Source organism: Centropristis striata, chromosome 21 (assembly GCF_030273125.1).
Source record: "Centropristis striata isolate RG_2023a ecotype Rhode Island chromosome 21, C.striata_1.0, whole genome shotgun sequence".
Lineage (NCBI taxonomy): Eukaryota > Metazoa > Chordata > Actinopteri > Perciformes > Serranidae > Centropristis > Centropristis striata.
The window spans coordinates 7,465,855-7,534,206 of NC_081537.1; the positions used below are offsets into that span (position 1 = coordinate 7,465,855).

The 68,352-nt window shown below is 39.7% G+C and overlaps 5 protein-coding genes across 6 annotated transcripts in view; all 5 read right to left on the reverse strand.

The window, feature by feature from the left end:
• nploc4 (NPL4 homolog, ubiquitin recognition factor) overlaps nt 1-8,986 on the reverse strand; it is a 20,425-nt gene extending 11,439 nt beyond the window's left edge. The window contains exons 1-8 of the mRNA XM_059324855.1: nt 8,784-8,986; nt 6,378-6,458; nt 4,435-4,544; nt 3,793-4,026; nt 3,086-3,134; nt 2,896-2,990; nt 2,696-2,819; nt 125-304 (exon numbers count right to left, since the gene is read on the reverse strand). Of these exons, the coding sequence (XP_059180838.1) occupies nt 125-304; nt 2,696-2,819; nt 2,896-2,990; nt 3,086-3,134; nt 3,793-4,026; nt 4,435-4,544; nt 6,378-6,458; nt 8,784-8,798 (888 nt within the window). The 5' untranslated portion in view covers nt 8,799-8,986. The remainder of the gene's footprint in view (nt 1-124; nt 305-2,695; nt 2,820-2,895; nt 2,991-3,085; nt 3,135-3,792; nt 4,027-4,434; nt 4,545-6,377; nt 6,459-8,783) is intronic.
• Nucleotides 8,987-11,450: 2,464 nt separating this feature from the next.
• Nucleotides 11,451-13,556, reverse strand: pde6gb (phosphodiesterase 6G, cGMP-specific, rod, gamma, paralog b). The gene is made up of 4 exons (XM_059324893.1): nt 13,523-13,556; nt 12,360-12,577; nt 11,689-11,729; nt 11,451-11,596 (listed from the first exon to the last, which is right to left on the reverse strand). Exons 2-4 carry the CDS (start codon nt 12,503-12,505, stop codon nt 11,520-11,522), a joined length of 264 nt encoding a protein of 87 aa, XP_059180876.1. The 5' UTR covers nt 12,506-12,577; nt 13,523-13,556; the 3' UTR covers nt 11,451-11,519.
• A 4,981-nt stretch (nt 13,557-18,537) lies between these two features.
• oxld1 (oxidoreductase-like domain containing 1) lies at nt 18,538-22,028 on the reverse strand. The gene is made up of 2 exons (XM_059324949.1): nt 21,847-22,028; nt 18,538-19,655 (listed from the first exon to the last, which is right to left on the reverse strand). Exons 1-2 carry the CDS (start codon nt 21,895-21,897, stop codon nt 19,248-19,250), a joined length of 459 nt encoding a protein of 152 aa, XP_059180932.1. The 5' UTR covers nt 21,898-22,028; the 3' UTR covers nt 18,538-19,247.
• A 14,202-nt stretch (nt 22,029-36,230) lies between these two features.
• On the reverse strand, nt 36,231-55,774 carry gprc5c (G protein-coupled receptor, class C, group 5, member C). The gene is made up of 5 exons (XM_059324477.1): nt 55,638-55,774; nt 47,309-48,380; nt 41,230-41,333; nt 38,850-38,984; nt 36,231-36,878 (listed from the first exon to the last, which is right to left on the reverse strand). The coding sequence occupies exons 2-5, from the start codon at nt 48,303-48,305 to the stop codon at nt 36,846-36,848; spliced, it is 1,269 nt and encodes a 422-aa protein (XP_059180460.1). The 5' UTR covers nt 48,306-48,380; nt 55,638-55,774; the 3' UTR covers nt 36,231-36,845.
• Nucleotides 55,775-65,987: 10,213 nt separating this feature from the next.
• The window catches only part of gpr142 (G protein-coupled receptor 142), a 13,273-nt gene continuing 10,908 nt past the window's right edge, over nt 65,988-68,352 (reverse strand). For both annotated transcript variants that reach the window (XM_059324480.1, XM_059324479.1), the window contains one exon: nt 65,988-67,442. In XM_059324480.1, the coding sequence (XP_059180463.1) occupies nt 66,487-67,442 (956 nt within the window). In that variant the 3' untranslated portion in view covers nt 65,988-66,486. The remainder of the gene's footprint in view (nt 67,443-68,352) is intronic.

The following is a 68,352-nucleotide window of genomic DNA, read 5'->3' on the forward strand; positions in this document are numbered from 1 at the left end:
AAAAAACTACTGTGTCCATTTTTATATATCGAACAATAAGTCGATATAGTGATTATCTTGACAGGCCTACATGTGCTGATCTTTCTGGCTCAGGTTGAGGGGTTGAGAGAGAGTATTTATTTACCTGTGGCGGCTCGTAGATGGCGGCCACCTCGGCTCTGATGCCCAGAGGGATGTCTGTGTGCTCGGTGTACCTGCCGTACAGGTAGCCCATCCTCTGGCTGCCCGTCTTCCTCCAGAAGTCCAGGAAGCGGTCAGCGATGGTGTGGTTCTCAAACATGATATTGTCCACGTGTCTGTATTTCTGGAAACAACAACAACAACAACAACAGAGCAAGATAAATCCACACAGCAGTGTTTGGGATTCACATGTGTAACTCATTAACAAGCATCTAAAATGTACCAAAATTTGAAGTTCTGAATAAACATGACACTCTTGAGGTAATAAACAGATTTGACTCTGGCTCCCGGGGGGCAATCTCTGTTTTCTATCGAATGCTTCATGATGGAGTTATGATGAATACGGAGGTGTATAAAGGGGCAAAGGAGTTGAATTTGGTATCAAATTATGAAATTTGGGAAGAATGTAACGTGCAAGAGTGTTCAGTTAACAACCAGACACAACCTAATAGTTTAAAACACTCCACGGACTCCATCATTCGCAGGAAAAGCTACACAAATTTTATCCTGATATTTCACCAGAATGTAACTGATGAAAATCCATGATAGCTACTCTAGAGCATTCATTTCTGGACATGTAGTAAACTTATCACACTATATCGACTTATCATTTGATATATAAAAATGGACACAATAGTTTTTTCTCTGAGCATTTCAGACAAAACATGAGTAGACGTTTACTTCTTTAAAGAGTAAAAAAATGAAAGTTCTAAGGGTTCTCTATCAGTGGCTCTAGTTCAAAATGCCTCTGGACCAGCTGAACAGACCGACAAACAATCACAATACTTAAATCTGTGTCGTTAGACTACATGACTACTACAGGTGGGAAAAAATAAATACAGCAGAATATCGTGTAATTTTGCATGGCAATATTATATCAATTAATGGCCTTCAAGTATCGATATTTAGCGTTGCAATTGCCATAGCTATAATATACTAGAGATCCTGGTATCATCTGAAACTACAAGATGTAAGGAATCTATAGGCTCCATGTGAGTCAGGATATGATCTCGGGAAATTGTCGAAATAACGCTGCAAAGTTTGTCTTTTTTTTCTGTTTGATTCAGAAACATTTTTAGCAGTGAAGCTTGTTGTTTGTGAACGTTTGATAAAATGCTGCAGTTCATCTATACATGTTTGATATCAGTTCAGTTCAGTTTGACTGAATACTTTGTTGGTCAGTCTGTGGATTTGACTCTCATTGTGGAGAAATAAAAAGACTGAAGTGAGATGGATACACTGAGAATTTTCTGACTGGACAAAACAATTCTTGACTGAATTTAATTTTGTGGACACAAAATGCAGTTTAACAGTTAAATCTCAATTTATTGTATATATTGTATCAATACTGACACACAATGCTTAAAATCACAATAGTATCATATTGTGACTCAAGTATCGGGATTAAATCGTATCGTGGGGACGACATGCTGACTCACACCTCTAATGACTACAGCATGAAGAGATGAGCTGTGAAAGTGGAGCAACAATGTCTCAACAAGTGTTTTTCCATCAGAATGTGGAAATAGAAAACAGAACGGAAACAGAAAGTTCCAGATCAGCTGCAACCTCTTTGGTTCTTCTTCACCCTGCTAAGTTTACTGTAGTGTCCCTGACATCAGGCTGCACAAGCAACAACTACATCAGCACATATTAAACATTTACTGAATGTTAACTGAATGTTGCCCACATTGTAAGTGATCGTGTGAAACATGTCCTGTATGAGATAAACAGCTGTAACTGACCCGAGAGGTTAGTCTGCCAGAGAAAATAAAACAGGAGCTCACAGATCAGATCTGACCTGGTTCCCAGACTCACAGCTACCAGACAGAAAACCTCTTTAGAAATCTAGATTTCACTGCACCCAATTTACTATGTATTATTTTGTATTATTTTATTATTAAAATAACAAATAAACAGCTGGAATGGCTGCTTGGGAAATAACGTTTTTTTCCGGCAATTCATCCTGACTGTTAAACATTTGCAGCTTAATTTAAACACAAAAAAGCACAAAAAGTCACATCTAAACGACAATATCTTGAGTCCAGAAGAAAACTATCATGCCCATTTTTATATTTTGAACGATAAGTCGATATACAGTACAGGCCAAAAGTTTGGACACACACCTTCTCATTCAATGCGTTTTCTTTATTTTCATGACTATTTACATTGTAGATTCTCACTGAAGGCATCAAAACTATGAATAAACACATATGGAATTATGTACTTAACAAAAAAGTGTGAAATAACTGAAAACATGTCTTGTATTTTAGATTCCTCAAAGTAACCACCCTTTGCTTACTAGAATATAAGACATGTTTTCAGTTATTTCACACTTTTTTGTTAAGTACATAATTCCACATGTGTTCATTAATAGTTTTGATGAATTTACAATGTCAATAGTAATGAAAATAAAGGAAACGCATTGAATGAGAAGGTGTGTCCAAACTTTTGGCCTATACTGTAGTAATAATTGTGACAGGCCTATCTGCATGAGCAGACAGCTGGTTCCTACCTGTCTGTTGAGTGTGATGGCGCTGGGCTGGCACTTGGTGCAGATCCCCTCAGGCCAGGGAGGGTGGCCCTCACAGCCAGACTTGATCTTACAGCTGATGTTCTCCAGAGCTGCAAACTTCCCTCTGCAGGACGTCACAACAGTGTCAGAACTGAGCTAGGTTTATGATCATTTTACCTGAAGACATTAAAGCTGCTCACTTATCCGCTCCGCCGGTCAGCTTCCGGAGGTACGCGTGGAATGACATGTGCTTCACTGGAGGGTCCAGGTGGTTCAGGTAGTCTTCGTCAAAAGGCTGGATGAAAAAAAGAAGAAGTGAAGTCAGAATAAACCTCTAACATAAGAGCCCGTCACGTTTCAGAACCATGAAATAAGAAGGATTGGTCTCACCTCTAACGGTACACAGTGCACACACTTCCCCAGGGAACCATGGTGACATCTGCAACGAGAAGAGATTATTAAATTAAGTTTCTGATTAGGGATGCACGATATTATCGACAAGTTATCGGCCGATATTAGCTTGAAAATGAACTATCGGACATCGGCCAACACGCTGATATCCACAGATAAAATAAAGTGATTAAATAATGGGATGCACATCACCTCTCTGTTGCACCTTGTTTGTAGCTCATAGAATTGTGCAGTGTAGTCTGAGCCCACCTATTTATTTATGTTCTGATTAGGGACTGAAGCTGCTTATATTTTTGGTACTTTTTGTCATTTTGTTTGCACAGTGCAGACTGAGTCGTCACATATTGGGCTCCTGTTTTAAGTTAAATTTGAATTTAAGCAGCAGTCTGTAAGGTACATGTAGTTTTATTCAATTTGGGTTTAATTGCTGTACAGTTGCACTTTTCACATGTTCCCAGTGAACACAGGTTATGTTTACTTATTATGTCAATTGGGAAATTGGCCAAATTTGCCCTGATTGTGGGTATTAGTTGTGCGGGAAAAAAATATCAGTATCGGTAATCTGCAGAATGAGTTGTAGAAATCGGCATGTCGGATATCGGCAAAAAATCCAATATCGTGCATCCCTATTTCTGATATTTATATTATATATTTGGATGTTTGCAGTGAGTCTCATGGATCCTCACAGCTGTGGATCTTTGTTCCTGTAGATCTTGCCGTCCTGCTTGGTCAGATACTGATCGATCTCGTCCTCCTGGACCTGGGGTGCTGAGAAGGACCGGGGGATCATGGAGGACGAAGAGGAGGATGAGGAGGATGAGACGGAGGGGAGGGATGAAGATGAGTGTGGGGTGGCGGTGTCCATCACCTCCCCGGAGGAGGAGGATCCTGAAGGGAACAGGTACAGCATGTCGCCGTGCCTGAAGACAGACAACAGACAGGGATGATGTGGTGCAGCGACACTGGAAAGATTTCTATTTTCTGATCATTTCACACAGAGTTTTGTGTGTAAAGCCCATTGTTGCAACAAGTTTTTACCTGTTTAGGGCTGTATCAAATGTTATTTTTCATTTTTGAAGCTTATAAAGTCTCTCATTATATTTAATGATGCATTTAAACAGAATGAACAGACATGCAATTAAAAAAATGCTGATTTAGAACTCAAGTGTCAATTTTCTGAATGAAGTTTTGAACTACAGATGCATAGTCTTTGATTAAAAGTTCTTGGAGAGTCTTTTCATTGCCTCGCAGAACTCAGTTTTAATAAATGACGACTTGTAAAATTTAGACTAATACACTAATAACCAACGATGTTCCCGTTGACTCACTTGATCTTCAGCAGGCTCAGAGCTTTGTTCTGGGAAAGGATCTCTCCGGTCTTGTTGCGGTTCAGGTAAATGGAAAACCCATTGGAATTGAACCCAAACTCTTTGGCCACCTGAGAGAGAAATAACACAGCGTGAAGAAGATAATAATCAATACACTACTGACTGTCATCAGCATGTTGGGAGGAACACACACAACATCTTCAATCATGTTTGATGGATGATTTATGTTATGATATCTGCTAGTCTCTGGATCTCCCCTTCTCTGCATTTGCTCTGATTTTATGTGACTATTTAATTGTATATGTATGTATATACAGTATATGTGGATATATATATATATATATATATATATATATATATATGTATATTTGCTGTACTGAATTTATTTAGGTATTTTAAATTTAATTTGATTGTTTATCTGTTTTTATTTCATTTACTTATCCATGTGTATTAATGTCACCCACCCTGTTATTGTTATTGGGTATTTTCTTTTTTTTTTTTACTTTCACTATATATGGGCGAGAGAAGGCATAGTATATGTTTAGGGTGACTGATATGACAGTTAGGGGTGGCTGTAGGACTCTTCTTTTGATGTCTTTGTGAATACAGAGAGCACTTGTTTGTTGTTTATGTTTTGTTGTGAGAAAAATCAATAAAATCTATTTAAAAAAAAAAAAAAAAATCATGTTTGCTGCTTCTACCAAATCAACATGTGCCAGTGAAAAGGTGCATGTGTAACTGCTTTCCACTCTTCTATCACCTGTAGAAGCAGATTAGCATTGAGAGAACCCAGCCAGGAGGAACACCTCTAAAAGGTCATCAGGGAGTGAGCCAGACTAATCTATTCAGAGACTCTGAGCTGCCAGCCAGCAGAGATCCCATGGCACTTTAATCATGACATCACACATCAGACAATCACTGTATAACGTCACTTTCAACAACCAGGAGTGAAATTTTGTCCCATTAACAGAAGAGAGGAATGATTATGTGATGACTGGATGCTCTACCTGAGGTTTATATGGAACTTTAAGGTCAGGGCTGCTAGAGCAAAGCAGAGAGTTTCTGTGAGGAGAAAGTCTTTATTCCTCTCAAGTCACACAAAAGAACAGAGTGTTGAAATGTTTTTCAGGGTGAAACTGTCAGACTGTAAGAGACAGACTATTTCTTTGAGCTGCTTTTAGTACGTCGCTGCTGCAGAAATAAAAGCTGCAGGCTCAGACTGACTGTCTCAAACCCTGGTTTCTATTCCAGCCATGGCTGGCTGCACAGCAGCAGGGAATGAGAACTCTCCCCACATTGATCTGCAGGCTCCACCATCCTGACTCCAACATGAATACATACATTATTAATGAAAAGCTGCTGCTGCAATGCTCCGCTGTGACTGTCTGCAGGAATACGGTTTATTTTAGGCTTTTCAAATCAGTGATTAAAACTCACATTTTTTTAATTGCTCATGTGTGAATATAGGTCAGATAAAACCAAACAAAAATTAATTTTAATGCAAATGTACCAAATGTTAATATTTAAGTGATTATTGCATCCATCTATATTCTATCAAGCAGTTAAAGAAAGATTTTTCTGAACTGTCTGAACATAAACCTCTCGTGTTAACAGACACACAGGAGCGGTGCAGGCCTGACCTGCTCTGGTACTTTCTGTCTTACATAAATGAACAATGAGCTGCACAAAAGCAGCGAAACACAAGTGTACACTGTCACAACAATGCATACAATGGGGCTTGCATCACTGCAGAAATAGTACACGTAAAAATGTTCCAACAAGCTGCTGAAGGCTTGGAAATGTGGGTGTGTGACCTGCAGGATTCCAGGTTTGAAAGGGACTGGATGACCTGTAACAGTGTGATAACCTATGGGGTCTATATATAAAGACTGAAGGCATGTATGTGACCTCAACATTCTGACTTTATGTTTCAGATACTGTACCTTCTTTAGAAAAGCAGCAGCTGTTTCCCTCTTGGTAGAAGGTATTTTCTTCATCCCGTCCGGGGATTGTACCCTGATGATCTAAAAACAGACAAACACAGGAGATGTTTAGAGTCTGTGAGTTACCAGCAGTGGTGAATGTAACTAAGTCCATTTACTCAAGTATTTTTTTACATTACATTACATGTACAATAAGTGCATTCAACCTGATGGTACTAGACATAGACCACAGGAATCAAGTAAGTACATAACTTTAAGAGCTAACTGTCATCGCTAAAGGAGTGCTATATGTTAAAGAAGAAAAGAAGAGAAAAGAATAAGAGCTTTTTTTCTTCTTTTTTTTTAAATATATATGTTCAAGTACTTAACTTATGTGCAATTTTGAGGAATGTGTACTTTTTTTTTTTTCATTTTATGTAACTTGTCCAAACAAATGTACCTTTAGTTGTACAAGCCATTAAAATGGCAGAAATTGAAGAAACCAAGGGCGGTCTAATAATTTTTTCCCATGACTGTATATATATTTACAATATATATCGGAGTGGGTCCCTTCTGCATAACAAATACTCTCACTTTTGATACTTAAAGTACATTTTGATGATGATGTCCGGAATGCGCTTCAGGGAGGAGCAGCATAGTTTGGTAGCTCTCTGATTTTGCTGTTTTTATGTATTTTTATAATATTTTTGATGGATACTTCTATGGAGAGAAGAGTTTATTCTCTCCCCATTGCAGGACAGAGAGATACAAAAGATCCTTCGCTCCTACAGCCATCAGGCTGTCTCATTCTAACAGACTCACTGAAGTTACCCTTGGGGATATAAAGTAATTTTGATTTGATTTGATACTAGTTTTGAATGCAGGACTGTAGTGGAGTATTTCTGCAGTGTGTATTAGTACTTTTACTGTAGTAAAGGATCTCAATACCCCTTTCCACCAGCTCAAACTATTATTGGGATGACAGCTCCATTGTTAGCCCCTCAAACAGAAATAACCTGGACACATTATACAGTTTTAATATGACTACTCAACACCAAAACCCATCTCTGAGGGTCTCTGTCAGCCATCATTACAACAATGACAGTGCATAATAAACTGCTCTGTGTTAATTCACTTTGTAAACTGCTGTTTTTAAAAGGTGCTATATAAATAAAGTTATTATGTGTGTATGTGTGTGTGCGTGCGCGAGTGTGTGTGTGTGTGTGTATTTAGAATATGTATCTGAGTGGGTCCTTTCTGCATAACAAATACTTTTACTTTTGATACTTTAAGTACATTTTGATGCTGATACTTTACTAGTTTTGAATGCAGGACTTTAACTGTAGTGGAGTAATTTTGCAGTGTGTATAAGTACTTCTACTGCAGTAAGGGATCTGTTTTCATCCACTGGTTACCAAGTCGACTATTATTAGGAGGCGAGCTCCATTGTTAGCCACACAAACAGAAATAACCTGGACACATTATACAGTTTTAATATGACTACTCAACACCAAAACCCATCTCTGAGGGTCTCCGTCAGATATCATAACAATGATGACAGTGCATATTAAGTTATTATGTGTGTGTGTGTATTTAGAATATGTATACGAATGGGTCCTTTCTGGATAACAAATACTCAAATACTTTCACTTTTGATACTTTAAGTACATTTTGACACTGATACTTTAGATACTTTACTAGTTTTGAATGCAGGACCTTTACTGTAGTGGAGTAATTTTGTAGTGTGTATAAGTACTTCTACTGCAGTAAGGGATCTGTTTTCATCCACTGGTTACCAAGTCGACTATTATTAGGAGGCGAGCTCCATTGTTAGCCACACAAACAGAAATAACCTGGACATATTATTATTATTATTACACAGTTTCAATATGACTCCTGCGGGTCTCTGTCAGGTATCAGGACAACGATGACAGTGCAGAAAAACTCCTGTTAAGCTGATATTAGCCTCAAGCTTCTAGTGTCCACAGAGACTCAGGGACATGTCCTCTCTGAGACACACAGCGGTACTGGAGCTGTCCCGGTGTGTGTTTGGTCATTAGTCAACAAAGTCTCACTTTTAATGAACCAACAGCAGCTCGGCTCCAAACATCCGCCGAGCTACCTCCGGCTAATGTTTGCTAATGTTTGGCTGATGTTGGCAGGCTGAAGAATGTTCCAGAAGGTTTTATCGGTGGATCTGAGCCGGTGATTGAGCTCTCATGCGACCTAACGAAGCTTCTTTTTATTAGCCATGGGGCTAATATTAGCTGAACAGGCCCCGGTTCCTCTGAAGCTAATGCTAGCCTGTTAGCTTCAGAGCTAATTCTGCTGCCTCATCACTCCGGACTTCAGGCTAACAGGCTAACAGGCTAAGAGACTAGCTGCCGTTAGCCGAGCCGCCGTTAGAACCGGAGCCGTTATACTCACTATGTTGTCGGCCATGGTGCTGGGGAGTCCCGGGGTGTCGCTGGTCGGTAAACAGAGACTCTGGATCAGATTCACGGATCGTTTCTATCAGTCAACGAAACTCCATCACACTAAACACCGACAGTGTGTTACAGACATTAGTGACCGGCAGTCCCACCGGTCCCACAACAGAGAGACTCCGGGCAGAAACAACGCGTGGTTTTCAGCCGAAAAGGCTCGTTCCACTTCTCAGTTAATCACAGTGGCACATATGAAACTATATATTTTATACACAAATGTTGTTTCAACAAAACTATTCCACCTTTTCGCAACTTTTTTGAAGGAATTATCAATTTTCTTGGATTGGTTAAATGTCCACTTCTCAGTTAATCACAGTGGCACATATTAAATATATATTTTATACACAGGCAGCAGACAGAGTAAATAATATTAACAATAAGACATATACATACATTCTATACACATTATATACATGCATTTCTAAAAGTACTTTGCATTTTACAGATATTGCACATTGGAGAAAATATATTTTCGCATGTTAAATAGGTTGAATTGGTTGGTGCATGTAGTAGTATGAACATCAATGAATAAATGTCATATTGTGGGTCGACTTTTTTGAATAAAGTAATTTTGATTTGATTTGATTGATTTGACAACAACTACAGTGTGGAGGAAACTGTGCAAAAAATGAAACAAAAAAACAACAGCCACAAACATGAAATTATGTAAAATGTGTAATATTTGTACCTGCTTATTTTGCATATATTTTAAGATTTCAAAACCATTTAAAAAATCAATTTGACTGATCTCCTCTTGATTGCACAGTAAAACACAGGTTTTAGATGTATTATGATAAAACAACCCAACAGCAGTTTGATGCTGTTCACTGGACTGAAAAAAAGTAAATCAGATATTCATCAGTCTCCTGATTCACACACCAACCGTTTGATGGGATTTACTGACAATAAAAAAACAAAACTAAAGACAGTGAAAACGAAAGTGAATAAAAGTGAAGTGGAGCTGTCAGTCTGCTGCCGCTGCAGTATCGCCGGCCGCCGCGGGGGGCGCTGTTTCACCCAAAAAATTGAATCATCATCCAGAATCAAAGAAAATCCGAAAATAAAAAAAAAATAAAAAACGAGGGGCAGAGTGTTCTCTGAACGCCGTCCTACTTTGGACTCCCCTGATTGGCTTGTCCTACTTACAGTTTAGGCCAATCAAAGGGCTCCAAATTTCCTTGCAATGTTTCATTGGCTTGTCCTACTTTTTCATTCTGTATGATGTATGATAAAAATATATCTACAGGTGTTTGTATTCTCCTTGTGGTTGTGATAATAGACTGTAGCCTGTCAGTGTAAATCCTGTATGATATTAGATATCTACAGGTGTTTATGTTGTCCTTCAGGGTTTGATGCTAGACTGTAGCCTGTCAGTGTAACTCCTGTATGATATCAGATATCTCCAAGTGTTTATATCATCCTCCACATGATGAATAGAACAAACTGTTGTATGCCTGTGGAGAGATATGATCTTTATAATCTGAAAGTCTAAATCTCCCTTTATTATCTATTTAAAATCAGGAAAGTTTGATCAACATCAAACTACAGATTTATAATCAAAGGAACAATTTTGATGACAATAAATACATCGCCATTTTTATTTTCCTGTTTTTATGTTTTATTTTTCCCCCACATCCTGTAGAGAGGACAGAGCTGCTCACATCTCCTCAGACCGGAGACGTCCGTCCAACTCATCAACTCAGATTCATAAAGAAAGATCCTACATCGCTTTCATCACCAGCTTTATATCATGCTATATTTATATATAATTATTCTGGATGTAAACAGTGTTTTAAAGATTAATGAACAGGAATGATGGTACCAGTCCAGAAGCTACGTTCAACTCAACAGAATAAAGAATCAGAGATGAAATGAAAACACTGACTGATGGATACAAGATGAAAACACAAATATAAACACACACACATCACAAAAGAGTTGTGTGAAAATAGAGAATTAAACATAACATTATACATTAATATTATAATACAAGGGAGATATACAAATAAATATGAAATGAGTAAACACAAAGATGGAAAGACTGAACCTCTTGTGTGACGGACGATGCACACTACTGAACATTCATTCTCTCTCAGCTGGTTTGAAGGATATTTGTTTTTAAAATTACAGTTGAGTGATGGAGACGTGTGTCCTGGGCAGGACGTTGCAGTTACGTTGGTCAGACGGAGGGACAGAGGGGTTTCTGATGATGAAGCGTTACGCTCAGCGCTGGCAGGCTGCCGTCTCTCTACAGAATACAGGTTCTGTGTTTTTGATGTTTGGCCTCTGAGATGCTGATCGAGGCTCCAAGGCTCGTGGAGCAGGAACCCTCCCACTGCACGGGTTAGTCTCTTAAACTCAAACTGAGGCTGCCTTGCTTGCGTAAGTTTCGTGTTTTGTCCGTGAGAAGAAAAGAAAAGAGGAGAGGAAAGGAGAGAAAACAAAAGAGAAGAGAGACGAGGCTGACAGAAACGGAGCAGAGTCTAGTGAAGAGATCCTAAACGTGAGCAGGAGCTGTGAGAGCTGCAGAGTCAGAAGAAGAATCCAGAAAGAGGACAGTTTCTTTTTTCTTTTTTTTTTTTTTGTAGATTCTTTTTCTCTTTTTCCATGTATTACAGTTTGTTGTGGTGGTTTGTTTGGAGTAGATCCCTGTGTATGGAGGAGGCGGAGCCTGAGGTCAGATGATGCCGTACTTGGCCAGCTCGTTCAGCTCCAGGTGGTTGAAGGCCTCCCAGGGACAGATGACCGTGATGTCTGCAGAAAAACACACAGACAGGAGGTTATTCAGCCGTCAGCAGGTCACAGAAACTGACCTGAGATGCTTGTTAAACCCTGAAGTTACTCACCTGTGCCTAAGCCCTCCATGCCAGGGATATCATCACCAAAGCTGCAAAAAACACACAATTACAAACCATAACTTGATATTATCTCTACACCACTACAGAAACACTGTGCATGACTGGATTTTATTATATTTGAATTTAACCTTTTATATGTTCACATTTGTAACCTATGTTTACATTTTTCAGGTATGAAAGCATATTTGTGGTTTTTATTGTCATAATAGTATAATTTTATTTCAGATTTCATGATTTTTGTGTATTTTTGGACTCAATATGTTAATAAAGTGGGTTAAAGTGAAAAAATAATAGTCAGATCATGTTGAAGTTGTGCTGAGAAAATACCAAATACTAACATGGGTATAGTAAATATTATGTGGTATATAAAGAGCAAAATTCGTACAGACAAAAATGTACTTACTGCACTGGCAGATCATTTGACTCGTTTCTAGCTTAATTTGCTTAATTCTAGTTATTTATTTCTTGTTTTTTGTCAGTTGGTTTCTGCAGTGTATAACTCTTTTTCTCACTTTCTCATTCCCGATTTTTTCTTTTGTCACTTTTTTTTAAATCTCTCTTAAAGTCTACAAGGTGAATTCTCACAGTTATCTAATCATCTAAAACTGCTGTCAGCTGCAGCCCATGCACACAAACACACAAACACACAAACAGCGTACCCCTGGATCCCCTTCTTGGGAGGCTTGCTCTTGAACTGGCGGGTCTGCCTCTGCTTGAACTTGGGCGGGCCCTTTCGCGGGGTGGCGGGGCCCCCGGTGACCCGGGTGGCCGACTTGATCTCAGCTTTGGGCGGCTCGAGGTTCATGGTGAGTGGCTACTGTGAGCAGGCTGCAGGCTGTAGACACCTCTCTGTAGGTTAGTCGTCGTGATGAGAGCTCTGCATTTTGGAAAAGGGGAAGAAAAAGTCAGAAACTTCCTCAAAAAACCACTTAGAACTTTATGTAACAGCCTGTGTGACCTCTGTGTGACATTACAGACTCTAATCCTCTCACTGATCTGACAGCAGCAACAGGATTTACATCATATTTCACACTGATTGAATGTCTGAGATGGACTACCTGCAGCGATGATGACCCAATTTAATAATCCCCAGCTCAAGTTAATAAGCACTCTCCCCTCTCTGTTCCACATGTAATCTGGTTAGAACAAGAACAGCAGCGAGAAGTGCTGAGCACGCTCTGAGGGTCTGAGCATCAATCCTCATTGTCCCAGTGACGCACAGTCCTCAGCACGTCTTAACTCATTTATATCAATCTGTCTGTATGGATTCTGTCCAGGAAAATCCACCTTTTCTTATGTCCAAAGATTTCATTCGTTTGAAGATGCTGAAGCTGTAATTTAATCCTGAAATCTCTCTATTTAAGAGTGTATTTTTTGTAATAACTTCATCAGATAATTATATCCAGGTAAGTCTTTCTTTAGCTGCATGTTTTGACAATATTTAATAACTGAGAAGCCCATGTTTCTATTTCCCAAAGTAAGGGGAAAACAGAAGAAAACATGTCATGATATCAGTGATAAATCCATATCATCTCTCCACATGTCAAACAGATAAATCTTCCACAATGGTACAAGGGGGACCGGATTAAAATAATTAAAAACTGTCCATCTTTCCAGTTGAAGTCAAATCATTTCAGCTCAAAAATAATGATCACAATAATCCATAAACAGTGTAACTGACCTGTTCAGCTCCAGAGCAGCTTCAGACTCTACGACTACAGTAAATCCAAGGTTCTCAGTGAGTGTGTGATGGTGTGATGTGTTGTTAGTGTGTGTGTGTGTGTGTGTGTGTGTGTGTGTGTGTGTGTGTGTGTCTACTCACCGGCTGCGTGGAGCAGGACAGCCAGACGAGTGTGTGTGAGCACTGGTCTGTCTAGCAGTGTGTGGACTTCTATGCTAGGCTCGCTGTGAGGGCCGGGCGGGCTGAGGGCCCCTCTTATATCTCAGCAGACGAGATTACTGACGCACCGCCTCCTCTTCAGCACCTCCTCTCCTCCTCCTCACCTGGTCACCTCTGGTGTTACAGTTTTTCTCAATTCCTCAAACACAATTTCTGAAACCTTGCTCCATTTTCTGAAAACATTAAACACAAAACCTCAGCTTCAAGCACTATTTACAAAACCTCTGATTTCTTGTGCAAAATGAAACTTTCGTCTCAAAAGAGTTTTACCTGTGCTCAAAACCAAACACTGCTCTCAAATCATAAACAAAGTGATCAAAAATGATATACAGTATCAAGCAGGTACTGCCTCAAGCTAAGGAGTTCAAGTATCTCGGGGTCTTGTTCACGAGTGAGGGTAGAACGGAGCGTGAGATGGACAGGCGGTTTGGTGCGGCGTCAGCAGTGATGCGGGCGTTGTACCGGACCGTTGTGGTGAAGAAGGAGCTGAGCCTGAAGGCAAAGCTCTCGATTTACCGGTCCATCTACGTTCCAACCCTCACCTATGGTCATGAGCTTTGGGTAGTGACCGTTAGAGGAGTTCCGGGCACGTCCAACTGGTAGGAGGCCCCGGGGAAGACCCAGAACACTATGAAGGGATTATATCTCTCTCCTGGTCTGGGAACGCCTCGGGGTCCCCCAGGAGGAGCTGGACGTTGTGGCTGGGGAGAGGGGCGCCTGGAATTCCCTGCTTAGCCTGCTGCCCCCGCGACCCGGCCCCGGATAAGCGGACGAGAATGGATGGATGGGAGTATCAAGCAGTCAGTAAACAATACTCCAAAAATAGAAAACACGTTGTTCAAAACATATAGTTCTCAGGGAGAAGTACATTTTTATTCTCAAAACAAATTTCATATTTTCTGTCATTGTCTTTTGATGAATGAAAACATGTTCTATTGTAGGAGCTCAAAATTGATCAGAAACTGTACCCTGCAACTCACAAACATATCCTTTGTCTCTGTGATACTGTAATTCTTGATCTTTGTTGATGTGAACCTGCAACCAGTCAGAATCTATTGGGCAGTCAGTACTGTAAACAAGTGGAAAGCACAATGTTCAGGACCAGTCAATTTGGTTTTTGTAGAGTATAAAGCCTACATTCGTCACATTGTTTCTTCCATCCATTGTTAGACTTTCTCCGTCCCACCGTCAACAACCTGTTTGCTCTCTGAACTGGCTCATATTGGTTGTGTCACCAGATTTTTTCACGAAACAAGTGAAATCAATTTTGAGTGGTTGTGTTTAATCAATGACGTGTTCTCTATTTTTATTAGATTGTTGCCACCTGTGTTCACCAGTATGGATGACATGTGCATTAGAGTGCAGAATGTGTTTTGAGAATGAGAATGTGTTTAGAGTTCTGCTGGAAAGTCTAAGTGAGATCTGCATATCGTGTTTTACTATGTGAAATGGTTTATGGTATTGACAACAGATGGTATTGTACAATTAGCTACATGAACTTTGTTCAGTCAATGGTTTTTAGTCTGAGGCAGCTGTGAAGAATTGATGGTGGTTTGAAGGCAAAGGGTTCTCACACCAGATACTGATTGGATTTGCATTTTGTTAATTGATAAAAATAAACTATTAACATTTCTATTTTTGAAAGCATTCTTTTTTAACAGCATTTTGTCCACACCTGCCATAGACTTCTGCACAGTACTGTGTTTAAAATATATATCTGATTACATTAGTAAGTTACTTTAGGAGCATTTTGCAATTTGTAGTTTGCTGGAGAGAAAAAAAGAAGATGTAATTTGTCCATTCCTCCATCCATCCATCCATCCATTTTCCTCCGCTTATCCAGGGCCGGGTCGCGGGGGCAGCTGGCTAAGCAGGGCATTCCAGATGTCCCTCTCCCAAAATTGACTTTCTCTTCTAATATGGTCACTTCTTTTCAGTGTGTGTGTAAAATGTATGTGAAATGGCACATGAAATATGAATGTTAAAAAAAAAGTATAAGTAAGGACAGGACAGGTCCTGGTAAACATTGAGTGCAGTGAATGTAGAAAATAATCCAAGTAACATACAGCTTGTTATTGCATCAGAGAGATACATTGTAGGACAGAATAAAGCTCTTATTGCACAGAGGTGATTACAATAATAATATCGATGTGTAGGTCAGTGGCCAGAGATGTGGAGCTGCTGTATATGCTGGGTGAAAACATGTGATAGTAATACAATAAATTCAAATAACTCTACACACTCTCTGCTTTTATCCAGTTACAGACATGATGCATGGACAACAAGATGTGAAGCGCTCATTTAAATCCTGAGTGTGATGGTTCGATAGAGGCTCCCTGTTCTGGATGTCTCCAGAAGATCCCAGAGAGCTCAGCAGGTGATGGTTTGAGAGATAACAGGCTGAGTTTGTTCCTGAAGGTTCGCTGCTCTTTTCTCTCTCTGTTATGCAACGACAGACCATCTGCTGCAGGACAAACCCTCCAATCCTCCATCACATCATCTTAAAGTCTCTCAGAGTAATTCCCTGCAGTGACAGAGCTGCAGCTGCAGGCTGAGCGTCACGCACTGTCTTTGATCAGGACTTACTGTGGATAACAGAGTCCTGTTCCCTCACAGAGAATCATTTAATATTGTCACGATAATTACAATACTGACTGATATCTGGCTCGATTATTTTGCCTGACCTTGATATCTCCTGTTATGTTTACATGTAGGTTTGTTACCTAGACATGTTTTACTTTCTTCTTTTATTTATTGAGTACATTTTGATAGTTTTTCACATCCAAGTGTGAATATTCTTCAAAATTAAAAGTTCATTGCTCTTTGAAAGGATGAACCTGCTTTAAAATCCTATTATAATTCTATCAGTGGCATAAATTTGTCTTAAAATTACAATAATATCATTGTCATTTCTGGGACAATGTATCCTCTTACATGTATCCTCTTGCCTGTCACAATACCTCAGGTATTGTGACAGGCCTAATTAACCGTAGCAAAAGCTTCACCCCCTTAGTTACTGTTGCTATGCCCATCAAGCTTCCAGACCAGGACCGTCAGCATCCGTGGAGCAGACCGGCTATGTGTTAGCGAGTGTTTTTGGAGTAAAACCAAAGAAATTAGACTCTCGTGTCACATCACTGATATTCATATTAGTAGTTAATGTGAAATGTTGATAATGTTAGCCAATAACCGGCTGATGTGGGATACAGTGACGCTAGCTATTAGCACTGTACAGCCCTGTAGTATGTTAAGCTCCTAGCAAAATTACTAGCTAGCTTAGTGTGCTAATTTACAGACGGTGTCATTACCATCAGTTTGTTGGACTAGTTCTGCACTAGTAGTGGTGATAATACTAGTTGACAGGAACCATTACTGTTAAATCTGCTTTGGGTTATCTCATCTAACAGCAAGCATCGTTAGTTAGCTCATGCTAGCTAGCAGTTTACCTTGGAGCAGACATGCGAGTCTGTTGATCTCTGAGATATTAAGTTGGAGTGGGGTCTTCCTCACTGTTTAATCCACAGCCAGCAGTGCTGCTCTTGTTTTTATCAGTTTTCAAATGGTAAAAATCAACACCTCTCTGAACTCTGAGGTGCCTGGTTCACCTTGTTGCTCAGAGCTCAAAGCTTGGGGTATATTTTTCTTAGTAACGGTTGCTATGGTATGATTGGAGGTGGAGAATTCAGAGGAGCTTTGCGGTCTTTCATAAAGTTTGAATATTTGCAGGAAAACAGATAAAAAATGGATGGTTAAAATGTGTACATCAGTTTAAGATATGATCTTCACATAAAAAAGGCCTATTTTCAGTATCGGACACCATTTTTTAGTGATTACTTTTCCTCCTAAAATCAGGACCAATCGTCTCTGTTCTTCATGTTGAGATGTCTCGGTGACGTGTTGCAGCTGCAGTAATCTGTCTCTGTGTTTCCATCACGTCACTCATCAGCTACAGAGTCCCTATATGATCATTAATAATCTGCTGCCAAACCAGATCAAACAATAACTGTCTGCTGTGTGTGTGTGTGTGTGTATACGCAGCTTACAGAGCACCTCCATCACAGAGAGCTGCTGACTCAGCAGAGATCAGGGTCAGCAGCTCACTCTGAGCTCAGACAGACAGACGTCACTCTGACATTGTTCATGACTAAATGTACTTTCTGTCAGTTGACAGTGAACTACTTTACATATTTTACTTTTATTAGATTAACCCTTGTGCACCCCTTCAGAAAATGTTTTATGCTCGGTGCAAATAAAGTTCAGTTCAAAAAAGTGCTATAAAAATATTATACATGTATGATTTTTTTTTACTTTCACTGCATTAGAGCTTTTGACCAACTTCAGTCCTGATCATAACTATAACATTTACATGTATTTCTTAAATTATTTTAACCCTTTAATGCCCTTTTAGGCATATTAACCCCCGTTTTAAATGACTAAAACACAAAATATGAAATATTTTCCTTACACTAAGTGCAAACTGGGATATTGTGTGGGATTATTACACCTTTGGATATGGAATAAATGTCTGGAGGGTGAAAGGTGGAACACAGTGAAATATCGCCGTTATTAGATCCAAGGTTGACATTTTAAAGGTTGATAAAAAACTGAAATCCTTGTAAAATTTTATCCAACTAGCATTAACACAGGAAGAATTATTTTTAATGGAAAAAGGCAATTTTTTTTTTACCAGGGTACACACAGGGTTAAAGGAAATCTGTTTTCACTAAGTGTGTTCTGTCTGAAACTACTTCTATTTTATTATTTCAGTAGCAAATAAAGTGTGAAAAGGAGCTGGTGGAGCTGCTGGTGATGAAATGAAAAGCAAGAACATTTCTCCTCCAGAGAGCAGACCAGAGGAGCAGAGCTAGGAGCTGCGGCGCCCCCTGCTGGCTCGTCTGTCAGCTGACATGACGCCAAACAAAACAAACTTCTTCAAAGTTCATCTCAGAAACATTTAATTAACAAACATCTCATAAATAATTCAAATACATCAGTAAAAATATCTTAAATATAATAAAACAAATGATTAGTAAACACATAAAAATATATTTTAACACTTCAGTTCAAACTTTAAATAAAACAAATGTGCAAAAGGTTTTGTGCGTTTTTGACAAAAAGAATCAGAATAATAAAGAGGAGTGAATCAGACTAATGTTCAAATTAAGCTTTCATCAGGTTGAACAGGAAACATGAGGAACAATTCTGATTTTTCTGACAATGTTTGTCATTATTCCTGTTAGTAATAATTACATTATACTCAGGAAAGCGAATATAACTCTGAATAAACTGTTTTGTTTTCTGACATAACCATCACTCCACCATCACACGGTGTCTACCTCCTTCTTCCCCCATTAACTCTGGCTGTTTGACATTTAATGCATCCTTTGGTGCAGGAATGTCAACACTAACAATATAACTCTGGTTTACTGAGAAATACAGAGAGCTTTGTCTGGCAGTGAGAGGGTTAATCAGCAGTTTGTGAATTTGGTGAGGGCCTGAATGTGACAGACAGAAAGTCCTCAAGCTGTAAATGTTGAATTATTAGCTGAAGCAGTTTTTCAGGATTCTCTGAAATGTTCTGCAGATATAAACAGAGTGACCTGCAGGAGGAAGTGAATCAGTGACTGAGAGCTTCATAAATCTTCAGTCACGTCTTCTTCAACAGTCTGATCTCCATCTTCAGGTAGGTCTTCAGGTTCTCGTCCAGGACGTTCTCCTCGATGGCCGCCAGCGCCCGGTCTCCTCCGTCGCTGTAGAAGCTCAGCAGCTGCTCGGCGTGTTCGATCCACACGCAGTTATGGCAGCCGCTCATGCAGCAGTGGGTGGGAGCCGGAGGGGGACCCTGGTCCGGGGTCCAGCCAGAGGTCCTGAGGGCCGGTTCTGGTTCAGAGCAGTCAGAGGAGTCAGTGAGAGCAGGAGGAGGAGCAGCAGGAGGAGGAGCAGCAGGAGGAGGAGCAGTAGAGAGGCAGCGAGCAGCAGCGCTCCTCCTACTGCTCCTCTGCAGAGGACACAGAGAGGAACAGGGTCTGGTGTGCAGCAGCGACAGGATGCACAGCTGAAACACAATATAATAATATGTTATGTTATTAATCACAGTTCCTCTAAAACGTCTGCCTTCCTTGCAACTATTTCCCTCTGATTGTATTCTCCTCTTCTAACCGTTTACATTCTGAAGTATTTTTTGCACTGATGGCAGGTAGAGATTATAAACAGACTGCAGCTTGTTCTCTGTGCCAATAAAGCTTCAATCTATAGTTCAGAGATCTGGAACAAATAAATCAGATGTGAACAGAGACAGATGGGTCAATGACGTGATCTAACGCAGTGTCAGTTGGTGTAACCAGTCATTTTTTCCCAATAAAAATCTGATTATATACAGGGAAAATAAATGCAAACTAAAATGAGGAAAAAATACAATCCACATGGACATTGCAACATTATGGTATATAACAAATTTGTACATTATTTGTCAAAACTTTTGAAAAAAATGGTTGTATTTAGAATATGTTCTGCTCATTTTAAATTAAGTAATATATGTATAAGTCCACTTAAATACAATATAGGTGGATGAAGTATTTAATATTTATCATTTTGTTGTGGTAACACCATTTGACATCTTGCCAATCTGATTTTTTCACTGACCCAGATACAGACGAGGGAGGGAGGAGCAGGACTTCACAGAGCTACAGCATGATGCTGGTTTTGGGTCCTGACCCCCCTCTACCAGAGCTCCATGAGGTCCTGAGACCTCCTGGAGTTTAAGAGGTGTAGGTTAATTTTTTGTTTTCAAATATACAGTTGGCCTATGTCTCAGCATTTCAGAAAAATTAAATTTTTTAAATTTCAGATATTAGCTTAAAACGCCTTGATATGATCAGAGGACCAGAACATAAACTGTTCACAGAGCCTCCCTCTGCTTCATGGACTCATCAAAGAGGTTACAATAATAATAATAATAATAATAATAATAATAACAATTATTATTATTATTATTGTAACCTCTTTGGCCTCATCCTGCAGTAGAAAAGGTTTGCAGTTAAAACAACTAAAGGGCGAACAGAACGAGTGACACAGAGAAAAAAAAGCCAATTTAGTATGTATAATTATTAAAAAATACACATATACAACTAAGATAATTGTATTAAATCAAGTTAATTAAGTTCCTAAATAAACAGGAAACGTCACTTATGTCTGATGCAACATTACAGAAAATAATCTGCTGGTTTTAAACTTCCTGCAATTATTGTGATCACTGTTGGGTTAATAGTGCAGAGTATTCTGTTATTGTTATACAGTTAATATAATATCAAATATCCATAAACTATTTAAATTTAACCCAATGATGAAAAAAGTCCTTTAGAGGAAGAATGTTGCTCCAACTGCTCCAAGAAATACCATGAGAGGAAAAATCACTGAAATAAAGTGTGATGAGGGAAATGATTGTGTCTTGTTTATAGAACAGTTTCCACAAAAGACAGTTTCTCTGGTAGATTCAGTAAACTCACAGCTGTGTATAAAAGCTTTGACTCCGTTAAACTATCACAATAATCGGAGGGAAACTAGTTAGCGTCACACTGTTAAAATAAGTCATTTTTGTCAAAATTGTTTTTTTAGTGCCTAAATCATCTCCTCATGATGCCGGCCACCTATGGTAAAATCACCTACATCCTCAGTTGATCAGATCATGTGATTTTACCCTTTTAAGATCATCAATTCTTTGACAATTTGCCACATTCATAGTCATCAGATAAGAACCCAGCAAAGAAGAGCTAGAGGGAGATTGTTTAGTTATCAGTTTAGTTTAGCAGTGTTTTATTGTTGACACTAATATTGGTAACACTTTACTCTAAGGTGTCTACATAAGAGTGACATGAGCGTGTCATAAACATGACATGGCATGTGTGATGAACATTAATGACACTTTGAAGTAACATTAATGCTCATGATACTTGTCATGTCATGTTTCTGACAGGCTTGTGTGACTCTTATGTAGACACCTTCAAAATAAAGTGTTACCATATAATGTTATGTTAAGTCACAAAGGCATGTTCATAAAATTGCCTAAGTCATGTGTTATTACTATGCATATAGCCATCCTTTGTTACATCCTTTTTGAGTGAAATGATCAATAAATGTCATATGTTTGAAAAAATGTGTTCGGCGATTATCTTAACAGGGAGACGGTTTGGAAACCTTACTGTTAGCTTAGCCACCGTTAGCTTAGCTACCGTTAGCCTAGCACCAACCTTCTGTAAAGACAGCGATGACCTCATCACGTTTAAACCCAAACACAACATCTTGGTAGACAACACGAGGCTCGGCTACATGTCTGTAAAATCCATCTTCTTTAAACTGTTTGTTTCATAAAGTTTCTCCTCCGGCTCGGTGTTTCCTCAGATTTATCTGCTCTCACAACATCATTCAGCGTCCTCAACTCTGACCTCTGGGACCGGTGATAAACAAAGACGTTGATTGGCCGACAGAAAAAACACAATCCCCAATCAGCTTTCACATTTCTAAATCTAAGCCAATAGAAAGCGCGGATTAGTTTCTGGGCGGTTCCCAACAGTCGAGCTGCGGTGTCAGTGTCCGTCCAGCAAGGGGCGCTGCTCCACCGGTCAGTCTGAGGTAATGTTACAATAACACAGGCATACCTTCAAACTGTGAAATATAGTTTAAAAAAAAATATAGTTAAGAACAATCTATATATATGTATATTTTTTTATGAATTGTATTTTATGTAAACAATGTGTATTTAGTTGTAGTTGTATTTATATATCTATGTAATGTCCTATTTTTTATTTTTCTATTCTTATTTTTGTACATCTCTGTAGCCTGTATGTTAAGCTGCTGTGATGACTGAACATATCTGATTTTGTCTTATAACACACATGCATAAATAATATGTTAAAAGTCAGAAGTCACTGTTACATTTATGTATCTGTCTGTTATCCATCTTACTTGTATTCAACTCACCATAAGATAATTTAACTGTCCTGAATCAGATCAGATCACCATGCCGTGCCTCTCAGCTCTGTTTGTTCTGTGTTGTTGCCATGCAGCGCTGCAGTGAGTCTCACCAGACCCAGTCAGCACTTACTGACACCAACCAACACACTTTCTGTTCAGCTGCAGATCTGCAGGAAAGAGACGATTCTCCGTTTAATGCCGAGTCATGACTCTGATGACCTGAAACTTACCTTTGCCTCATGACCTCACCGCAGCCTGCCACTGAGACTTGTTGATGTTTGAGTATGAGTATAACATCAAATAAAGTCTGACAGTTAATCTGCTACAGCAGCAGGTGAAGTGCATGCAGAGGATTCACATTATCATGTTTGAAAGGAGATACTTTGCTGTGGTCAACCAAAACATGCAAAACATGATTTTCAATAGTCTACAGTTCATATGAAAGTAATAAAAGGCTCCTATTCTTCCTATAAATGTCTCTCTTCTTTAGGACTTAAAGTCTGGGACTTGGACTTGATTGTGGACGCGCTGGTCTCGACTCCAGACTTCATCTCCAACACGTGAGACTTTCAGAATAAAAGCTTGTCCCGTCCTCAGGTGGAGGAGCAGAGATGTTCTCATGCACCTGTACTGAAGCTGATATCATATTGTGCTTATGTAATGTAAGCAGAAACTATTATTAACGGCTCAGAGTTTTGAGCCTGCAGGCCTGATTCTGTCTCTCTGAGCTCAGAGAGCATTAGAACAGAAAAGCAGATTTTCTCAGTGAAACACTCCTTTATGCTCTGAGGGAACTAAACCCTCTTTTGATGTCATGTTTCTGAGCCAGTTCCTTCACTGTTTGACCCCTGCTGGTGCATGAGGTGTGTGTGTGTGTGTTCTTGTTCTTCCCACATAGTGAGGACCAGAACACGTTTTTAACCAACAGAGTGAGGACATTTTTGACATTTTGGCGGTCCTCACTTCTTTAAAGGGTTTTTTGAGATTTCAGACTTTGTTTTAAGGGTTAAAGGTCACATGATAATGATAATTAACTGAAACTGTATTGTGAAATTATAGTGAAAATGTCCTTCGTTTTCGTCTTTGTCAACTTTTTTCATACATAATCAAGATGGATAAGACAAAGGAAATAAAGGCAAAATTTACTGTGAGCTCTTTTAATCTCCCACCCAACAAATACCCCATTACAAAAAACTAATACTAACACTAAAACTAATAAAAACTAAACTAAAACTAGCAAACTCAGTCTAAAAACTAATTAAAACTAACTGAATTTGAAAACAAAAATTGACAACGAAAATTAAAACCAAAACTAATGAAAAATCCCAAACTACTATAACCTTGCCAGGGAATTTACTATTCCAATGAGGGCCCTCACAAAGATAGAAAAGCAAGAATGTGTGTGTGTGTGTGTGTGTGTGTGTGTATGAGGTCCCTACAGACTGTGTGTTTGCAGCCGGCCATGGTAACGCTGTGTGGAGCCTGAGCAGCTGCAGGCTGCAGCAGATAGCAGGTGTGTGGTGGGGCGTGTTATCTCACCAGAGAGGAGAGCTGCTCCCTCTGCACAGACCTTTATTCAACACACACACAACCACAACTAAAGGCTGGGAGTATTATTGTGAGAGAGCAGATGGATCACAAATAGACGGAGCTGTAGACACTCAGACAGACATTAAAAGCCTCAATGATTCTCATAATGGTTTTTATTATCATTATCATAATAGATTCCATTCCACAGGCTTTTCTTATCACAAGGCGTTCCTCAGGGTTCACATTTCAGCCTCTGTGCAACAAGGACACGATGGATGTTACTCTGACATCATCGTGAGGAGATGATAAAGCTCAAATATGTGTTTTTATTAATAGACATGTATTTATTGAGTTTTAACAGTTTACAATATTACACTTTAATACATTTGACAAAGCATCAAAGTCAAACTATAAAGGAATCCACTCCCTCACCCCAAAGGAAAAATAAATAGTTAAAGAAAAGAAATGACAGGACTAATAATAAACCAAAAATAAAAATAAAAATAACCTTCAGGTTTTCAAATATGTGTTTTTATTTCTAAGGTATATTTAGATCATGAAAACTTTCCAAAGCACTCTAAGACTTATTTTAAATGTAATTCTCAGGTTCACTCTTATCCAACACGTCAATCTTTAGATCTTCATCCTCCAAGATTTGTGATATGAAATTTATTGTTCAATTTAGAGACTAAATTATGGAAAACCTTTTCTCATCTGGCAAAGAACTCCATCTCTATAAATGTTTCAAAAGATGTCTAAAAGCCCATTAAACTGCTGTTTTAACATTCTAATTCACACACAAACACACTTTTATATAATGTTCATATTTTTGTTTTTATACTGTTATTTTTGTTATTGTCATTATAACTTTTCTATTATCAGTTTGTTATTACTTTCTTATAACAAACTTATGAAATTATAGGTGGATTTAAATAAGCCCATCTGGGCTTTCTGCCTCTCCCTGCACTTTACATTATTTGTTATCTTTGCCATTTTATGTTATTATAACTGTGCTAAATAAGCCTAAACCTAAACCTCAGCTGATGGTAATATTTACATAAACAAACTCAGATAAAGTGAGAGACTGAAGGTGTTTTCAGACTCACAGGACTAAGAACGTGGTTTCAGCTCCCGTTTAAAGGAGCAACAGTTAGTTGTCTAAACACAAACAACAGCTCATTAGGGGAAAGAAAAACATGACAACAAGAACAAACAGAGCTAAAGTAGTAGAGTAAATAAAAGAAATGCTGCTGGTGTGTGAATGCAAACATGAAACCAACCCTGAAGGCTGCAGCTCCTCTCTGCTGTTTGCTCTGAAAACACCTTCAGGGGCCAAAAACCACCTTCATCACTGCAGTCAGCCTCTCAGGTTAGGATCCCTTCATCGTTTAGTGAGCAGAACGATCCACAGAGTTCTCCTCCTCTCATAAACAAGCAGACCGGCTGATTAAAACCAGTAAAAACACTGAATAAAGCAGTTTAATGTTAAATTCAGTGTTTTTCTGGCCATGTTTGGTGCACGCAGGACGAGCTGAGCGGAGCTGAAGAGTGTTCAGCTTGTTTCTCTGATAACTTTGGATCTAGATGTCCGGTTACAATAAATTATGGGTCTCAAACTTGCGGCCCGCGGGCCAATTGTGGCCCTCATGACGATATTTTGTGGCCCCCACCTTGATATGAAAATTTAATGTGAGTTTTATATGAATGGCACTTTACCGTGTTGTGTGTGAAAAGACCCTTTAATTACTTTTTTTGGTAATTTTGTGTCTTTTTTTTGTTGGTAATTTTGTGTCTTTTTTTGGTAATTTTGTGTCTTTTATTTAAAAATAATTTTGTGTCTTTTTTATAATTTTGTGTCTTTTTTGGTAATTCTGTGTTTTTTGGGCTATTTTGTTTCGTTTTTAATTAATTTAGTTTTTCTCTGTCATTTTGTGTCTTTTTTGATCATTTTGTGTATATTTTGGGTCATTTTGTGTCTTTAAAAAAAATAATTTTGTGTCTTTTTTGGTAATTCTGTGTATTTTTTGGTCATTTTGTGTCTTTTATAAAGTAATTTAGTGTTTTTTTCAGTCATTTTGTGTCTTTTTTTGGTCATTCTGTGTCTTTTTGGTCATTTGGGTCTTTTTTGTGTCTTTTTTTAGTAATGTTGTCTTTTTTGTCATTTTGTGTCTTTTTTTAAGTTATTTAGGGTTTTTTTTTGTCATTTTGTGTCTTTTTTTTAGTAATTTTGTGTCTTTTTTTGGTCATTTTGATAATGCCTCCATGCGGCCCCCAGGTAATTTGAGTTTGAGACCCCTGATCTTCAGTGTTCGGTGTTAGTCAGCTCAAAGAGTCTCTGAAGTATGTCCGGTATGTGGAGCTGAGGAGGCTCAGGGTCTGGTTCCTCACCAGCAGCCCCCCCTCGGCCCCCCTCGGCCCCTCTCAGATTTCTCTCTGCACCTTTTCACTTGGAAACTTGCTCCTCGTCGGCCCGGAGCTTCCTGAGTCCTGAGCCTGCAGACTGAGGGAGGGAGGGAGAGTCAGGCTCATGCTCTGTGGAGGGAGACTATTTCTGATCCAGTTTGATGCTTTTGAAAGTTTTCACATGACCCGGCTGGTCCCAGAGAGCAGCCTGAGGACTCCCAGAGGTCTCAGGACTCCTGCAGGACTCAAACAGACGACATCAACATGTTTGGGAGCTGGCAAACAGACTGGCCTGTGTGCCTACAGATCCCAGTTTGCTGTGTGCAGTTATGTAACTTATAAGTCATAAACACGTCAGTTTATTTATGGTGTCTCTGTAATGAAACAGCTGGTTTTATGCTCCTGACTTCTCATTAAGCTCCATCATGATGTTGACATTTGTAGTTTTGAGGGAAAAAGCTCAACGACTGCAGGATTACTGTGATCACTCTGGTGATCCTGTGATAGTAGAATCATTTTAATTCATCCAATACTTTATGACTAAATACCTGCAGAACTAATGACTCCCATCAGGGCTGTAGGATGCTGACAATGTTTCTGTGATTCCCTCCAGATTTTATAATGAAAACATTTAAAATGTGCTTCAACCTCTGTGACTGTAATGTGATTGCTGAGCCTGTAGAACATGGGTCTCAAACTCGCGGCCCGCGGGCCAATTGCGGCCCTCTTGACGATATTTTGTGGCCCCCACCTTAATGTGAGTTTTATATGAATGGCACTTGACCGTGTTGTGTGTGGAAGGTCCCTTTAATGTCTTATTTTGGTAATTTTGTGTCTTTTTTAAATAATTTTGTTTCTTTTTTAGTAATTTTGTGTATTTTTTGGGTCATTTTGTGTCTTTTTTGTAATTTTGTGTCTTTTTTAAGTAATTTAGTGTTTTTTGGGTCATTTTGTGTCTCTTTTTGGTCATTTTGTGTCTTTTTTTAAAAGTAATTTTGCGTCTTTTTTTGTCATTTTTTGTCATTTTTTGTCTTTTTTTAAAACTAATTTTGTGTCTTTTTTTGGGTCATTTTTTGTCTTTTTTTAAAAGTAATTTTGTGTCTTTTTTTGGTAATTTTGATACTGCTTCCAGCAGCCCCCAGGTAATTTGAGTTTGAGACCCCTGGTCTCAGAGAGTCTCAGGTTATTGGCTCTGTGGGGTTAATGTTAGTGAGGAGAAGAAGAAAGCTTCATTGATGAATTGTGCTGCTATAAAAAGCTGCAGCAGCGTTCTGGTGAGAAGGATTATCTTCCTCTGATAATCCTCTGAAACCTCTCAGACCTGCCAGGAGTTTTACAACTTGTTGCATATTCTACAACTCTGCTCTGCTGTTCCACTATTTATGGGAAAGATTCTCCAGGAATGCAGCCTGGACGGAGATAAAGACAGAATCTCACAAATGCATCAGTAGTTTATGAGCTCACATGAGGTGGAAGGTGTTCTTGTTATCTGGAGCGCTGCAGTGTTTCTGTGATGCAGCTGTGCAGAATGTTTGCAGCTGAGTCAACAGGCTGGACAAACACAGAAACAGGCAGCAAGGTGTTCGTGTTCCACTGCAGCCACTTTATGAGCTGAAATCACCAACAGAGACTCTCTGATGGCTCCAGCTGCTTCTGGTTGAGGCTCTGCAGGACGACGAGCTCAGAGACAGACAGAGTTAATGCTGCTGCTCAGGTGTCTGTCCTCAATGTCCTCCTGTCCACTCACAGCACCAGTTTTATCCCGAGTGGACAAAGAGCGTCCTGTCCTCTCACCGAGGGGATGGCATCCACCACAGGGACACGTCAGGGACACGACATTGACACGACAGGGACACGTCAGAGGGTCAGGGACACGTCAGAGAGTCAGGGACACGTCAGGGACACGTCAGGGACACGTCAGGGACACGACATTGACATGACAAGGACACGTCAGAGAGTCAGGGACACGACAGGGACATGACAGAGACACGTTAGGGACACAACAGAGACACGTTAGGGACATGACAGAGAGTCAGGGACACAACAGAGACACGTTAGGGACATGACAGAGAGTCAGGGACACGACAGAGAGTCAGGGACACAACAGAGACACGTTAGGGACACGACAGAGAGTCAGGGACACGACAGAGACATGTTAGGGACACAACAGAGAGTCAGGGACACGACAGGGACATGTTAGGGACACGACAGAGAGTCAGGGACACGACAGAGACATGTTAGGGACACGACAGAGAGTCAGGGACACAACAGAGACACGTTAGGGACACGACAGAGAGTCAGGGACACAACAGAGACACGTTAGGGACACGACAGAGAGTCAGGGACACGTTAGGGACACGACAGGGACACGTCAGAGAGTCAGGGACACGACAGAGACACGTCAGGGACACGACAGAGATGCTACTTTTGTAAATTATATTAGCATTTATATAATTTATATAAGTATTTTAGTAATATTGTGTCTTTTGGGGTAAATTCAATATTTAATATTGTGTCTTTTGGGGTAAATTTATGTCTTTTTTTGGTAATTTTATGTCTTTTTTGAGCCTACTACTGACTTGATTTGTGACCACTGAGCTAGGTTTAGGACAGAAACCTTCCTGGTTAGCGTCTAAAAGACAGTTTAAACAGGAAATAAATGATGAAAATGCTGGAAGAGAAGGAGTTACGAGGATGATCTCTGATGGCTCCAGCTGCTTCTGGTTGAGGCTCTGCAGGACGACGAGCTCAGAGACAGACAGAGTTAATGCTGCTGCTCAGGTGTCTGTCCTCAATGTCCTCCTGTCCACTCACAGCACCAGTTTTATCCCGAGTGGACAAAGAGCGTCCTGTCCTCTCACCGAGGGGATGGCATCCATCACAGGGACACGTCAGGGACACGACATTGACACGACAGGGACACGTCAGAGGGTCAGGGACACGTCAGAGAGTCAGGGACACGTCAGGGACACGTCAGGGACACGTCAGGGACACGACATTGACATGACAAGGACACGTCAGAGAGTCAGGGACACGACAGGGACATGACAGAGACACGTTAGGGACACAACAGAGACACGTTAGGGACATGACAGAGAGTCAGGGACACAACAGAGACACGTTAGGGACATGACAGAGAGTCAGGGACACGACAGAGAGTCAGGGACACAACAGAGACACGTTAGGGACACGACAGAGAGTCAGGGACACGACAGAGACATGTTAGGGACACAACAGAGAGTCAGGGACACGACAGGGACATGTTAGGGACACGACAGAGAGTCAGGGACACGACAGAGACATGTTAGGGACACGACAGAGAGTCAGGGACACAACAGAGACACGTTAGGGACACGACAGAGAGTCAGGGACACAACAGAGACACGTTAGGGACACGACAGAGAGTCAGGGACACGTTAGGGACACGACAGGGACACGTCAGAGAGTCAGGGACACGACAGAGACACGTCAGGGACACGACAGAGATGCTACTTTTGTAAATTATATTAGCATTTATATAATTTATATAAGTATTTTAGTAATATTGTGTCTTTTGGGGTAAATTCAATATTTAATATTGTGTCTTTTGGGGTAAATTTATGTCTTTTTTTGGTAATTTTATGTCTTTTTTGAGCCTACTACTGACTTGATTTGTGACCACTGAGCTAGGTTTAGGACAGAAACCTTCCTGGTTAGCGTCTAAAAGACAGTTTAAACAGGAAATAAATGATGAAAATGCTGGAAGAGAAGGAGTTACGAGGATGATGTGAGACAAAGAAGTTACGGAAAATGTGTTTTACTTTTGTTTCCTCCTGGTTTGTTTTACCACAGTGCAGTTACGAGCTAATCCTTGTGCTGAACGTGTCAGTAATGAGACAAACGAGTCATCAAAGGGTCAAACTGTAGCAGCTGTGAGCTTCATCCTGCAGCAGAGACTCCAACATGAAATAAAGGGTTTGTAAATAGACTTTGGTGTATTTTTGCATTGTGTGCGTATGAAAATGAAGCTCAGCTAAGCCTATAATCTTATAACCAAACGGGTCAGTGTTCCCTGTGTTTACTGAGTTCAGCTGGTGAATGATTGTTCAGAGCTGCAGAGGTCACATGAAGGTCTGATGGTTCACAGACTGAAGGGCTTCATCTGTTTCTGTCTGCTGGACATTTACAGCTGAGAGCTGCAGCAGCAGGAGCAGCAGCAGGTAATCAACTACAGGCTCAGTTTACCTCAGGAATCATCAACAGCTTTAACATAGATGTACATCAGGAGAAGCAGAATGTCTGAGCTCTTGGAGTTTGTACTCCTGATGTGAGGAGTCATGGCTGCAGGGTGAGGATGGAGGAGGAGGAGGAGGAGGAGGAGGCTGACTGGGAGTTATTCTGGAGGACAGAGGTGCTTTGACTCTGCAGGCTGCTGGTTCAGTTTATCAGTCGGTGCATTACTTTGGTCAACAACAGGCAGAGCAGTGTGTAGTTGTGGAAAATAACAAAGTCTTGCACTCAAACAATCTACGATAATTCAGGTTTTCAGGCATTTTACATGAGTTTAAAGCTGCATGAAGCCTTGTTGTTATATTGTATGACAGACAGACAGACAGACAGACACACATATATATATGTATATATATATATATTGTTATGCCCCAGTCTAGGGGGCCTAGAGCACAACATGAAAGGCCCCATCTTCCCCATCTCCCAAGTAGCCACAAACAAAGATAAGTTTGAAGAATGGGTAAATATTTATTTACAAAGAGAACTTAGGTAAATACAAATATTCTTCAACTTAAGGGTGGACTAAAGCCAAAATAACAAACAAAACAATCCTATCTTAAAAATAAGAAATTTACCTGAAAAATAAAAAGATACAAAATCTTACCTCCCTACCTAGTTAAACAAGAGAAAACGAGAAACAAAACCTGGCAACCCACCCTTACTACTCAAAACAAGGGAATTAAGTCCAAAACCACAAGTTAACTCAAAAGGTGTGAACCGGTTGGGAGAAGAGGAGGATGAGGAAAAAAGCCTGCTGCCACTGACGGCCGCCATCTTGGCTCCATTTAAACCAGGTGGTTTCGGCTGCAGCCAATCCCAGCCCAGGCGTGGAACCTCTCCACCAATCGCACCGTGGCTATGGCACACCCCAATCTGCATATAAAAAAGGAAACCAAAACACAGGGCACACATACAAATGCAGTTTGCTAGAAAATAACTATGACCACAGTCATAACAATATATATGGGTAACACTGTATAGCATAATTTCTGCTTTGGCAAATTGAAGACTGTGCACCTCACCTCCCTTTCTTGCCCATGTTTATATTATATCGTATATATTTTCTTTACATTTACTTGCCTTTGTTTATATTGTATATTGTAAATATATATTGTATTTACTGTTGCACTCCTTGTTGGAGTTGGCTGATCTTCTCCCTGATGGACTCACTCTTTATACCTCTACAACCTCTAATACTACTACTGGTGTTTCTGGTCCTGTTTGATAATAAACTGCTGTACAAACACAGGGCTGCATTCTATAACACATAAATTCTGTGTAAGATGCAAATCAGACATTTGCAAATTTGGAATGTAGGAAAGGAAATGGAATATTTTACAGTTCTGGGGGAAAGTACACATTAAAGCAAACAGGGAGAGAAACAGAGATCTTCCTCTGGGACTGAAAACAGTGTCCTCTGTGCTGAGAGAACATAATAATAATAATAATAATAATAATAATAATAATAATAATTTTGTTTTTGATTGTATTCGTGACTCTGAGCAGCTCTTACAGAAGTCCTCCTGCAGCTCAACCTCACTGTGCTCCTGTTTGTGTCACTAATTGGACAGAGTGTGTGTGTGTGTGTGTGTGTGTGTGTGTGTGTGTGTGTGTGATACGGTGCTATCAGCAGGAAGCAGCGCTGCCTCCTCACACCAATTATGCCTCAGTGAGACGTCTGTCACGCTGCTGCTGCTCCAGATTCCCCCAGACACACACTCATCCTGCACACAGGCTCAGGAACAGCTTATATGTAGAAAGGTGCAGATTTGAGGTGTGTGTGTATGTGTTTGTGTGTGTGCAGTACAGGCTCAGGTTGTTTTAAGATGCAGAGAAAGTGTGATTGAGTGTTCTTTCCTCCCTGAACTTTTATAAACTAGGGAAACAACAAACAGGACGATCATTTAAAACAATCTTATTCATTTAGAAGAATTTTCTGTAACACACTTCACAAAATAAAACCTCTCTGAACCTCCCTCTACCCTCCAACACAGAGATATCTCACCTCTGGGCTCCCGTACATGAAAACAGCAGCAAACACAGAGATTCATTCATCTCACACCGTGCTCCAGAATGAGACCAAACTTTATTATGGAGGTGAGTCTTTGAGCTCGGATGAAGGTCAACATGTGACCTGCTGCACCACATGAGCTCAGTTCATCACAGTTTGCTGTTTGATTCTCTGCAGACCGTGCAGCGTGCACAGACAGCACCATAATGAAACACAAGTGCAACAAGCTCTTTATGTTCTGTTATAGTTTCCACGTGTTCACACACCTTTAACTCTTTCACTGGTCGCTTGTATAAGAATAGTTGAAACAGATCATTCAAACATTAAAGAAATCTTAACAATAGGTATTAAAGCAGAAAAATTGAATCATGAAACTGACAGTGTTACCTGTTTGTTTATTCTTTTTCTGATCTCAGGGATAAAATTGGTTCCCACAATAATGTTATAACTTATAAATGATGCAAGAAAAAGTCAATAAATAAACTAGAAGTCACAATAAAATGTAATTTCCCTTAACACCCTGCGTACTCAAACTCAGTATCGTAAGTACAGGAAGTATGGGTTTAGGTGGTCTTTACTACAACACTGACAGGAGGCTGAAGTAAAGCTGCACATAAAATATGTTCTAGTTCTAGTGTCTGTAGAATAATGAGACTTTATCTCAGATCCTTCTGCTGGACAGAAACAGTGAAACACACACAGCCTGTTGTTGTGTGTTGTTGTGTGTTGTGTGTATTGTGTGTGTTGTGTGTGTTATCTGGTGCAACGGTGGTTTTACGGCTCCGTCCATCAGTCAGACAGAGAATCACAGCTGACCTGTCCTGGTTTCCCCTCACAGACTCAGAGGTTATCAGGCCACAGCAGCACGCTGTAAATCACACAAAGCTCATATGTCCTCTGTGTGTGTGTGTGTGTGTGTGTGTGTGTGTGTGCGTGTTTGTGTGTGTGTGTTTGATCAGTTGATCCCTCATTTCCTGCAGGAGGAAATCATTCAGCTTGTAACTGTGATCATTTTGAGAAAATCATATAAAAAAAGTCCTCTGAATGGGTCAAATAAAATTCATTAAAGTAATTTAATTGTTTAACATATTTTTTTTTTAAATCCACATTTCAAACCTGAATTGTGTGTAGTTCAGTATTTATGTAATACAATATAATGTGCTTTATGTTATAATAAAGCAGGTTTCCAGAAGACATTTTGAACAGTGTGACTGTTTGATGAGGCGCATTAATTAAATCAGCTTCATCAACTCGTGCAAACACATTTATTGATGGATTCAGTGACATCACATCGACTCATCAAGGTCAAAGGAGGAGACGGAAACAATCGATCAGTTCAGATCAGATCTGTTTCTATCTGCAGCATCTCACAGAGCAGAGAGCCAACAACACAACACAACACAACACAACACAACACAACACAACACAACACAACACAACACAACACAACACAACACAACACAACACAACACACTGCAGCATCTCACAAAGCAGAGAGCTGCGGCATTCTGAGATCACTCTTCCTTGTTCACATCTTTCAGCTCTGAGATGCTGCAGATTGCTTAACTGTTGTTATTCCTCAGGAAACATGTCAATTCATCGTTCCCAGCCTGACATCACCATTTATCTTTATTTTGATATATTTCTAACAGTTGAAAGTGTCAGTGATGTTTCCTGTTGATGATCAAACTAAAGTTGAGCCTTCTGTTTGTTGTTTTCTTTCTGTAAAAGTTACACATCTTTTGGCTTGGAAGCCAGAGCTCTGTAAATGATATGATAGAATCATAAAATAAGGATAGATGAATTATTAATGTGACAGTATAAGATTTAGATGGATCAGCTTCTCTTCATCCAGCAGACGGCTGAGAACGATGTAACTGCAGAGAGGAAGGAAAGGATCTGATCAGTTTATTGACACAAAAACAACCTCGATGCACTGATGGTGATAACCTGCATTCATCCTGAACCCTCCCCTCGGGTCTGAACAACAATCAGCAAAATATTTACGACTGGTTGAGTTGACATCATATTATGCAGAAACATGGCTGATGAAAGTGAATGTTGGGTTGATGGTAAGAAATATTATAATTAACATATCGCTGCATATAAATAGTTTTAGTCGCAGTAATCTGAAAGGTGGTTTGTGATGGAGCCGTTAGTTTCTGTTATTCATGCAGCAGTGGTGAGTCGTTCATCAACATTTGGTTCACTTTGATCTAATCTTTTCTATGACTCGGGAGTAACGAGTCTCAGTGGGAGCTCGACTCGTTCACTTCTCATAAAAGATAGTCGGGTTTGAGTTTCTCGTTCTTTTGTCCCGTTACAGCAGCTTAGCCTCAGGGCTGTGGGTCTGCAGAAGGTAAAATGAACAAAATGCCTGAAAAAAAAGATTTGTTCAATTTACGTCCGAGAGTCAGTAAAATTATTTGAACTTTCCAACACTATTATGCAAATATGAACCTGATTACAGTCCGATAAAGCAATACTTTAGTTTTTTTGTCATGTTTCCACTGTCTGTTCAGTATTTTATTTCCCTTTATGTTCCATGTCTTGTTTTTCCTGTTTTATTTTGTAATCACTCAGCTCAGTCTCTGTTTCAGGTTCCTGTCTGCCCCGCCCCCCTCCTCGTCTGTCACACCTGATCCCTGATTGTCTCCCTCACCTGAGTCTCATCACTCCTCATCAGCCCTGTATATAATATTATATATAACATAACCGCTGTGTCTTGTCTGGTTCGCCAGTTCATTGTTCTTCTCAGTTCACGTAGCCGATTTTTTATAGTCGTAGCTTGTCGTTTTTTGCACCTTGCTGGTTTTTTGTCTTTGGATCCCTCTGCCTGTGTACTGACCCTGTTTCTAGACTTTTAGGCCGCATTCAGACTGCCAGCCAAAATCCGATTTTTAGCCCATCCAGATTGGAACTGGATGGCTCTTTTGAAATCTGAACAGTCACAAATCACATGAAATCCGATTTTGCAGACTGGATCGAAACCACCTTCGGGAGGTAGTTTCAGATCGCATTTGGACAGATGCGTCTCAGTCTGAACCGCTCCAAACGATCAGATCGGTTTTGACTGTCCGTGACGTCACTCTACTCAGACGATCTGATGCCGTTACTATAGCAACCTGTCAGATCAGTCAATAATGTGGCCCAGTATGAACAGAGCCATATCCGATTTGGACACTTGCTAAAAACAGTGTGGACAGTCAGCCCTAAAAATCGGATTTGAGTAGGAATCTGATATGAATCAGATTCGCCTGCAGTCTGAACGCGGCCTTAGACCCAATCTCTGTTGTGCATTTGAGTCCTGCCTTCTGTGCTACGTCCATGACAGTTTTAGGGAATTGACTTGTTTAAAAGCTCAGAGCGATAAAATGCAACACGTCTGCTTTAAACTTCAGAAAAATAACTTCCAAGTGGTGAAACAGGATCATCAGGAGCAAATGACAAGATTCTCACATGGTTCTGTCAGGTAGATTTATTTATGAATATGGAAACAACAGAGAGTGATAGAAAGAAAGATTGATGAAGGTTTAACCCTTCTGGAGCTTTATAATCCAGCGAAACAGTTTGATTGGTAGAATGAGATAAAAATAATAAGATAGCACAGAGTGGTGCTATAAATAGCATTAAATATATCCATGCAGTGTGACAACATATTTACATCCAACACCAGCAGATCAACGTTTGGTTATTAACAATATTCACAATCCAAGCACACTCCTATAATTAAACTTCTTCATATATACGTGATAGTTTCCACTCTGTGTTGTGAGGTCAGGCTGGTCCTCTGCTGCTGCAGTGAGTTTATCTGCTCCGTCAGCAGAGAGCTCACACTGATTTAAAGTCTTTGTCCTGCAGAAAGCCGTGCTTCATGCCCTCGCTCTGACCTCACCATGGAGCTCTGTGAGTCTGAGTCCCTCGTCTATAGGAGGGTTAGTCTGTCTGGGTCCAGAGTTCCTCTCAGAACCAGCTCAGGGAACCTGGATCATAAACACTCAGGCAGTCAGCAGGATGAAGAGACAGGAAGTTATCGAGACGCCGGGTTGAGATCCGTCATGTTCACCACTGGGACGTCCTGTTCAGACCGTTCCCCTGCAGGAGGACAGACAGAGACAGAGACAGAGACATGAGAATCTGTTAGTATCAGCTAAAGAGGCTCTGAAGGTCTTCCAACAATACCTCGGTTAAGTCATGGTCACCTAACAGATATATATATAAAAAAAAAATAAAAAAAAACCAAAACTCTTATTCTTTTCTCTTCTTTTCTTCTTTAACATATAGCACTCCTTTAGCAATGACAATTAGCTCTTAAAGTTATGTACTTACTCGATTCCTATGGTCTATGTCTAGTACCATCAGGTTGAATGCACTTATTGTAAGTCGCTTTGGACAAAAGCGTCTGCTAAATGACATGTAATGTAATGTAATGTAATGTCTGACAGCAGACAAATAACTGCAAATTATTTGGTTCTCTAATTTCTTATTGTGTTCACAGAGAAATATGGAAAGGCCAGAAAAAAACAAATGATCAGATGCTTATTTCTAGATTTAACAATCTTAATTCAAGAAATGTTGTCCAGTGAAATTATCTGTCCATGCAGCAAGATCATTTCCCTCACATTTTAACTTGTTTTTAGACACTCCTTTTTTGCAGTCTGTAACTCAATCATGAATAAAACTGTTTGTTTTCATGCAAAACAACACAGAAATTTTTTGGGTGACCCCAACATTTTAAGCGCTAGTGTACATGATCATAAAACTGTCACGGAGATGCTTCACTGAGAGGTGAGCAGCAGGTTAGTGTTAGAGGAGTTTCACAGTCTGAGCAGGATGTTTTTACAGGCCAGGTTTAGGAATGTGGACTTTTTATTCTACCAGCTGAGTTTCAGAGAAAAATTCGATATGGTATGGACATAACGTTAGCCTCATAGCATAATTGCCTAAGTCCTTTTTTGGCCAAATTGTGATATCTGCCTAACTTTACTCTCCAACCACTCCTGCATCTTTCTGCCTTATTGCCTATGTTCTCAACCTATCAGAACACATGTTAGAGTCCAAAATCACTTTCTGCCTTAGTCATCTCCTTGACTTAGGCATTTTTGCTGCTACATACAAACCAAACTACATAATTTATATGTAAGAGTCAGGGCATATTCTGCCTAAGTCACTTTTATCTGTTATGAAATCAATGTGTTTAATTTTTTATGCAAACTTGTTCACACTTCTATTTGAACTTACTGTTACAATATCAATTAAAAATACCAATGGGCTTACTAAAAATTGTGTTTTTTCTTGTTTCCCGAAAACGTTCAAATATGACATAGGCAAATATGCTATGAGGCTAACGATAAGCAGAAAGGTAAGGTTGCTGTCTCATATTGGAACTGAAGAAATGGAAACATGGCTGAAGGTCTGTGTGTTTATCTAGTTTCTAGTCAACACAGGAGATGTAGAGTAAACAGCTCAGTGTTTGCTGGTTAGAGAACAGTACACATGTGAATAAATATCCAAGTGTATTCTTGCTTTATTTGACTGATTGTTTAAGAAAAATATATTTAGTTCTTGCTGTGGTTGTTTTATGCTGTTACAGTTACAAATAAAATATAAAGGGCTAAGTGTGCAGGCAGCATGTTCTGTGGAAATATGGACAACATTTATTTAAATTATACTGAGCATACCAGACAGCAGAGGGTTGTCTACCAACATGTTTCTAAATAACTTCCTTATGAAGCTACAGCTACAAACCTCTCAGAGCCACCTGAAAAACTTTAAAAAACTTCAGATTTGTTAGAAGATAAATGATAAGCACAGAGAAATATAGAAAGGCCAGAGAAAAACAAATGATCAGATCAGAGTCTATGTTTGTTCTTGTAGTGAAACAGAAGAGAGAAACAGAGAACCAGAGTCCAGGCAGCGAGCTGAGCAGACGGAAGACAAGAGGCCGAGAGAGAGCGAGACAAAGAGCTGATTCATGGTGAACCTGTAGAGGTTGCTATGGCTACAGCAGGAGAGTCAGAGCAGCATCTGCAGAGAGGAGCAGAGCTGAGGGGTCAGGTAACCTACGCCGTATCCGTGAGTCTGTGTGTGTGCAGCGCCGCCCGGCTCCGTGTGCATGGACGCCGTGCTGCTCCCGCTGTCGGCTGCAGAGCCCGCCGACGCTCTGGGGATCACGATGTCGTAGGGCGTGTCCGGAGGCTGCTGCAGGACGGACAGGACAGAGACACCAACAGGTCAGAAATACAGCACTCTATCAGAGACCTCCTCCTCAGAAACACAGCAATCTATCTGAGACCAACAGGTCAGAAACACAGCGCTCTATCAGAGACCTCCTCCTCAGAAATACAGCGCTCTATCAGAGACCTCCGCCTAAGAAACACAGCGCTCTATCAGAGACCTCTTCCTCAGAAACACAGCAATCTATCTGAGACCTCCGCCTCAGAAACACAACGCTCTATCAGACCCCTCCTCCTCAGAAACACAGCGCTCTATCTGAGACCTCCTCCTCGGAAACACAGTGCTCTATCAGAGACCTCCTCCTCAGAAACACAGCGCTCTATCAGATACCTCCTCCTCAGAAACACAGCGCTCTATCAGAGACCTCCTCCTCAGAAAAATAGCGCTCTATCAGAGACCTCCTCCTCAGAAACACAGCGCTCTATCAGAGACCTCCTCCTCAGAAACACAGCGCTCTATCAGACACCTCCTCCTCAGAAACACAGCACTCTATCTGAGACCTCCGCCTCAGAAACACAGCGCTCTATCAGAGACCTCCTCCTCAGAAACACAGCGCTCTATTTGAGACCTCCGCCTCAGAAACACTGCGCTCTATCAGAGACCTCCACCTCAGAAACACAGTGCTCTATCAGACACCTCCTCCTTAGAAACACAGCGCTCTATCAGAGACCCCCTTTCTCAGAAACACAGCGCTCTATCAGAGACCTCCACCTCAGAAACACAGTGCTCTATCAGAGACCTCCTCCTCAGAAACACAGCGCTCTATCAGAGACCTCCTCCTCAGAAACACAGCGCTCTATCTGAGACCTCCTCCTCAGAAAAATAGCGCTCTATCAGAGACCTCCTCCTCAGAAACATAGCGCTCTATCAGAGACCTCCTCCTCTATATCAGAGACCTCCTCCTCAGAAACACAGCACTCTATCTGAGACCTCCTCCTCAGAAAAATAGCGCTCTATCAGAGACCTCCTCCTCAGAAACATAGCGCTCTATCAAAGACCTCCTCCTCTATATCAGAGACCTCCTCCTCAGAAACACAGCACTCTATCAGAGACCTCCTCCTTAGAAACACAGCGCTCTATCAGAGACCCCCTTTCTCAGAAACACAGCGCTCTATCAGAGACCTCCACCTCAGAAACACAGTGCTCTATCAGAGACCTCCTCCTCAGAAACACAGCGCTCTATCAGAGACCTCCTCCTCAGAAACACAGCGTTCTATCTGAGACCTCCTCCTCAGAAAAATAGCGCTCTATCAGAGACCTCCTCCTCAGAAACATAGCGCTCTATCAGAGACCTCCTCCTCTATATCAGAGACCTCCTCCTCAGAAACACAGCACTCTATCAGTGACCTCCACCTCAGAAACACAGCAATCCATCAGAGACCTCCTCCTCTCTATCAGAGACCTCCGCCTCTCTATCTGAGACCTTCTCCAACTACATTTGTCCAACAGACTTTATCTAAGAGACACTGTGGGGCCGAACTTTCAAATAATAAAAATATAATGTACTTCTGTCTAGTTGTTGGATATTTTCACTTTCTTCTGTGACTCTGCCAGCTCACAGAACTTTCTATTCTATGGTCTAATAGCTTGAAGCTAACTAGCTAACTAACAGCTTTGCATCCACTACAGTACTGACAAGTGTTTCATACAACTTCATGTCCAAAATCCTGAACTGGCCCTTTAGGAGCACTTCTTTCTCACTTAAACAAAAAGTGGAACTGAACTGATCAGACTCACTTGCTGATATGAGACAGCTCTGCTATAATAATCTGAACAGGTAGAAAATCTTATATGTTGTTTTCAGTGAAACTGGCACAAATAGTGTCTGTTCACATGGTTAAAGCTTCACTGTGTGTCAGATTTATGACACAGTGCAGAGCTGCAGACTGTTACTGCAGTAAAGTAATCTGAGTACTTCTTCTACAGATTCTACGTCTCTGTGGCATCTACTATTGACCTGCTATCTCTCCCTAAAACCCCCTGCCCACATGTCTGGTTACAGGAGGCACAAATGACTTGAAATATTTCCCTGAACTGTTTCTGTCAGAGCTTTATCTCAGTAATCATTCCCACCACAGATAAACGGCTGTGAAACAGCTTTTTATAGAGCATTCAAATGTGTTTCTGGGTAAACAAATCAGGTGTGTGTGTGTGTGTGTGTGTGTGTGTGTGTGTGTGTGTGTGTGTGTGTGTGTGCGTGTGTGCTCACATTTCCCGCTGCTGCCTTGCTAATGAGAGCCAGCTCGGTGGGCTGGTAGACAGAGCCGCGGACCTGTCCGGTGTAGCCGCTGTACGGGGACACGGGCTTGGATGCTGTGAGGGACAGACGGAGACAACAGGTCAGAGTTCAGTCACACAACAAGCTGTCAGAGAGACAGATTTAATGCTGACGTCCCCACAAACATCTTTCACATCTTTATATTACAATCCTTTAAAGGGACAGTTTCAGTTTGAGGTTGTTTGAGGTTGTGATCCTCTTGCAGCAGATCCTCAACATGTTCCACCTGGTTACATGAACCATATTTCCACAGATTTTTGCTGCTATCACTGTTTCATTTGGCTTAACTTTGTCTTCCATGTTCACATGAAACACACCTTCTCCTTCAGAGGTTTCTCTTTATTTCTATTATATTTTCTACATTGTAGATTTATATTAAAGACATCAAAACTGTGATGGAACACATGTGGAATAATGTCGTAAACAGGACAGAATATGTTTTATATTTTAGATTCCTTTTGCTTTGATACTCACAACACATGAAGAATCAAAGAAACTCCACTATTTAAGTTTTAATAACAAATCATTTAATTGCTTAACGTTTTAATTGCAAGAAATGCCAAATAACGTGGATTATGATAACAATTTTAATCTTTTATTTACTGTTTATTGTGCTGTATGAAACAGTGTAATGTGATTTTTTTTTTAAAAAGATAGATATATTAAATAACTCACAACGAGCTGCACCTGGTAATGAAAACCAGGAGATCAGCTCATGAAGCTACTGACATAATCTAAACTACAAAACTCATTCTGCTTTGTTTAATACTTCTTTTTTTATTATAACATGTCTTCATGTTGAAAATATTAAAAATCCTTGAATGAGAAGGTGTGACTGGTGCTGAGCCTACTTCACTGCTGCGGATCAGCTGTTCTGGTTTGAATCCAGACAATAAAGACAATAAAAATGAGTGATTATGACACAATGTGGATACAAAAGGACATCTTGATCAATAAACAGAAGAAGAAGTTCTGCAGATGGAGACTGAACTAGCTGAAAGAGAGACAGAGAGAGAAACTTTTGTGGATGAAGAACAGAGACGAGCTGCTACTGTCTGATTCTGACCTGAGCAGCTGATCTGAACATAGAAGAAGCAACAGAAATCTGTGCTCATATGGTTAATATATCGTGCACATAAACAGGTAGAACATGTTCAGAGTGGGTCTTTGCTAAGCTGTTTGTTTTGTCCACAGTGTGAACGTGCAACCCGTGTGCTGACTGAGGGTCAGTACTGTCCCTTTAAGAGACAGTACTTTAGTACTTAATGATCAGAACAGGACCAGGAGACACTATCTGTCCTTATCTCGTTTCCTGTAAGACACCAGCAGAGAGAGATGTGAGAGATGACTCTGTCTCACTCTGAACACTGAATCTTTCCCATGGGATGAGTCGCTGCCACGCCTCGGTTGCCGTGGAGTCGCTGCAAACATACTGAGTCACTGCCTCCCTCAGCGCTGCCTCACAGGAAACATCTCCTTGTTTCCTGTGAGGCAGAGCTGAGGGAGGCAGTGACTCAGTATCTCTCATACCTGCCGTCCCGTGTTAACTTTTGTTACTGACTTTTTAGTCACAGGTCAATTATTAAATATAAGGGAGTTAACTGCGTCAGATGTTTCTGCTCTGTCTCATAAACTCACATAAGAAAATTTTCATATCACACAACAAACAGTGGCAGTAAAATCTACTCAGCTGTTTAAAATAAAAGCACATATCATAAAGAAAAAGGAGTTTTATGCTTCAGTAAGGTATAAACACATTCATATTGGAGAACGAGCCTTTATCAGCTGATAAGGGAAGCACATACAGTCATGGAAAAAATTATTTGACCACTTTTTTTCTTCAATTTCTTGTTCATTTTAATGCTATTTTAATAGGTCATAACAGTTTAATTTAAGAGCTGCCAAAATCATTATCTAGAAAACAATGGAAAATGTCTAAATATTAGCTCTTAAATTAATATCTTATCAGCTATTTATTTTTGTTATCATTATATTTGTCCAAACAAATTTACCTTTAGCTGTACCAGCCATTTAAATGAACAAGAAATATATATATATATATATATATATATATATATATATATATATATATTATATAGTTTAGTTTAGTTTTAGTTTCTGATGTCACCTGTTCTGTTCTTACAATACACTTAACATAAAGTGTTTATTTTGCTATATTTTTTATTTTTAATAATCTTTTTTTCTAATTGACAGTGTGATACATTCTATCATTAATGTATAATAATGAAAATGAAACCTAAATGTTTGAGAAAGTTCATGTGCATCGTGTGATCGCTGCAACATCTGCACACAGAGAACCATAGAGAAGGTCTTTTGTTATTTTAAGAAGTCACTATATAAGCCGCAAGAATGAATTTTCCACATCAGTCGGGCTCTGATTAATGTTCTGACTTGTTTGCTTTAGATTGGATGAGGAAGGAAAGTCTCAGAGAAAGAGGGGAAGGAAACATGGAACAGAGGATAAGAAGAACGAAAGAAAGACAGAAAGAAAACCTGGTTTCATACATAAACTCTTCAGATACGTAAAAGTTTGATCAAAATTCCTAAAAATGAGAAAAAGTGAAGATACCGTTTTCTACTTCTCAATAGAGGTAGACCGATATATATCGGGACGATATTTGTGTTTTTTACTTGTATCAGCCGATACATGCATGCGTTCGCCGATCAATTAGCCCATTTCACTGAGCCAACACAAGGCTCGGTGCAACATTGTTTGCTATCAAACTGTTAATATGTTTTGTTTGTTTTGTTAATAAATGTTTCTTTTTTTGTTTAATGTTGGAGCTATTTAGTTCTTGTTAGTATTTAGTTGTCTGTTTAGTTTATTATTAACAATGAGTATTGTTTAATTATTCTAGACGTTTGTTAATTTTGATAATATTTTGTTTTGCTAGTTAATTGTTTAGTTTAATCATCCTTATTGTTTAGCATATTTAGTTTACATATTATATTTTGTGTTTTATGGAATTTGGGTTGGCGCCGTGGGCGCCTGATGTTATATAGGTAGGTAGGTAGGCAGAGGGCCGTCATGCACCTGGGTGGGCCTATGGTTTTTTACCAGCGCGAAGATAGGTAGCAGGAGCCATGTTTCTTTGTTATTTTGTTTGCTTGCTCGCAATGGACAAAAAAAACCTTTGGATCTATCAATCATGCATGGACTTCAGCTTCTTTGCCTGCGTACACACCACACGCTCATGGTGCATCAGTGGCATTTTGATTAAGTTTGTTTTAAGTTTAATTTTGTTATTTTTTCGGACAAAATTGCCACTACAGTTTAAATTGACTCTTGTGTAACATTTGTTATCATTGTGTCATTTTTATCATGTAAATGGAGGGAGAAAAGGCAATATCGGCTTTAAGAATCGGCCCAAAAAAATCGGCAGCACATATCGAGGATCGGTTAAGACTGATGTCAAAATAATCGGTATCGGCATCGGCCTTAAAAAAACCTGCATCGCACGACCACTACGTCTCTACAGCCCCTTTTCTCTCAGGGTGAAAGTCAGAGCTCAATCTGTAAACTAACTCCAAAAACTCAGATACATGTGGTGGGTAAAGTGTGAGTTTTACCCTGAAGTACTGAAATCGAGTATTAACACAGAGTTCCTCCTGCAGACGGTGAAAAACACACGACACCGTCCCTGCCCGTCCCTGCAGCTCTGAGGGGACACACTCTGCTCTGCATCAGATTCTGTTCAGCTCAGGAATTTAAACGGCTGCATATCAGATTCTGAGGCGTCATCACCGCCAGCAGAACAACCTTTTGAGGACATTTTGCAGGATAATCCACCTGTTCTGTTTCTGTTTCTGTGGGCGTGGAACTTTCTCTCACCTCTGCAAAGGTCTTTGTGTTTATTCTGGGATATTAAAATACAGACGGGGACCGAGGACAAACAGACTTCTCCTGGGAGTGGAACCAGTAACGAAATATATCAGGGAGGAAACTGTGTGACTGATGTGTCAGCGTATTTATTACTTCAATCATTTTAATGTGTCAACCAGGCAAATGGGAGTGTGAGCCGCTTCCTGCCAGAGGAAACTCTGCAGCTTTGCATAGAGAGACGAACCCAAAGAAACTAACAGACTGAAAGAGCACACAGAGTTCACCCCGAAATCTAATCTCACATACACATCTGTCCTCTCACCTGAAGAGCTGGTTATCAGTGCAGAGCAAGGTTATTATAGTTAACGAAAACTAACGAAATAACGAAAACTAGAACTGAAAAAACATTTTCGTTAACTGAAATAAAAATAAAAACGAGAGTTTTAAAAAAAAACAATCACTAACTGAAACTGTATTGTGTGGTTACAAAACTGACTAAAACTAACTAAAATATAGTGTAAATGTCCTTCGTTTTCGTCTTTGTCAACTATTTTCATACATAATTCAGTATTTCTATTTGAACATGCAGGAACACATGGTAAATATGTTTACTGAGACTGGGATGTCTGCACTCGAACCAAAATTCAAAACACCCAGAACTGTAAGAGTTAATAACCTTATTGGGGCTGAGATGGATAAGACGAAGGAAATAAAGGCAAAATGTATTATGACCTCTTTGAATCTCGCACCCAACACATAGCCCATTACAAAAAAACTAATACTAACACTAAAACTAATAAAAACTAAACTAAAACTAGCAAACTCACTCTAAAAACTAACTAAAACTAACTGAATTTGAAAACAAAAATCCACAACTAAATTAAAACTAATGAAAAATCCCAAACTATTATAACCTTGGTGCAGAGCTGCAGAGGGTTTCAGTTTCTCTACAGAAATCACAGCTTTGTTACTCAAGATAATCAACAGAACTGGTTGTGACCCTGATTATTCTGGAGGTTGTGAAGAACAAAAATACAAACAGAATGCAAGTTGTTGCAAACCCTTTCTGACCTACTTAACTGAACACAGAACAAATACAAGATGTTTACTGGTTTGTGTTTTGTGTCCCAGCTGCTCTGGATAGAAAAAAAGCTCCTGCATGAAACTACGAAAACTGCAAAGTGTCATTTACTTCTGACATCTCTAAGACACTCTGCAGCTCACACAAAACAGTCCAGATAAATAAGACTGCATGTTGAGTGTAAGAGGAACAACATGAACTCTAAACATGAAAAAAACAGACAGAAATGTTGGTGATTCTCATGAAGCCAGTCTAAGTTATGTATGTGAAGATTATAAGGACAAACTTTATTAAACTAAATATATTTCACTTTTATATGAATGAACAATATAGCCATAATGAGGCACAATTCATTGTTTTGTGTTAAAATAATATTTTCTATATTTTTAAACGTATTTTTGATTCACAAATTCATTACCGTAATGCGTCCAGATAAAAATGTCATTGTTTCCCCACACTTATATAGAATAAATATTTAATAAACTTTATAAAATATAAATATACATGTGTTTAAAAATGTATAATTTAACAGAATATAATCAGACATAATGGTTTTCAACAATGTATAAAGAAGAAAGTCTGAATGAAAATTGAGGAGAAAAAACGATTAAATGTCACGGTAATGATAGAATTGTTTGCATTAAAATATGTGTATATTTTAATAAAACACATTTCGGTGATACCAGCTACCCTTGAGCACATGGAGCTTAGAATGGACACATTGGGGAAAAAATAAATAAAAAATAAAAACCCTATAAAGTCATTTTCCATGATAATAACCAAAATCATTATCTAGAAAACCATGGGAAATGTCTAAATATTAGCTCTTAAATTAATATCTTATCAGCTATTTATTTTTGTTATCATTATATTTGTCCAAACAAATTTACCTTTAGCTGTACCAGCCATTTAAATGAACAAGGAATGGAAGAAAACAAGGGTGGTATAAAAAAAAATATATATATATATATATATATATATATATATATATATAGTTTAGTTTAGTTTTAGTTTCTAGATGATGTCACCTGTTCTGTCTTAGTGGAAGGGGGACGAATGATTTGGAGAAGCGGTCTGTTTCTTACCTTGGTTGGGCTCGTCCATGGAGAAGGCCTTGTTCTCCATGAACATGTTCTGGGAGCTCTGCTCCTTCAGGATGGTCTCGTAGCCGACCCCCCTGCTGGGGTACAGCTCCTCCGCGTAGCTCTGCTGGCTGTCGTCGTCGGCGTGCAGGCTGCAGATGTGTGGGATGGTGTAGAGCAGCAGGAAGGCCCAGGCGTTGGCCACCAGGGCGATGGCCAGCGTGGGGTCGTCCCACGTGGGCCCCCCCGTCCTCACGTTCCCGAAGACGTACATGACGATCCACGCCACCCAGATACACACGGAGAGGAAGCTGGTGACCAGGATGAAGGCGCCCTCCTTCTTCCACTGGCTGTGTTTGCCCCCCATGACGGCCAGGCTGGCCACCAGCACGGCCAAGATCAGGGTCATCACGTAGATCAGCGCCATGACGAAGTCCTCGTTGGCGATGTTGCAGGGCGTGGCCGTGGCCCTGCTGCTCCCGGCCGTGGCGTTGAGCGGTCCCGTAGGGTGGCGCACGATGGTGATGATCAGCCACTCGGTGTTGATGACCACCTCCACCAGCCACAGTCCCAGAGCCCCCAGGACCAGGGCCCAGGCCCGGGGACCGCCACCGACGACGTCCTGCCGGGCCAGCACGTTCAGCCTCACGCTCTGCATCAGCAGGCAGGAGAAGCAGCCGCCGAACAGCACGCCGAACAGGAACCGGCGTGAGGCGCAGGTGGAGAAGTCCTTCCCCACGATGAAGGCGAAGGTCAGGCAGAAGAGCCCGGCGGTGCAGACCAGGAAGAGGGCGTTCAGAGCCACCGAGCTCCTCCGGTTCTTGTCCTTCGTGAAGGGAACGCTGGCCAACAGAGAAAGGAAAAGCACGATGGAGAAGACGATGCCGGCGGCCGCGATCGCCTCCAGCACGATGCCCCACACCGCCTTTAGGTCACACAGGTTGTAGTAGAGAGAGTCCAGGTTGGGGCCGCAGCCCCGCGGCGTGAAGTTAGCAGCCATGGACACCAGGAGGGACCAGGACTAGGACTAGAACAGACCGGGACCGAAACTAGGACGATGCGATCCTGACTGCACCTGTTCAGACGGACACACAGGGAGAGTCTGAGGAGGGAGGGACGAGGACAGATCCTAACAAAGACTGGAGGACGTTAGAAACTGTTGTCTACACCCAATTAAGCAAATATTACAGTAACATGAGTCAGAGTACACAGAAACCTTTGTGTTGATGTTTACACAGAAATATGGAATCAGAAATGAGTTCCCTGTGGATCAGAGGAGCGGAGGAATGTCCCTCTGAGACTCTCTGTGACGTTAATCATTAGAGATCCACAAATATTGTTTCTGTACATTGAGTCAGGGAGGTGAAAGTGCATTAAACCTGCTGAGGGTTAAATAATAACGTCTGGTGCTGTAATGATTATTTATCCTGAACAAGATGAAGTCAGAGTGGAATGAAGATCAGTTTCTGCTTCTTCGTCCTCATCAGGTTGAGTCTCTGTGAGCTGATCGATCAGGAGGATGTTCAGTCTTTATAACTTTGGTGACTTGATCACACTCACAGATTATTAACACTGAAACTCTTACAGAGTTTATGAAGAATCTAAGTTGATTTAATCAACATTTCAGGAGCTTCAAACTACAATATCATGACTGTTTTTGTAACAAAGTGTCTTGTAGAGAACAAAAGTCCATAAATGTCTCATGTTTCTGTCCTGAGTTAAAGGTGCAGCGTGTGAATGTGGAGAAACGTCTCATTCCCAGGTTAACTAGTAGTTGCATCACATAATAAACGAGGCCCGAGAGATCGGGGAGGAGATTTACCATGATTAATCATTAATAATTAATCTGCGAGGAAACAAACATCTCAAAACAGAAACATGAACCACAGAGCCTGAATTCTAAAAAAACGAAGATAAAAACATGCTGGAATACTTCATATCCCTCATGTCAACATTATTTTTTAATATTTTATCCAACGTGTCAGTCCCATAAAGCTTCCTTGGTGTATAAAGTCTTGATAAAGTCTTGATAGGCGACATGCCACCATACCTCAGCACTTTATTAAACTGGTCACATAGTAAATATCCAAAACGCTCTAGTGATTAATGCTTAATGCTCAATGTTCCTCGGACAAATACTGAATTTGGAAAAACTGCTTTCAGTTTTTCTGCGGCATCTACCAGGAACATCTTACAACATTCACTCAAACTCAGCACAATTTTAACTATGGACCAGTTTAAAACTATGATAACCAATAACTCTGCCTTTCACTGTAACTGTTTTTAAAGGTTTTGCATGTGTTTTCTCTGTACTCTGTTTTGTGTTTTCTCTGTACTCTCGACATCATTGTAAATGAGGGGTTGCCCTCAATGATTCCTCGAGAAATAAAGGATAAATGAAATAAATGAAATTAAATGTTTCAGTCTTTATCTGTCCCTCATTAATGCTCTAATGCTGTGGACTCATACAGGACAGATAAAGTGAGAATAGAGATCTTTCTGGAACAAAAGAACTCAACCTGTTCCTGGTTCTCGGTGACTCGTTGTTCCTGACGTTCGTCATCACCGTCAGTGAACCGTAATTAATCGCTTATATGTTTGTTTTCATGTGAGGGTGTGAGCTCTGATCACGCACACAGTATTTAAGGAGTTCCAGCTCTCTGATCATGAGGTGGTGACTCTACTGAGACGAGCAGAGAGCCTCCCAACTTGTCAACAACATACACACCAAAATCTTCGCCAAACTCTAAGACTCAAAAATTATAGAATCAAAAAAGTAGCAGGAGATTGGTTCAGAGGTTCATGCAGCAGAGTTGATTCTATCAAAGGTCAAGAGATCAAAACTTAGAGTTCCCTGGTTGTAACCACAGGAGACTGAATAAACAGCATTAAAACATCAGTTTATATGTCATTTAACCCTCTATGGTACGGTGTTGTCCCATTTTTGGCCTGTCAAATTTCTACATTGCATGTTTTTGAGTGATGCGATACTTTAAAAAAGAACGGAAGAGTATAGGGAACCAAAAACAATGCTTTAATTTGTCACATGACCTCCAGGAGGCCATATTGAAACCCTATTTTGCAGACTTTTCCAAAGGAAACAGCTTTGCCATTTTGCAAAAAATCACTCAAAACGTCATTTCCTGTTCCTTTTCCATCTGGAAAAATATATAGTCCGATTGATAGGTGAGTAAACCTTAATTTTTGATAGCTTCATACACTTCAGACAAGAAACCGGTTAAAAAGGTTCCTTTTGTAATTATTTTAAATTTAAAATGTTATGTATTGTACCCTGTTGAAGCTACTGAATCTTTTACACATGTTTTTAAGTAAATTATGTTGAAATTAATAAAAAAAAAACCATTCTTTTTCACTTGTGCACTGTTATGGTACAATGTTGCCTACGGGGAACAAACCCCAAAAACTTAAAATAAAATGTAAAAAAAAGGAAAATTTCTGTCTATTTTGAGACAAAAAAACACTCCAACTATTTTTTCCCTAACTGGCATCATAATGTGTACAATAGAGGGATAATCTTCCTTTTCCTCCTTCTCTCATTGGTGGGCTCTCCCAGCCCCCCTCGACTAATATGTATCCTTGTAAACATGAGATGTGGTTTACACCCATTAGGTGATCATGCTACTGTGTTTCTTTGTTAGAGAGGTGTGAAGCTATCAGGTGATGGCTGGGTTCATTTTGCTTGTTTTCATCTGTGGAGGACTGACATTTCTGTTTGGTGTCAGCATTTTTACCTTCTATGTTACCTTATATGGGCACTAAGACTTCCTGTGTTTTGTTCCTAATACTAGATGAGAGTTAGGTTCATTTTTCTTTAAGAATAATCACACTTTTAATTATTATAACCTTCAAAAACATCCTTTCACAAGTTTTTCAACACATATCCAGATTTTATCTGACTTTACTCTGACATTACTTCTGTCTCTGTATCTCAGGTTACAGCTCCCAGTATGACACACACTCATTTACCTCATCACAAGTCAACAATGATCATCTGCTTTTTGCCTTATTAATAACACACTCTATTTGGTTAAATGCATATATTGTTTTATAATATTTTCTGTCAACAGCACCACTCAGTCCTGTCCATCTGTCTCCATGGAGACATCAGAGATGATCTGTTGGTGTTTATAATGTCTGAATGCTCCAGGTAGCAACAAGGCAGCTTTTATTACAACATGAAACTAAAGAGAACAAGGCAACAGTTTGTCTTTCCAAATCCCTCCAATGTTTGAGCAGCAGCTTCGTGTCAACAGCCAAAGCAAAGAGATGACATCACAGACTCTCAGCTGGAACAGGTCTGGGTCTAACTGGAGCTTCTCAGGCCGAACTTCTACACAGATCAATCATTTACAGCACAGGGAACGATCTGAATACTTTAACAAGAGACAAACTCATCAGGCAAATAATTACCAAACTGAACCTGACTTCACTCTGCCACAGGACCTGAACTGACCATGGGAACCAGAGGTGGAAGAAGTATTCAGATCCTTTACTGCAGTATAAGTACTAATACAACAAAGAAGAACTGTTTGGCTTCATGTGCTGCTGACTAGAGTTGTCAAAAGTATCAATACTCAAAAAAGTATCGATACTAAAACGTTGTATCCGGATACAATACTCATTTTCAAAAGTATCAAGTATCTGAAGCTTGTTATCATAGTTGCAGTTTCTTTTTGCACAACTGTTTTTTATTATAAATATTTAACCTGTTGTTCTGTTCATTTTTATATGTTGCATTTTTCTTGTTAATAAAAATATTTCTGTTAAATTTTGGGGTCTTTGTTTTTATCCTTGTGGTATCGAAAATGGTATCGAGTATTGTATATTTTCCTGAGTATCAGTATCGAGTTGAAAATTTTAGTATCGTGACAACCCTACTGCTGAGAAACTTTCATAGGAATGAACCAGGCCCCGCCTGCAAAGCTGTATCCAGTTCTCTTTACACATCCAGGAGAGAGACTCCCTAAAAACTGAGCACAGAGCTTCTGGTCCTGTGTCACACAGACAAACTGTAACTTCAGACCAAGGTTATTAAAGTTAACGAAAACTAACGGAATAACGAAAACTAGAATTGAAAAAACATTTTCGTTAACTGAAATAAAAATAAAAAGGAGAGTTTTTTAAAAAAAACGATAACTAACTGAAAAACTAAAACTAACTAAAATTATAGTGAAAATGTCCTTAGTTTTCGTCTTTGTCAACTTTTTTCATACGTAAACCTTTCGATTTATATGAAACATATTTCATCTATTTGGTTTTATGACTTAATAAACTTATTGGGGCTGAGATGGATCAGACAAAGGAAATAAAGGAAACATTTATTGCGACCTTATTGAATCTCGCACCCAACAAATAGCCCATTACAAAACAACTAAAACTAATAAAAACTAAACTAAAACTAAGCATTTTCCAAAAAATAAAAACTAATTAAAACTAGCAAACTCACTCTAAAAACTGATTAAAACTAACTGAATTTGAAAACAAAAATTGACAGCAAAATTAAAACTAAAACTAATGAAAAATCCCAAACTATTATAACCTTGCTTCAGGCAGATGATTTTTTATTTTTCTGTGATCAATAACTCACAAAGATTCCCTCAGATTTACTTCTGAACGTCTGAAACCACGACCTGACCTCCCTGCTGATATACTGACGCTCACATATTAATGTAATATCTTCATCAATAGATGAAAACATGAATAACATATTCTGTCTGTCTTCATACATGACATGCATCAAACAAACTGATTATATTTCAGCTGAACCTTCTCATTTTCAGCTGTGGGAACAGATCTGGGTCATAATTCAGTCCACTTTTTTTTTTTTTTCCATCAAAGCCTTTTTGTTTTGTCAACCTTGTAGCTCATGATGATGTAATAACTCCTGATTATATTATAACTCCTGATAATATAATAACTCCTGATAATATAATAACTCCTGATAATATTATAACACCTGATAATATTATAACTCCTGATAATATTATAACTCCTGATAGTATAATAACTCCTGATAATGTAATTTGGCTCTTAACTTCATCATCATAGTAATAACATGTCCTGACTGATATTGTTAATCCTTATTACATTATAGGGAATTTATTACATTTTCAGGTTGACCATTTTTTCCAAACTGATAAAGTAATACTATGTTTTTCTATACTTTAAATACGTATGTATGTATGTATGTATATACAAATATATTTACATTAGTACTCAAAAGTTTGGGCTCACCCAGAAAATGTCTGTTGTTTCCCATGAAAACAAACTGTTTGATTCATGAAATGAGTTACAAAATGAATCTAATATCCAACTTTCCCTCCAGATCCTCAGCCAGCCTGATGAAGGATCATTTTATTAACATGATGCTCAGGTGTTTTAATGATCAACCAGCCTTTCAACACTATAAACATGATTAACACAATGTGCCACTGGAACACAGGACAATATATAATACATATAACATAAGAAAAGCAGCTGTTCCCAGCTTTAATAGTCATTTATACTGTATGTATGTTATTTTAATTTGATTTCTTTCTAAAATAAGGACATTTCTAAGTGACCCCAAACTTCTGAGCAGTAGTTTATATATATATATATATATATATATATATATATATATATATATATATATATATATATATGTTGTATCCAGATACAATACTCACTTTCAAAAGTATCGAGTACATGTTGCATTTTTCTTGTTAATAAAAATATTTCTGTTAAATTTTGGGGTCTTTGTTTTTATCCTTGTGGTATCGAAAATGGTATCGAGTATAGAGTATTTTCCTGAGTATCGGCATCGAGTTGAATATTTTAGTATCATAACAACCCTAATATATATATATTGAGTTCTATATTCTGTGTTTATCATCTGTTTACATCAGGATCTGATATCAAAGCTTTGATTTCTTAGTCCATTAGTCAACAAATAACCACATTACTGTACAGTGAATAAAAGTTAATGACATTAATGAGACTTTCCACAAGTCAAGAGGCCAAACTTAAACTTACTGTTTCTTCTGTCTACTTAAAGTAAAGTAGGTGTGACATCATCAGTCAACATGTTGTTACAGTCTCAGTCAGGACGTCTTGTTACATTATTGGTTATATATTATTATTATATGATCAGAGGTGCTACAGATTCTGTGAGTGTGATGAAGCTCTGTGCTGACCACGCCCTGCACCATCAAACACTTCTGATAGAATATGAGTCGTCAGCCTTTTGAGTCATTCAAAAAACACAAAAAACCTCTGATAGCATCATGTGATGTGATTAAAGTGATTAAAGCTCATCAGCAGTTACTTAATGCAGCTTTTGATGAGATATTTAAAGGTGTTAGACTTCAAACTGAATCCAATCACAGACACCTACCTGATGTTTTATGTTTTCAGGTTCACTGTGATAATAACTGAAGCATTATATCCTGTAAACTGAACCATGGCTGATTTTATCTACCGTGTTAGACTGAAAAACAACATGCTCATCAGAGCAGAACTCACTGAGTCTATAATATTTTAATGTTAATCAGCTCAGTTTCTGTACACTGTAAAAAAAATTTTTTTTTTTTTAAATTTACAGTAAAATACCATCAGCTGTGGTTGCCAGAACTTTTCCGTAAAGAATACAGTGAGTGGGTTTTTACTGTAGATTTAAATATAATTTTCATCAAAAAACTGTAATTTAGACTGAGTAGTCCCTTTATTTTTAGGTTAGTAATTGTGTCCTTGTGACATTTTGGTATTTCTCCTTTAATTTTACATGAAAAAACAGTGTTTTCTACATTTAAATCACAGAATATTCTTGATTTACGGTAATTATAAGCGTCTACTACGGTGATATTCAGTTTTTAATTTTACGCCCTATTTCTGATGCAATTTGACAGTTTTACTGTAATTTCTACAAACATTTTTACAGTGTAGCCTCTCTCTGCTCAGCTGATGGAGATGTTTTGTTGTTTACTTTAACAAAGTGCAGCACTAATAGAAATCATGCTTAGTTCTGGTTTCTGTCTGATTCTAACAGCTGATTTGATCTTATATCTTTATAAAACCTAGAGTTTCGCATACTTGATGGTGAGTTCACGGACACGAATAAGCGTCAGACAAACTTTAACTTGCATTTAAAAGTAACATCAGAGCCTCAGCGAGCCATCGGAAACCTTCTGCTGCTTTAAAACCGACAGAACCAACAACAAGTGAAGTAACTGCGCACTGAAAGCAGCGGGCATGTTAAATAACACGCACCAAAGCCGTTACAAGCTACTGAACACTGAATATGTAAAATCTGTACAGAGAGACAAACACCTACCTGTGTGAATCTGTTGATCACCTGCTGCACGCGGCGCTGAGGCTCAGCTCACCTCCAAACATCAAACTACTGTCTGCTACTACTGTCTGATCACTGTTAATGATCTCAGACTGATCTGATCTCAGGTCGGTTCACCTCCAAACACACACAAAGAAAGTTTCAGACTGCGAGCTGACTGCTGCTGCTGCTGTGATGCTCTCTCTCTCTCTCTCTCTCTCTCTCTCTCTCTCTCTCTCACACACACACCCCCCCCCCCCACACACACACACACACACCCACACCCACACACACACTCACACACGCACACACACACACGCACACATGCACGAACAGTTTTCTCACAGTATCTAATCAGACTTTTCTTATTAATAACTTCTCTGATATTTCTGCAGTGAGTTGTTTTGAACTAAAATTATAACTTTTAGCATTTTATTTCACATAAAAAAAGATTTAATCACATAACTGAAACATCTAACGTGTGTGTGTGTGTGTGTGTGTTTGTGTGTGTGTGTGTGTGTGTGTGTGTGGTGTGTGGTGACCTCTGGTGGTAACTCAGCAGCAGTTTTGTGAGTTTTCATCACATGAAGGTGGCAGCAGAGAGCTGCAACCACACTGATTATTAACACTGGAACTGTTTTAACCTTCCTCTTGTGTTCTGGGGCCGGATTCACAAAGCATTCATAAGAAATAAAATGCTTCTTAAGTGCCTTTTTTTCTGAAATTTGCTCTTAAGACAAAATGTAAGAAGATTTGGTATTCGTGAAGAAATTCTTATCTTTTCTTTAGTTTTTTTCGTAACTTTCTTCGTAAGTTTTTTCCTAAGATAGAACTTGAGAACAATGAGATTCTTGAAAACAAAGTTCTTAGATTTCTTCTCATATTTCTTCACAACTTTAAGAGAAACTGAACACATTTGTATGACATTTATTTGATTTCTTTAATATTTATTTTAGCCCTAGACAATGTGTTAACAAGTTTTGTTCATTGAAGTTGGTCAGAGTAGTTTTTTTGTGAATGTATCACATAAAGGTTATTCTGGCAGTTGACATATAATTGAAATGTCCTTTCAGTCTGTTACATGTCGGCCTGTTCCTAGATTACACTACAATGTACTCTTAGTAAATCACGGAGGCAGTTGTTGTATTTGATACTACTTAATTAATCACTATGAATCATGTGAGTGATCTTAAGATAAAAATCTAAGAACGTTCTAAGTGAGAAAACTAAGAAGTTCCTAAGACATAAGACAATTCTTAAGAAAAAAAATGGTGAATAGCATTTAATAAGAATTTTCTTAAGTTTTATCTTAAGAACACTTTTGTGAATCCGGCCCCTGGTCTCCACTGACCCGTTTTAGGTTGTAAATGCATTAAAGTATCACACAACTTTTGTTTATTGCATCAAGGCTTTTTGACTTTGTCAGGAACTTCCATTGAAACTAAATAAAACAAAAAATCAATTTCACAAAATTATAAAATTACCTTGTGAAAATGATAACGTAAGTGTTGTTTCAGTTAGAATATAAGATTAAAAAAACAATATTTTTAGTGAAATATATACGGGTCAAAATAAATCCGTAACACCATAGATGTGACTATAGTTAATATTGAAATAAAACATTAATTTGAGATGTCTTCTAATACCCCTCAGTAATAGTCAGGTAACATAACAACCTTTTATTTTATATAATTCTCTTGAGGTTAATTTTACCATTTTTTTAATTGAAAATGAGGAATGCTGCCAAAAAGGCCAACAAAAACATTAAATATTTTAATGTGTAAGGACGCCTACCAAGGTCACCAAGAGGTAAGAAACAAACTGGATGATAAATAATTGTTTTAAGGGTATTTTATGGATCATTTAAGGGTAAAAACTGACCCGTTCACATAATAAAAAACTACAATATCATGTCTGTTTCTGTAAGAAAGTGTCTTGTAGTGAACAAAACTTGTTAAATGTCTCGTTTTCTGTCATGAGTTAAAGGTTCAGTGTTTGTTTCATTGTTGAGTCTCATTCTCATGTTAACTAATAGTTTCATCACATAATAAACGAGGCTTCGGCAGAGATCAGGGAGGAGATTTATCATGATTAACCATTAATCATTAATCATTAATCAGAGACTCAGATCTGCGGGAAAACAAACATCTCAAAACAGAAACATGAACCACAGAACCCGAATGCTAAAAAAAATGAAGAAATAAACATGCTGGAATACTTCATAACCCTCATATCAACATTATTTTTTAATATTTTATCTAAAGTGTCAGTCCCATAAAGCTCCCTTGGTGTCTGTTTCAGTCCATATCTGTCTCTCTTTAATGCTCTAATCCTGTGGAGTCGTTCAGAAGAGATAAAGTGATTGAACAGACAGTAACAGGAGAGTTTGTATAGGAATCTGCTCATTAATCCTTTGAGTCAGCATGCCTGTAATATAAGCTTTAAAATGCTTTTTAATAAATATATAAATAACATGTTCCCTGCTGCATGTGATATAACCTTGTGATGGCTGTGAACTCTCCTAAAACTGGATCAGAGACACAATAAAGATATAATACTACTAATAATGTGGTCGTTCGGACTTCCACAACAATCTGTTGCAGTTTGTTGTCATTAAAGAACAGAGAAGCTCAGATTAAAACCAATTTGTCAACTGGTTTATTTAAGTCGTGTACAGCTCCTTTAAGGAAACCTTTATAGTTCTTCATATCGTCACCCTGTTAAAATAATCACCTAACTCATTTTTTCAAGTTTTGCAGGAAACACAAAAAACTTCACCAAAAGTGTAACATATGACATTTATTGATCATTTCACTCAAAAAGGATGTAACAAAGGATGGCTATTGGCATAGTAATAACACTGTGTGTAAGTTATGTAACTTAAGAGAAATAAATTACTTAGGCTATTTTTAAAACATGCCTTTGTGACTTAAGCAAGATATGGAAACACTTTATTTTGAAGGTGTCTACATAAGAGTCACACAAGCCTGTCAGAAACATGACATGACAATTAAAAACGGTGAAATAACACATTATATAGATCCAGTTCACACAGAATGAAACATTTCATGTCTTAAATGATTTTTTTCCTTCTAATTTTAATGAGTATGGCTTACATAAATGAAGACCTAAAATACAGTGTCTCAAAAAATGTTAAAAATGACAAAACTGTCAATTTCAAACAGACCAAAAGTGTTTACACAAACGTAAAAATGAGCACCACCTTAACAGCATCCATGATAGCCAAACAAACTGTAAACATAGAGCGCTCACATGACGTGATTGTGAAGCATTTTCTGGCACATAGAATGAGCGTGAGAACCTAAAACCCTGTTTCTCCCAGTTGACACGACAACACATAACCAGAGTTTTCCAAATTCTCCACTTTGTCTGGAATATCTGCATTTTCCCTTTGTGTAAACGGGGCCTAAGTGCAGCCTGGCATTTGTTCTGTTTATATCAGTTTTGTCTGTCCTGCACAAACTACAAACTTCTTTCATTTCCTGTTGCTTGCAGACTCCTGTGTCTGTGTCTCTCCAGACAGATATAATATGTAAAACTTCAGTCAGTAGAGTATGGAGTATAGTTACTTCTCCAACTTTAAAACAGCTTGAGAGGGTTTGAAAAGAGTGAAACTCCTGAGCTGTGGTCTCTGTACACATTTAACACTTTTTCATTTTCCAGTCAGTGTTTATGCACACGGTGCAGGTATTGCTCAGGATTTTTCTTGTTTTGTTATTTTGTGGGTGTAACCTGAGCTCCTATAATTACCTGTGGACAAAATGTTCCACTGAGACAGATTAAAAAAACAGTTGTTCTATCAGTCTTCCAGTCTAGAGCCTGTAAATAGTGTAAATACTCTAGATTTACTGTTTTCCATCAGATTGAGCCAGCTTCCTCTAATGCAGGGGTCTCAAACTCAAATTACCTGGGGGATGCTGGAGGCAGTATCAAAATTACCAAAAAAAGACACAAAATGACTAAAAAAAGACACAAAATGGCAGAAAAACACTAAATTACTTAAAAAGGCACAAAATTACAAAAGAAGACACAAAATGACCAAAAAATACACAGCGTTATCAAAAAAGACACAAAATTATTAGAAAAAAATTTAATTACTTAAAAGAAGTAATGACCAAAAAACACAGAAAATTACTAAAAAAGACACAACTTATTTTAAAAAGACAGAAAATTACCTAAAAAAGACAGAAAATTACTAAAAAAGACACAAAATTCCCAAAAAAAGACACAGAATTACCAAAAAGACACAAACTTATTTAAAAAAGACACAAATAATTAAAAAAGACACAAAATTATTATTTTTAAAAAGACCCAAAATTACCAAAAAAAGTAATTAAAGGGACCTTCCACACACAACACAGTAAAGTGCCATTTGAGACCCATGTTCTAATGGGTCAAACCTCTGAACGTGACTGAAGGTGCAGAATAATAATGATTTGTCAGTTTTTGACATTTTGTCCTCTACAGAGGAGTTCTTAAAGCGATGCCTGAGGACTAAAGAGGGACCCAGGACGTCTCCTTGTCCTCTTGAAGCTGATCTTTAAATAGCAGCTTTTGGTTGTGCAGGTTGTGGTCAATGATTAAAGGACAGACTCCACCTGCTCTCTCTCTCTCTCTCTCTCTGTCTCTCTCTCTCTCTCTGTCTCTCTCTCTCTCTCTGTCTCTCTCTCTCTCTGTCTGCTGTGGTTCTCTCTCTTTCTCACTTGTTGCTGATCAGTGCAGCTTCATTTCCCCCAGCAGGCCTCCGGCTGACCTCCGTCCTCTCAGCTCCTCCAGATGTCCCTCAGGCTTTTAGCTGCTCCTTCTTTCTCATTAAGTCCTCCAGCTCGCAGCTTTCTCCTCCATCGTCACGTCTCATTATTCTGTTTCCAGATCTATAGATTTATCTGCTGAGCCTGACCTCCACCTCCATCACTGAGCTCATCAGGTCCTGCGGACGACTTTCTGATTGACCCAAAGCCCCAGAGAGACATCAGAGCGTCCTCTGTGAGGACAGACTCATTACTCTCCACCTTTCTCTTTCTCTTTACACCGCAGTGTTTTTTTCTATTGTTGTTTTTATTTATGCTACCTCAGTATCTTATTCTATTGTATTTTATTGTACTTGAATACCAGACTGCTGTGACAACCGAATTTCCCTTCAGGGATGAATAAAGTAATCTATCTATCTATCTATCTATCTATCTATCTATCTATCTATCTATCTATCTATCTATCTATCTATCTATCTATCTATCTATCTATCTATCTATCTATCTATCTATCTATCTATCTATCTATCTATCTATCTATCTATCTATCTATCTATCTATCTATCTATCTGTCTATCTAATATACAGTCATGGAAAAATTATAAGACCACCCTTGTTTTCTCATTGCTTTCTTGTTCATTTTAATGCCTGGTACAACTGAAGGTACATTTGTTTTAACAAATATAATGATAACAACTAAAATAGCTGATAACAGTTTAATTTAAGAGCTGATATCTAGACATTTAACATGGTTTTCTTCAAAATTATTTTGGTTATTATCAATAAAGCCATCACTTGTTAAAATGAACAAGAGACTGAAGAAAACAATGATCTAATCATTTTGTTAACACTTTACAATAACCATCATTTATAAATTGTAAATAGATAGTTTATTAATGTTTAATCATCATTTATAAACCATCTATAGGCCATTTAGAATGGGAAATACATAATTTATTAATGTTTAACTAACTACATCATTTAAAAATGGCAAATAGATTATATATTAATGTAAGTTTCTAGTTTATTTACCATTAGCAAACAATTAAATTATAATTAATAGTTTATTAATAGTTTTAGTTGTACTCATTATAACATTTTTAACACTGAGTATTTAAATGATTTTGAAATTATTCATATGCCTTTAAGAAATTGGTTGAAAACATTTAGGATTAAATATGTATAGCACTTTGTAAATTGTTAATAATTGGTTTATAAACCATCTATAAACATCACTTAGTTGGCTATTGTAAAGTGTTGCCATCATTTTTTCCATGACTGTATGTGAACATGATTCTGCTTTGTGACAGCTTTGTGATAATCTGTCAGTAAAACACCTAAAAGCAGATTTATTCTCTTCACCAGACTCACCTGAAGCGTCCTGAGCTTCTGTGTGACTGCAGTCTGAAATAAGGAGCATCATCACTGTTCAACATTTATTCTTGTCCATATAAAACTGTGTCAGTGCTGATACATACAGGATCATCACAGTTAGAATAGAAATGATGTAAACAATGCACATGGAGCCACTTTATCATATTCAGATCACTGAAGCTTTCAAAATAAAAGCTTTCAGACACACAAATCAAACAACACTTGATCATGTTACAGTTAAACAAACACATTTTTAATCAGTTGGTTTATCAGATTTTTTTTGTCGGTCTTGTTCGAATAAACTTAAACTATAAACAGATGAAATAAATCAGGTTGAGCAGCTGGAGGAGTCACCAGCTTTCAGCACCGTGTGTTTAAATGATACAATCTTTTCTTTAATGATACATTTGATGGCATGAAAAGTGCAGAATCTGTTAAAAAAAAACAACAAACATGTAGATCTACAGTCAGATTTCATCCTGAAGCTGCTCAGAGGAACAGCAGGAGTAAAGCAGCTGTATCAGCTCAGCTCTTTCTCCTGCAGAGTCGCTGTGTTACAGAACTTCCTGCAGAGTTTGAAGCAGCGATCATCATGTTAACGTGCTGAGAACTAGAGCTGACAGATAGATCAGTTAACAGATATCAGCAGCTGATATTAACCCTGTCAGTGTCAGTGTTTATGTGTTTGATATCTGCTGTTATTTAAACTTTTCTGACACAAAATATAATGCAGAAAATGCTGCTTGGCATGATTTAGAAATGGTGTTAGCTGTTAATTTTTTAGATCTTTTTTTTGCCTGAAACTGAACAGTAATGATGATTATCCATTAATCTTTATTTTCTCAGTTATCATTTATAGAATTGGCTGACAGTGTAACACATTGTTGTATAATAATCTGTGCGAATGTATCAATCTGGGAACATTTGTGGTGAAAATCACAATGTGCACAATCCTTATAAAAGGATTAATTCCAGCCTGAATAAAAATACAATATCAGCTGCCATATTGGTTAGAATCAGTATGCATTGGTCTCATAAATCCCATATCAGTCAGGCATTGATCATGCTACAAGAGTCTGCAGAAGAAATCATCAGAATCTGGTCATGAAAACACTTCGAACAAACACCAAAAACATTTGAAAAATTCTTCTTTGTGACTTTTTTTCCTTTTTCTTGGGATGAGATTTGGTTTCATATTTTATACTAATATTTATATCTATCATGAAAGTACCCACAGAGACTGACAGTGGACGGAGACAAACAAAAGAAGCGTGTGTGTGTGTGTGTGTGTGTGTGTGTGTGTCTAGGGCATATCTCGCTGACCGTTAGTCAGACTGACCTCAGATTTCGTATGTGGCTTGAGCATGGCATGAATGTGTCTATCCTTGATTTCGAATAATTTTTTGAATATATTTTTCAAAATATCATTATTTACGTGTTGCGGCATTGCACTGTTTCCGATCGGACGCCTTTTAGGGGAGCTCCGCCCCCTTTTAGGGGAGCTCCGCCCCATTGTGTGATAGGCCTACACCTGGTCAGTAACACAATTCACTCTGGATTTCCACCCTGACTCATCTCATCTGTAAGTCTATTTAGCCTACCTATCTTTAGGAGTTTTAAAGTGCGCACCAAGGTTGGATTTTCCAATAATATTCTAATAGTTTCCAGTGAATATCATTGTTAAATGTGTATGTGCTGGATGGTGTGGTACCTTATGAAAAGTAAGTGTTTTATGGAGTTGCAGACGTTGTAGTGGTCTGCATGTAATGTGCATATTCTGTTATTCGCGATTAGCATGCTAAGCAGAGATTTAGCTTTATTCATTTCTTATGTTGCATCCCCCACTATACGTATACATACAGTACTTCCTATACTGCACTAGTAATGTCTAAAGAAGACTTTATTCACCTGCAACATCAGGACGTTGGGGGCCTTTCAGCCGACATGAGTTCCTGAGATAAGACGTTTTAATCAGATAGCAGCGAGTCTTTGTCCTGCCGACACCTGCAGAGTCTGTTTGAACAGGAACAAAGGACAGGTGGAGGACAGACGGGGACGTGAGGACAGACAGGCTTACCTGCTCCCACCTCCTCCTCATCCTGCAGGTCTCCCCCTCTGCAGGTCTCACTCTCTGCTGTCTCACCCTCTGCACGTCTCACTCTCTGCAGGTCTCACTCTCTGCAAGTCTCACCCTCTGCAAGTCTCACCCTCTGCAAGTCTTACTCTCTTCAGGTCTCACTCTCTGCAGGTCTCACTCTCTGCAGGTCTTACTCTCCGCAGGTCTCACTCTCTGCTGTCTCACTCTCTGCTGTCTCACTCTCTTCAGGTCTCACTCTCTGCAGGTCTCACCCTCTGCAAGTATCACCCTCTGCAGGTCTCACTCTCTGCAGGTCTCACTCTCTGCAGGTCTCACTCTCTCATCCCTCTCCTCTCCTCTGCTCTCCTCTCTTCTCCTCTCCTCTCCTCTCCTCTCCTCTCCTCTCCTCTCCTCTCAGCTCATTAAAGTTTAATCAGAGCTGTTCTGACATGTGAGCGTCTCATTACAGTGTGAGCTGTTTGTTCAGCGTCTCCGTGTCCCCCACTGCTCCCCCAGTGTCTCTGTCCGTCCCCCCCTCTGCTGCTGTCCGGCAGCTGGAGACGCCTTCAAAGAATCCTCCTCCGTCCCGTCGTGTTGAGACTCTCAGAACTCAGCGTGGGACGGCGGGGACACTCGGGGGGACGGACATTGTCTCTGACTGTTACAGTAAACACAGAGAGGACCGAGGAGGGACGGAGCAGCAGGGTCTTTAACCTGAGTGGGTGGCCATATATATATATATATATATACATATATATTTATAGTGAGAGGAGAGTGCCTGAGAGAACCTGTTTGTGACTCTTCAGACTGCAGCAGAAAGCTTTAAACTCTTTGTAGTAATTGACTGCAGATGTGGAAGCTGCATTAAGCTTTTGGGGACAGATAATCTACCAAATGTCCCTGATGTCTTATCATCTTATAAACATAACGAACATAATGTTTTCCCCTCAAAATGACCCCATACAAAATCTGTACAGCAGCTTCAAACAACCCATTGTGAGTCTGTTGTTGGGCTGTATAATGCTGATACATAACAGATATGGTTGTTTGCCCAGTGAAGGGTTAATAAAACTCTACTCTGTTGAAATGAAGCTCTGTGTAAATAAGTGGACAGTAGACACAGTGTGTACAGGGAAATATCCAGCAGTGACTAAACAAGTTAATGTCACCGTATTTATCAGAGTAAAAAACATTCAACATCTGCTCAGACATGTTAGTGTTGCATGAAAATGGGACTTTTCCCGTCAGTGCTAATTAAAAATCTATCCATCTCAACAGCAGATGACTCATCCAAAACTTCAACTCATGTTTGCAAAATATCCATTTAGAAGTTTGAGTGCAGTTCTGATATTTTCCTGACACTGATGCAACAAGTGTTACTGTGAAATATGTTGTCAAATTTTGATGTAATCTGTTGTAGTGGATGGAAATGTACCAGCTAACATCCGTGTGCACATGATCAAACATGCATGAGTGTGTGTGTGTGTGTGTGTGTGTGTGTGTGTGTGTTTGCAGAGCAGGGTCTTCACAGCGAGCTCTTCCTCTGAGGCTCCATCCAGTTGCACATCATGAAAAATAAACAGAGGTTAGCAGCTGGGCTCTGTGTGCCTGGGAGCGCTCTGTGTGGAGTGTCTTTGCTCGATTGGCGATGCTCAGCAGGGCGGAGCGACTTTTGGGCATTCAGGATCTTAACACAGCAGCAGAACCAGCAGCCAGTTAAACTAAAACTCTCTGCTGCCAGAGAGAATATCAGGCAGAGCAGACTGATGCAGAATGATGCAGTCAGAGCAGACTGATGCAGACTGATGCAGTCAGAGCAGACTGATGCAGGCTGATGCAGACTGATGCAGACTGATGCAGGCTGATGCAGGCTGATGCAGACTGATGCAGACTGATGCAGGCTGATGCAGGCTGATGCAGGCTGATGCAGGCTGATGCAGACTGATGCAGACTGATGCAGGCTGATGCAGACTGATGCAGACTGATGCAGACTGATGCAGACTGATGCAGGCTGATGCAGGCTGATACAGACTGATGCAGGCTGATGCAGGCTGATACAGACTGATGCAGACTGCAGACTGATGCAGACCACAGACTGATGTAGACTGCAGACTGATGCAGACTGACACAGACTGATGCAGGCTGAACCCTCTACGTGATAAAAGTGTAACTGGGGAGTTGAATGGATTGAATTTACTGCAGTAGCGTGCAAAAAGTTATTTTCTTTCCTATGTTTTTTCCTTCATGATCATATTTTAACTACCGAGTTAATCACAGATAAACAAAACTGTTTTTCTTCTCTTCTTTCTCATAACAATATAAAAAATATTCCATCACATTACGACCATGTATGGGAAAGAAAAAATACAGAAATGTCTTTTTAATTTGTCAAATCCTTCCGAGGAAAAATAAATGTGATTTAAAGGGACGGACGTCAGGCGGAGACGTGTTATAATACAACACAACATAGTTGTGGTGAGTTCATGTGAGGCCTCTGAAGGCCTCTGAGGGCCCGGGGCTGACTGGCAGCTGTCCACACTGCAGGAATGCAGCGTGGGTCTCTGGGGTCCGGAGAGCTCGGGGAGTGTGGGACCCCGGGTGTTTTGGATCAGGAGGCGGGGTCGCAGGGTCACGAAGGCTTGGTGGCCCTGCGAGGTGACAGGGGGGTGGAGTCCCGATGCGAGCGCTTGTTGTTCCCACTGTACAGGGACGAGATGGAGGCGTTGGGGGCCTGTGGGTGAGCCAGAGCCCGCCGCGGGTACAGAGGGCCCCCCCTCAGCAGGATCACGTCCCGTACGGCGCTGCGGAACGGCTTACTGACGAAGCAGTAGAGGAAGAAGTTGACGGCGGTGTTGAGCATGGCCAGCATGTTGGACAGGTCGTACGCCAGGTGAACCCGCCAGTCTCGGTGCACCGAGGACACGTACAGGCTGTAGATGACCACCACGGTCCGGGGCGCCCACAGCACCGAGAACACGGAGGTGATGGCGAGCAGCATGGCCGTGGTCTTCCCAAGGCGGCCGGGAGGAGCGGACTTGGGTCCACGCTCCTCCTGGCAGCGCTGCTGCGTCTGCCGCGCCCGCAGCGTGCGGATGATCAGCGAGTTCAGCACCAGGAAGATGCTGCAGGGCAGGAAGTAGATGATGGTGACGTGCGTCCAGATGAGGACGGCGTCCACGGCGGTGGGCGGGTGGCTGTTCCTCCACATGTCCGACCACCAGAAGAACGGCACGCCCGAGACAAGCGACAGCGCCAGCACCGCCGCGATGATCCGGCGGGCGCGGGCCGGGTAGCTGATCTGGCGGTGGAGCAGCGGGTGGCACAGCGCCACATAGCGGTCCACGGTCAGCGGCACGGTGGACCAGATGGACGCGTGGTTGGCGGCGAACTCGGCGGCGCTGACGGAGTGCAGCAGGAGCTCAGGGACGTCCCGGTGGAACACGGCCGTCTCCAGCAGGAAGCCCACGAAGATGATGAAGAGCTGAGACAGGATGTCTGAGCCGGTCACCGCCAGCAGGTAGTAGTACAGAGACTTCTTAGTGCGAGACGCCAGGCGGGACAGAGCCACCGCCGTCAGGATGTTCACTGAGGGAGGAGGACATTACATTCATCATCTCCTGTTATATATGATATTTAACTGCACAAAAACATCTGAAACACGTGATATAATAGTGTGGCAGATAATAAAACCAATTGTGCATTTTTTTGCTAAAGCATGAAAGTTTCAGCATCTAATCTTCATATCCAAATACTTTTTTTTGCCCATCACCCTGCATTATAACCATGTATCTCTTTGTTCTAATAAAGATACTTTTGCTGCTTTTACCCCTGGGGCGCCTGTGGCTCAGTTGGTAGAGCGGGTTGCCAACTGATCGGAGGGTTGGTGGTTCAATCCCCGACCATGGCAGCCTACATGTCGAAGTATCCTCGAGCAAGATACTGAACCCCAAAACTGCTCCAGATGCTGTGTTCATAAGTGTGTGAATGAATTCCCAATGGTGGCAGGTGGCAGGTGGTAGCCTCTGCCACCAGTATGAATGTGTGTGTGAATGGGTGAATGAGCACAGTCTGTAGTGTAAAGCGATTTGAGTGGTCGCAAAGCGACTAGAAAAGCGCTATATAAGTGCAGGTCCATTTATCATTTACCATTACCAAGTATATGGGTTTTTTCCAGGTATAAAGGTAGAGACTTGGACTTGTTACATGGAATTTTATGACTGTCAAATCTGAAATGCCCCCACGTCTAAAAATAAACTTCATGGTCTAAAGAAACCATGGAGAAAGTTTCATGCTTTAGTCATGAAATGCACAATACCTTCCATATATGAGCTGATCTGCTCCACTATAAAGGTAGTACTAAATCCTGTTAGGAATGAATCAGAGTCAACATGGCAGTCCGGCTGCTGCTACTCTGCTAACGACCTGTTACTTACAGCCTGATCTCACAAAATTATGTGAAATGACCATGACTTCTTAACACCAAATTCCCTAACCC

Excerpts from the sequence above, each read along its gene's own strand:
- pde6gb (XM_059324893.1), bottom strand. The coding sequence starts at position 12,505 with ATGAACCTCGAGCCGCCCAAAGCTGAGATCAAGTCGGCCACCCGGGTC. Across the intron at positions 11,730-12,359 it reads CCCAAGAAGGGGATCCAGGG|CTTTGGTGATGATATCCCTG; the intron begins GTACGCTGTTTG and ends TGTTTTTTGCAG. Across the intron at positions 11,597-11,688 it reads CATGGAGGGCTTAGGCACAG|ACATCACGGTCATCTGTCCC; the intron begins GTGAGTAACTTC and ends GTTTTTCTGCAG.
- oxld1 (XM_059324949.1), bottom strand. The coding sequence starts at position 21,897 with ATGTTGTGTTTGGGTTTAAACGTGATGAGGTCATCGCTGTCTTTACAG. Across the intron at positions 19,656-21,846 it reads CATCGCTGTCTTTACAGAAG|CTGTGCATCCTGTCGCTGCT; the intron begins GTTGGTGCTAGG and ends ATTGTGTTTCAG.
- gprc5c (XM_059324477.1), bottom strand. The coding sequence starts at position 48,305 with ATGGCTGCTAACTTCACGCCGCGGGGCTGCGGCCCCAACCTGGACTCT. Across the intron at positions 38,985-41,229 it reads GCAAGGCAGCAGCGGGAAAT|CAGCCTCCGGACACGCCCTA; the intron begins GTGAGCACACAC and ends TCCGTCCTGCAG. Across the intron at positions 36,879-38,849 it reads CACAGACTCACGGATACGGC|GGGAACGGTCTGAACAGGAC; the intron begins GTAGGTTACCTG and ends GTCCTCCTGCAG.